Source organism: Xenopus laevis, chromosome 3S, assembly GCF_017654675.1.
Source record: "Xenopus laevis strain J_2021 chromosome 3S, Xenopus_laevis_v10.1, whole genome shotgun sequence".
NCBI classification, from domain to species: domain Eukaryota; kingdom Metazoa; phylum Chordata; class Amphibia; order Anura; family Pipidae; genus Xenopus; species Xenopus laevis.
In genome coordinates this window covers 92,891,414-92,963,502 of record NC_054376.1, presented here as the reverse complement: position 1 = coordinate 92,963,502, position 72,089 = coordinate 92,891,414, and the positions used below count along the sequence as shown (strand labels likewise).

General features: G+C 35.6%; 1 protein-coding gene across 1 annotated transcript; it reads right to left on the bottom strand.

Moving 5' to 3' along the window:
* Nucleotides 1-25,662: 25,662 nt before the first annotated feature.
* Nucleotides 25,663-45,198, bottom strand: kitlg.S (KIT ligand S homeolog; the record flags this gene model as incomplete). The annotated part of the gene is given in 8 exon segments (NM_001085705.1): nucleotides 25,663-25,696; nucleotides 27,057-27,136; nucleotides 28,924-29,039; nucleotides 33,763-33,834; nucleotides 33,928-34,096; nucleotides 37,169-37,330; nucleotides 43,360-43,422; nucleotides 45,097-45,198. Coding segments are annotated over 8 exon segments (798 nt in total), but the record flags the coding sequence as incomplete, so codon positions are not given.
* Nucleotides 45,199-72,089: the final 26,891 nt, after the last annotated feature.

Here is a 72,089-nt window from a genome sequence, read left to right as displayed (position 1 = left end):
AATTCATTTGCGAAACTGCAGCAACAATTGACAAATAATGTATTTTTATATTTAAGGTTAAACTATATTATAGCAACAACAGTGTTTGGCGGTAATGTTATCATACTGATGCCATTTTCCAGGCAAGTTCCAGCCTTCTGTACAATGTTGGGTTTAAATAAACACAAGCACAAACCTTTTGAAAATCTAATCATTAACAGAGGAAATCAGTATTGTGGACAGCTTAGCATTCCAGACAACCATAGGGGCACATTGATTTGCTGACCTGCATGCAGAGTTGCTACTTCCTTGCTGTCTGCACTCTTACAGTTGTTTGTGACATTTGACCCTCATTCTGCATATGTTATTATTAACATGTGCTACTTCAGCTTGAAAAGGACGTGGCTAAAAAAAAACAAAAAAACAAAAAAAAACGATGTTGTCTTTATTAAAAAATAAATATATATATATAAATAATATATACATAAATGCAAACAAAACAAAAAAAAAACATTGTTTGATACCCCCGCACTTCATTTCATATCTTGTTCCCAAACATTAGTAGTGTGTGTCAGTCTGGAGGAATGAAACAATGTTTAATGGATATTCAGCCATTTGTATCTGATCAATAAAATCCTCTATTTTATGACATTCCAAACTTTTAACCATTTTTAACCAAGTGCCTATTTGGAGTGCACACAAATAGTGATGGGCGAATTTATTCGGCAGGCGCGAATTCGCGGCGAATTTGCGCGATTCGCGCCGAGCGAATAAATTCGCGAAACGCCCGCGAAAATTCGCGGTAAAAATTCGCCGGCGTCAAAAAAATTTTTTTCGAAAAACGGGCGCCGGCGCCAAAAACGGGCGCCGGCGCAAAAAAACGGGCGCCGGCGTCGGAAAAACGCCATTTCGCGAATTTTTCGCCGTTTCGCGAATTTCACGCGAAATTCGCAAATTTTTCGGCGAAGCGAAACGGCGCAAATTCGCCCATCACTACACACAAATCTTGAAAGCTTCATGTAGCAAGATATATTGGGGTAAATTTATCAAAGAGTGAAGTTCCGCCACTAGAGTGAAATTCCGCAGCTCTCAATTCATTTCTATGGGATTTTGAAAGGCGTATTTATCAATGGGTGAAAGTGAAAGTTCACCCTTTGATAAATAATGCGTCACTGTTTTCTTGTTAACGTTGCCTATATTAAAGAGTAGTGTGTCCTGTTAGTTGGTTAGATGGCAGGTAATAAAAGTTGTATTTTTTGGCATTCATTATCCACCTGTTTACACAGGGAACTTACATGTTAGCAGCTAGACACATCTGGTAGTGCTCCAGAGTACACAGCTGTGCATTAACTCTGTTTATTGGCGTCCAAGTTATACACCCCTTCTAAAGTAAAACACATACAGAAGTGGATGGCAAACTTTATATGTGCACAATGTAATTCTCCTACCGCACACCTGTAGTTCACCAATCCTGCAAGCTGGTGGTGCGTTCCTTCCGTTGACCCGGCCGGGTCCCTTAGCAACCAATGTGTAAAAGAAACGGATCCGCGGGATAATGAAGGGTGGGTGTTTCCCCCCCGAAACGTTGATGTTTGGTGGCTGAATAAAAGGGGATATTCCCCGACTGCATTAATCGGTGTGTGTGCGGATCCGTTTCTTTTACACATTGTAAACTTTATATGTGAACATCTAGTACAGTATTGAAAACCCATAAGGGGAACACATGGTGCAACTTAGCTAGCTAGAGCATTGACTGTCTATTTAAGTCAAGTCAAGTAGTTATTTATTGCCTTTTGTACATAGGAATTTCTTTTGCAGCACAGTGCAGTGAGACACATTGATTTTTACAATATATTGATATTTACAATATATGCGGGATACAGAGATACAGAGTATAAATACAGAGATACAGAGTATACGATTAATAAATAGTAAATGTAAAGTGCAGGGAGTGCAAATTAGACCATTTAGTTTGTTGGGACTAGATGATTGGTTGGGATAGGTGATTCCTGAAGGTTTCTTATTTCTTATCTGTAGGACTGTTTGCAGTTAGTCTGACAGCTCTTGGAAAGAAGCTATTAAATAGTATTTTGCTTCTGGTTTTTATGCTTTCAGCATAAAGCAGTCCATATAACTGTGCAGTCCCCTCAGAACCTCTGCATGGGTAAATGGCAAATTTCTCTCTATGCATACAGTCCCACAGTGCTGTAATTAACTTTCCTTTAGTTCAACTTTTCTTCAATTTTCTTTGTAGATGAGGAAGTACTCCCACGCAGCAGACATTTAACAAGCCTGCCTATCAATAATCCTTGTGTTTGGGTACTTATTCTATAATTCTGCAATCTCAATTTAGGTCTCGAACAGCTTCTTGTTGATGGCAAAGCAGTGGTGGTAGACATTTTCTATGGTTTAGGCATATCTGGTGGCAGATCAGTCATTACAGTCTGGTTGGAGGTCCACAACTCTCCTTCTGGATTAGTTCTTCAATTCCCTGGACAGCCTTATACCTTTTCCCAGGAATGATGTACCTGTCCAATGCAGATCTGCTTCTCAGCCTTCACCTGCAAGCATGTTGGTTTTTCGCAACACTTTTAGGATGGTGAGTAATACTCCTCCTGCTTTTCTCTACATTGTTTTGTCTCTCTGCATGCCCCTTTTCTTATCTCTCTTCACCCTTATATAAACAGAAACTTTTTTTTTTGCTGAGGAATAATTGTAACAGAACACACTTTTCCTGCAAAAATAGGAGAAGTTCGGGGGAATGTAATAAAATTTGCTAACGGAAAAACTACTCGCAATGCGAAAAGTTATGCCTTTGCGACAACAAATTTTGTTTTGCGCAAATTTAATATAGCTTTTGCGAGCCCGCAAAATGTTTAGAGACCACTTCCGACAGTGGAAGAGCGTTTAAGAATTTTATAGTTTGTGCCAATGCGCCGTAAATGTAATAAAATCTCTTAATGAAAAAGTCGTTATGTTTGCTCCAAAAGATTACGACACCTTCAGTTGATCCAGAAGAAGGCAAAAAAAAAAACATCTGAAGCCTCTCCAATTTTTCAGAGGGGGAAAAATTCCTTCCTGACTCCAAAATAGCAATTGGACTAGTCCCTGGATCAACTTGTACTATGAGCTATCTCCCATAACCCTGTATTCCCTCACTTGCTAAAAAGCTATCCAACCCCTTCTTAAAGCTATCTAATGTATCAGCCTGTACAACTGATTCAGGGAGAGAATTCCACATCTTCACAGCTCTCACTGTAAAACAACCCCTTCCGAATATTTAGACGTAATCTCCTTTCTTCTAATCGAAATGGGTGACCTTGTGTCAGCTGGAAAGACCTACTGGTAAATAAAGCATTAGAGAGATTATTATATGATCCCCTTATATATTTATACATAGTTATCATACCACCCCTTTTGCACCTCTTCTCCAGCATGAGCATCCCCAATTTGTATTCATAATACAAATTCATATCAAATGGAAGGAACATTTGTGCTGGGCTCAACTGAGGTCTCTTCTTGTTTCTGTCACATGGCAAATGAGTTGCAAAAAAAAAAAAGCTTTCTCCATATACATATGAAATGTTTGTACAGTTGCATTTGTGCATGGGTGTTCTAATGGAGCACAATATTCTAGTGTTTAAGATTAAAATTACATCATCTTACAATGGCTTCTTTATTCACTTGCAATCATGTCAACTTTTACATATTTTTAGAAGTGTCTTCCAACCAAACCATATAATGAAATAAGAGCTAAGGGCTAAAAAGAAACAGCTCTATTATTCATAATCTAGGATATCCGGTGTACTATTTTCAAAATACCTTGAGGTTTAACTTTTGAGGGTTTATTGGATCAGTGATTACACATGCTAAATTAAGAAGCCAGGAAGTACAGCTAAAGTAATATATTTGTATTTGACAGAAACGCACCTAAAACATGATTATTGTTAGTCATTTTATTTTGATTATATAATGCCACAATTCATCTTTGTTACATTAGCACTGCCTAAAGCTGTGCCTAGATCAAGCTAAATACAGGTGAGTGAGTCAGAGTATAACTCTATATTTAGAGGATCACAGTTACAGAAACCAGCAACACAGCATATGCTGCTACAGCCTCAACATTAATGGTAGAATATTTTAAGATACAGTAGATAAAATTGTGATATCAGTGGTGATATGAGTTGTATGCAATATTTCAGCTTAAACTATTTTGCCCTGCCTTATGATAAGAACTTGGTAATAACCCTTATTTTAACATTAGAAATGCCTTCACACAAACCAGCCTAAAATGTCTTATAAATCATTATACATATTTATAAAGCTCTTTTATTACCTACCGTTTAATCATTAAAAAAAATGCACAATGAGTTTGGTAAAGCTGTAAATTAGCATAATTATGGGATCTATTATCCAAAATGCTTTACATAAATTCAATAGGATTGCTACCAATATGTACTTATGCAGCTTTGTTAGGATCAAGTACAACCTACTGTTTTATATTTACGGAGAAACAAGAAATAATATGAACTAATTAGAATTGTTTGCTGATAATTGATTCTATGTACTGTAAGTTGGCCTGCCTGTAATTCTGAACTTTTTTGGACAACTCCAAAATTATAGCAAAGTACAGGTATAGGATCCCTTATCCGGAAACCCGATATCCAAAAAGCTCCGAAATAAGGAATGGCTGTCTCCCATAGACTCCATTTTATCCAAATAATCCAGATCTTTAAAAATGATTTCCTTTTTCTCTGTAATAATAAAACAGTACCTTGTACTTGATCCCAACTAAGATATAATGAATCCTTATTGGAAGCAAAACCAATGTTTAAATGAATTTCTAGTAGACTTAAGGCATGAAGATCTAAATTACGGAAAGATCCATTATCCGGAAAACCCCAGGTCCCGAGCATTCTGGATAACAGGTCCCATACCTGTAATATGATAGGAAGAAAAAACTGTGTAAAAGGAAAAACAGATGCAATTTGAAAAGCAATAGTTACATAGCCTGCATACAGTATATGGAATAAAGCTTCAGGACTGTAAATATAAACATAGATTTCTATGGACATGTTTTATACAGGTCGTGGAATTCCAAGTACATAATATTTATACTAAAGATTCATGTGGCATAAGTGACATCACTAAGTATTACTTATATACAGTAGGGAGGACCATATAAAAGCATGAGATTGACACAACTTCATAAAAAATGTATAATTTCCCAAACCACTATCCAGGAGCAACCATAATCACTAGATTTGAGAGAGTCTACATCAACCACAAGATATTTATCAACCACAAGATATTTATGGGACTCTGTAGAAAAACATGCTTATACAGTACCAAAAAGACAAATCCATTGTATGTTTGAGTTTTTTGTTTTCTTTTACTGCCCCCTTCCATTTATTACATCAGTCTTTTCTCCCATCTCCCTCCTACTCCTGTTGCTGTCATTCATCCTTTCTTCCTTGATCTTTGCATCAGAAGAAGGAGTTGTTAATAAAAAAAACATGTGTAGGATGTGCGGGTGTCTTTGAACATTACGGTAATTAAATCAGTGACAAAAAGTAAACTAATCATGACAGGACAGCATGAGAATTACTTTGTTTTAAGTGTCTCAAGAGGTTTCCAGTAGGATTCAAACCAGAGTCTCAACTCAAACTTCAGATGTAGCATCAAAGGCATGAAATACCTTTTACCCCTCCTCTGTCTGCCTTGCTTTCATATGCAGTATGGCTATTTTATAGCAATGCCTGCATCCCTTTCAGCTATGTTGCGTATGTTTACATGAACATGGAGAACGTGTGCATGGTTCTGAGTAACATATCCCACATCCTATAATTCCTTCACTTCTTTTATTACTGTTATTTTCTTGGTTTTCTTAGTCTTTACGATGGAAATATGCCATTATGTTTTAACATCAATCTTTACTTTTTTAACTTCTTAGAAAGATTTTATGCAGTTCATTTAACCAAAATGATTTGAGACACGCAAGGATGCAGTGGTTTGGCCCACAATCTGTACCCTAATTACATTTTTAAACATTTGCTTCCATAGGAGTGTTCCTAAAACTTTCCTGTAGGCAATAGCAGAAGTTTAGCAATTAGGTAATTTTGAAATGGAAACCACAACCATTGTTATATTAATACATGCAAAGAAAGAAGAAAATACATCCTTTTACTCTACTAGCAATGCTTCCATAATATTTAATATATAATTGCAGATTAAAAATTCTTTTTCTTACCATATTTATATAAAATTGAATGTAATTTTCTATAATTCGTGCAATTATTATATTTAAATAGACAGCAATTATAGGCACAATGTGCTTAATTTAGTTGTATTTTCAGAGTTTGCGTAGATCCTCAGAGTTTATTACACTGTAGTTCAGAAAACACTAAAATTATATTACTTGGGCAGAATGAAAATGTTAAATCCAATACCTTTCCCTTCCTTGAATGTTGTCATTTATATGACTAGAAATGTTTTTCACTGCTTAAATGTAATTTTTAAATGACAAAAACGACATGTCTTCAGCTTGTTTAAGAATCTACAAGGAATTACTTTCTTTTGCACCTGGTAATAACTAATAATACTGAACTCATCTCTCAGAAACTTCTGAAATCATATACGCTTCATGTGATACACCATACTTCCTCAGGAGGTATAAAGTAATCTATAACACATGGCTTTAAAAATGCTGTCTTTATGTCTCCTATCAATGATTCAATGCATATGGCTGATTCCGCATTGATTCCCCAAACTGAATCATCACTGTGTGTCTTTACCATCCAATATGACCTTTTTCTGTGTGTTATCCAGAAAGTGATATTCAGATGGCAGAGATTGCATTATAACAGAGAGCTAATATGTTGCCATCGGAATGCGGAATTGTTCTACAAACCATGTGCCAGACACAATTCTATATAGGAAAATCTCTTGCATATCTAGAAATGCACCACATTTAAATATTTAAACGATAATAAAATGCATTGCCATGGAAATGAAAAAAGTAAACTCTTATAGAGTTGATAGGATAATCAATTTTGAAAAAAACCCAATAAATATATTATAAAAACTGCACATAACTTAAATTGAGCTCATAATAAAGGGCCATGAATAAATAATACATTCGCATAGGGGGCTACAGATAAGATTAATACCGATTCTATTTTTGGCAGGATGTTGCCACTTTGCAAAAGGATTTGACTAGAATGGAAAACTGGGCAGCAAACTGGAAAATGAGGTTCAATGTTGATAAATGATAGAAATAAAATAAATGTAAGTTATACACTAAATGGCAGTGAGTTGTCTAATTCCAGTCAGTGTCATTCTGTGGCTACTAAAGCAAATAAAGTACTTGCTTGCATAAAAAGGGCAATAACTCAAGGGATGAAAACCTAATTTTGCCTCTTTATACTGTATGTCCCTGGTAAGACCTCACCTAGAGTATGCAGTACAGTTTTGTGAGTTATGCACTAAATGGCAGTGAGTTGTCTAATTCTGGGCAGTGTCAGTCTGGGCAGTGTCAGTCTAATAAAGCACTGTCTTGCATAAAAAAGGGCATTAACTCTGGGGATGAAAACATAATTTTTCCTCTTTCTAGGTCCCTGGTAAGGCCTCACCTGGAGTATGCAGTGTAGTTTTGGACTCCAGTCCTTAAGAGGGATATAAATGAGCTGGAGAGAGTACAGAGACATGCAACTAAACTGGTATATGGGATTAAAGACTTAAATTATGAGGGTAGACTGTCAATGTGGGGTTGTTCTCTTTTCAAAAAAGATGCTTGAGTGGTGACATGGTCTAAGTACATCAGAGGGCATTATAGACAGATATCAGGAGAACTTTTTTTCCCTAAAATGGAGGCCATCCCTTTAGGCTAAAGGAAGCAGTATAGGTGGTTCTTCAAAGTGAGGGCCATGAGGTTATGGAATGCCCTGCCAGATGAGGTTGTGATGGTTGATTCTGTTAATGCCCTTAAGAGGGGCTTGGATGATTTCTTGGACAAACATAATATCCAAGGCTATAGTGATACTAAAGTCTATAATAACTATAGACATTGGTGTATATATATATATAGTTTGTTAGTGTATGGAGGGGTTGGTGTGAGTGTATGCATGTATGAGCACTGGGGTTCATTTGGAAGGGTTTATGTAGCTATATCTTGAGACAACTTCCAATGATAGGTGCAAGTGGGGTATTGGACATTTCTCTGCCTAGTCCTGTATAAAGATAGATTATTTCCAAAGGAAATTATTAAAGGGGTCATTTACTTACTGTATGCAGTTGCACTTTGCCATAGTTAGTTGCACAAAAAACTGAATTTTGTACTTACATCAACATATGCTCGTTGTAGTTAGTTGTGCTCAGCACCACTGCCTTCCTCCTGCCTTCTATTCTAAATTGAGTGCAGTTGCACCTATTGACACCATTTCACATGCCTTTGTTTGCAAACTCATATGTTTTCATGAAGAATAGTGTTATCTAGTATAGGTCAATCTAAAAACAACTGGACTTGCTGAGTAATCAATGAAGACGTTTCACTACTCATCCGAGCATACAGGTGTTACTTGTGAGAGTTGCATGAATGGATGTGTAAAGTGTTCTGAATCCGCCGGGGTACAGATGTGAGAACAGCATTGTACAGATGAAGCCACTTGGATTTGTGAGTTAAATGCGTCATGACTCAGAGTTAATTGAAGAAACTGTGTTATCTAAAGTTATCTTAACTCATTTAATGCATTTAACCTTTTCATTAGCATACCAAAGCACCATTGTTCACAATGGTGAATGCTTTAATTAGATGGGATGTTGTGACACAGTTTTCTGTGTTAAATGAGATAAATGGGATATCTGTGTTTAGTTATTCTGTGTCAAACAGACAAACCAAAGTGGCTGCATCTGTATGTAGCAGACAGGTGGTGTCGAAGGCCCCCACCGCTGTTCAGAGATGGTCTCTCCACCTTGACATGAATCGCCTCTTTCACGCCTCGTTCAAACCAGCGGTCTTCTTTATCCAAGATTTGGACCTTGCTGTCTTCAAAGGAGTGTCCCTTGTCTTTTAAGTGTAGAAAGACAGCTGTTTTGCCCTGTAGAGTTCTCCCTCCTGTGCTGAGCCATTCGCTTGGAGAGCAGTTGTTTTGTCTCCCCGATGTATTGATCTGTGCACTCCTCGCTACACTGGACTCCGTATACCACATTGCTTTGTTTTTCTTTTGGTGTTTGATCCTTTGGGTGTACCAGTTTTTGTCTCAGTGTGTTGCTAGGTTTGAAAAACACAGGGACGTGGTGTTTGTTGAAAATCCTCCTGAGTTTCTCTGACACTCCAGCTACATATGGGATGACTATGTTTCACCTACTATGTGTCTCCGGGCGGTTATTTCTATTGGTGTTCCTGTTGGGCTTGGTTGCTGCTGTTTTGACAAAGGCCAAGTCTGGGTAGCCCACGCTTTCAAAGCTCCTCTGAGATGTTTTTGCTCTTTGGACTCTGTATCAGTTGCCACACATTCCGCCCGGTGGTGCAGGGTTCGAATGACACCCAGTTTGTGTTCCAGTGGGAATCAAACAACAGATATTGATCCGTATGAGTGGGTTTCCTGTATACTTCCGTCTTCAAGTTACCCCCCTCTTGGATACATATCAAACAGTCCAAAAAAGCAAGTTTGTTCTCATGGACATCTTCCCTTGTGAACTTGATGTTATTGTCCACTGAGTTAATATGTTCTGTGAAGGCCGCCACTTCCATTCATGCAACTCTCACAAGTAACACCTGTATCTAGGAGTTGCATGACACATTGGATAATCCTATCACAACTACACAGAATCAACACCTCAGTGAGTTTCTTCAGATGTCACCTCTTTGAAGAGTTACAATGTGCCATTGTGATTGGATTAGTGGAAGAGTTTATATGCCGAGAACTTCCCACACCAGTCAGTTGAACTGAAGAAGCTGCTCGGATGAGTAGTGAAACGTCTTCATTGATTACTCAGCAAGTCCAGTTGTTTTTAGATTGACCTATACTAGATTTACTATGACCTGGATGAATGAAAATCTTCATAGTCAAGAATAGTGTTACTTTTATGACTTTTGTTGAAAGTTAAAGTAAAAGTAGGTATTTGCCACATTTTGCAAGAATTATATTAAATGGAAACATATCGGAATTTTCTTCTGGCTGGATTCTCCTTTTATGACATTTATCTGGATATTGTAAATTTGTTTTGGATTCCTGTTGATTTACATAAATAATTTTAAAGATAGGCCCTGAAAGTTTTGGGGTAGTTATATAATGCACTGTCAAACTTTGTTTGTTGGCTCAGTTAACACCCTGTTCAAATGTTCTTTCATTGGATTTCTTTTTTCCTCAGTGATATCTTAGCAGATGTTCTTTTTCCTAAGTGTAAATCAAAATCATGATCCAGAGAGAGAGCTTAAAGTAATTGTTCAGTGTATCTAGTATAGGTAAATCTAAAAACAATTGTTCAGTGTAAAAAAAACTGGTTAAATAGATAGGCTGTGCAAAATTAAAAATGTTTTTAATATAGTTGGTCAGGCAAAAATGTAATGAATAAAAACTCTGTTACTATTCACTTTACACATAGTAATTGCAACCTAGGAAGAGAGAAAACACTAGCCCTGGGATGTGCAACAAATTATTGTGGTCCATAGGTTTGACAAAAGATCTGTAAATAAATGATTCCTCACTTCTGACAGACTCCTCACTATGGTAAGGGTAATTTTAATTGTAGGAATACAACCATCTAAATATTCCTTAAACTCCAAAAGAATGCAACATCACCCCTCCAAATTACCAACAAATCATCTACATTGTGCCACCACTTCAGACAATACTATTTAATCCTTTCGCTGCCATCCGTTTTGTCCTAAATGCAAACCTCTACTGCCAAGCAGTTTTTAAACATTTTGTATTCTTTCGTGTTAAGGGCTTTCCTGGGGGGTCTTTTAGTTTACACAGGAAAACTATTTTTTTTTTCAGGACAACCTGAGCTTCCAAAATATGCAAGAATTTCTATTTCTGTAAAAAATATAGGCTTCTAAGTGTCTAATAAAATGAAAAAAAAAAATCATGTTTCTCAAACAATCACATATATCAGAAACATCATTAATTTTATATACGAGAACACAGCCGATTTGGAAAGGTCTATATCTCCTGAATGTGGCAATACTAAATATATATAGTTTTATGAAAATTTCTCACTTGTATAGATCAAAATCTACAACTACACTACCAAATTTCCAAAGCACTGCTCCACACTGCAATTGTTTCTTAAAGTTAAAGGGGGGAATGTAATAAAAATCGCTAACGGAAAAACTATTCACAATGCGAAAAGTTATGCCTTTGCGCGAACAAATTTTGCTTTGTGCGAATTTAATATAGCTTTTGCGAGCCCGGAAACTGTTTAGCGATCGCTTCCGACAGTGAAAGACCGTTTGCGAATTTTATAGTTTGTGCCAATGCGCAGTCAATGTAATAAAACTTCTTACTGAAAAAGTTGTTATGTTTGCTCCAAAAGATTACGACACCTTCAAGCACTTCTTATGAGTGCTCAATTAAAATTCGCAATGCGCAATTAAAATTCGCAATGCAATAACAGTTTAAGGAAAAATATTATATTGCGAGATGTGGATTTTTAGTCTTATTGGTGCGAATTGTTTTGCTCTTTGCGAATTTTATTAAATTCCCCTGATAATGTTTTATAGAAATTGGTGAATTTTTAAAATCTACAGCATCATATCTCCTACACATCATTAGGTACCAATGTAAAACACCCTAAATATGATTGGCAGTAGTCCACTGAACAGTTTTATGCCTTATATGTATAGGTTTACCTAAGCACGTGGCATATAGGGGCCCCATAATGAAGACCTCCCATGTGGCCTGTCATTTCAGGTACTGCAAAATCAACACATTTACATCGTTTTTGGGGGGGGGGCAAAGTTAGAAAAAAGTAAATTCACCCCAGAAAACCATATATTTTCGGAAAGGACAAATTCCCACAACTCCAAATTGGGTATGCATGTCTTTCTACTCCAAAGCACCAAGCCACAAACCTTTTGTAAATTAAACAATAAATTTACATTTCCGAAAATCGCAGACAAATATGGCAATTGCCCACATTTATCTCACCCAATATCTTACATAAAATTGGAAAACACCCTAAATATTGACGCCAAGGGTCTACTGAACAGTTGGATGCCCAATATGCATAGATATACTAAAGGAGCTCACATGTTCGAACCCCTAAATGATAATAATGCATAATAATTTTCTCGGCTCGGTACGCAAGTACACATTCTGACAAATCAAAAATATGTAATTATGTCTTTTTACTCCAAACTACCATACTGCAAAGCTATGCTAAATGCATCACCTAAAAATATTGCATTTGACCTCATTTATCTCACATAACTTCTTACATACAACTGGAAAACAACCTAAATATTGATGCCAAGGGTCTACTGAACAATTTGATGCCTCATATGCATTGATATGCCAAGACAGCTGGCATGTGTGGACTCCAAATAAAAATAGTGCGTATGAATTTTCTCCGCTGCCAATTCGCCATTTGTGAACATAGACCCTTAAATTCAGATTATGTGTCACAAGACCCTCCTAACAGCAAAGACCCCCCCCAAAACCATATATTTTTGAAAGTAAACATTCTGACGAATCCAACAAAGATAAAGACGTTTTTCTACACCAAACTACCAAACTGCAAAGCTTTTCTAAACAAAGAGGTTTTTACATTTCTGAAACTTAGCCTAAAGATTTTGCGGTTTGCCACATTTATCTCACATAATGTTTTATGTACAAAGAAAAATCACCCTAAATATGGATGTCAGAGGTCTACTGAATAGTTTAATGCTCAATATGCCTACATTTACCAAAGTATGTGGTATGTACGGACCCCAAATGAAAAATGTGTATATGAATTTTCACGCTGGCCAAATCAGCTGCTAAACAGACCCAAACTGTAAAAAGACCCCCAAAAAACCAGGTATTTTTGGAAAGCACATATTATGGTGGATCAAACTAAGTAAAATATATCTTTCTATACCAAAGCACCAAACAGCAAAACTATACTAAAGCTAGATAAGGAACAATAATGCAGTGGCCAAAATCGACTATCCAATAGTCACACTGCCAAAATATCAAGTTTTTAGACAAAAAAAAATATAAGTGTACAATGAATAAGTAAAAAAAAAAAAAGACCTGTTTGTGAGTTTTTGTGTATACATGTTTTTGCACTTCTAAAAGTAGTCTGAGTGTGTAGAAACATGTACATAAGTGTGCAAAATGGAGCAAGTGTGCTAGAATAAAAAAATTAGAAAATTAAAAAATACCTATCTTTACTAAAATGTGTGTGTACGTGTATACATATACTGTAAGTGTATGTAAGTGCATGTAAGTGTGTAAAATACACACCCATCACAGAAAAAGGTAGGAGTCACGTCTGAGCGGTTTTGCATCCACCGTGCCCACTGATGCAATCATCAGCGTCTATTAGGAACGTACGCCTCTTGCGTTCCTTGTTTTCCTGCTAGAATTGTTGCACTGACTTCTCTATCTGGGCTTTAATCACTGAAAATTTCTCCTGACTCCCCACCTGGGAAAGCTGTGCTTCTATGGCTCACAGCCACAAATTCCTTCTGTATATACTATATGGTTTACACAATTGTTATCCAAAAAGCATTTATTCAATATACCCTTAAACTTTTTACAATATTCCACATTCTCAGAGAACAAGGTTGGTTGAAGGTCTACTCTCAAACCCCTTGGAATATGCTTAAGCTAGTATTATTCAGTAAGAGTGAAACCATGTAACTTACATATATGTACTAAATTGTGCTTCTGCGCCTCAGAGTGAGTTGTATTTAAGAATTCTCTTGATTCTCTAGACAAGTTGGCTATGCTCACCACCTCCAGTTCTATATAGTTAAACACATAAGCCTGAGAGCTCAATAGGGGGGTAGGCTGTGCTTGTAAGGTTCACCAGTTTATCTGTAGACATTGGCCTCTCTTATGGAGGGCCTATATGGATGTTCCAGAGTTCCATGAACCCCCACTACTATCCTATAAATTTCCCCGTAATTTGAGAGACAGACTAGTGAGAGCTCATTTATGATCTACACGCATTAGTCTGCAAAGAATGATGTCACCTCTGAGGAATGTCAAGTAACAATGTAGTAGATGTAACCAATGTTCAAGTGTTATATGTAAAAATGTTTTTACACACCCACATTCAGGGAGGAAGTTTGAGATACAGGGTCACTTCACTTGTGATTAGTATGAGTATGTGGTTTACATGCTCAAATGTCCGTGTGGTCTCGCCTATAATCCATGATAGGATCAGTTAACACAAATCAGCTATAAAGGTGGCCATAGATGCACCAATATTATTGTACGAAATATCTTTCGGTGCATGTGGGGTGGGAGATAAGGTAGCCGATATCAGTAAAAAGCCTCAGTTGTCTCGTTGATCGGGCAGGGCGGAAAATTCTGACATCTTTAAAGATTCCCAAACATTGTAATGTTAATGCTGAATCATCAGATAAAGCTAAAGAATTATTTTTGTTTTTACCTGCAGCTCTTAACATTAGTAGAGTGGATGATAGATCTTTCATACGACCAATAGTTGTGGGAAAGATCGTAATTGTATCATGTATGGCCACCTTGAGGATGGAAGTACTTAAAGAGATATTGACACCAGACATTAAACCTTTTTTACACGTATCATAATATTGTCTTCGCATGCTATCTATAATTTTGCCATATAAGTATTTACAGATGCTTTTGCATTACCTATCTGATCCCCCATGTTCCTCTCTGAGCTGCTGCCATATTTGAGTTTCAGCAGTCGGTTAGCATTAGAGACTCTAACTGACAGACTGAGAAGGGACAGTCAGGTTGGCAAAACCAGGTCTAAGGTTTAGGAACTTCAAGTAACAATTACTTACAAAAGCAGAAATATTCGCGAAAAACGATCAACATGAGCTATAGGTAACTTTTGATGTACATTAATATTTTTAATAATCATTTTTTAGTGTCAGTATCACTTTAAGTTACTGATTAGGACTTGAAGGGGTGGTTCTGGGACTTTTATCAGTATGACACACCACTTTGTGTAATTATGGAACTTTTGGGTTTTGATCAATGTAAGTATATTATTGCAATATGAGGTTGTTTATAAGTGAGGGGTACATAGCATAGGGTCTGAACCATGTAACCTGTATTAGTTAAGTATTAGAATGAACCCTGTTACATAATATATTGTGTACCTGGTGGGTTTGTCAGTTGTTTGTCAATTGCCTTTACATAGGATATGATGTCAATGGGTTTAATAATGCTTGGTTTTAAGGCAGTGCTATGTGAATATCTTCTGTATTAAGAATGGAGTTGTGCAATTCTTGCATTTTGAGTATGGCTTTTTGGCTATTAACACTCTAACCAACATGATTTTTTGCTTCAATGACTTTGACACAAATATTGACTCCAAAATACGCTTATGTGACTTTTTCCATCCTATATAAGGGAAATTATGAATTATGGGGTCTGAGGGAGCATATACATGTCAATAATATTTGCTACATTTGTTTATATATATATGCAAGGTTGGAAAAGTCTGTGACATCTTTAAACTGACTGTACTACGTTACTGCTTTATAAACAGTGTCTAAGATATTAATGATTTATCAGGTGTTCACTTTGGAGAAGTCTGCTAATCTTAAGTGAAAGATTTATTACTAAAGAGTAAACCTGATGCTACAGATTTAAAAATGAATCCCTGAAGCTCTAACAAAGGTTTTGAATTTTTCATACAAAAATGTTAGCCTGGGGAAAAGTAAATACTCTGACAGGAGATTATATCCTTTTGAAGAGGAATTGCCCACCGAATCCTCAGGTCAGGTGATAGAGTATGTCAGAAATGGTCAACATAAATACTTTGAAATATTTGAACCAAAAAAAACCAAAAAGAAGTGTTTAGACCCTTGCCAAATTTTACCCCCAAATGTTTTATTCAGTTTAGAAAAATGATTGCTGATTGATAACTAAAATGTATAGTAGAACACAGCATACTGTGCCCAATATGAACTTAAAACTGACTTACCTAGATATCTTCACATCACCTTTAAAGCTGATGTGACTAGTTCTCCATTCACTTATGCAGGCGGTTATTTAGAGTTTAACAAAACTTGCAAATCTGTGCACACTTCAAAAGTTGCTTAAGGGTCCTCCGAAAGAACTTGCTTTTCAAAAAGCTTCAATCATACAACTGTATTTTGCTGTGTAATATGTCATATTTTCAATTATGTCAACTAACTAAGTCCTTGTTAATAGCAACACAATCCATACATATTGTACTTCTATAACTACTTTGCCTTTCATAATCCTAATCAATATGTAAGGGAATAGTAAATAGTTTCCCCTTTTGTTATGCAGTCCCCTAAAATTTGGCTACTAAAGGTCCCCTTAGTTAAGAAGGAGTAATGCTCCTCTTCCTGGGTCAACTCATGATCTTTAGCGTTTCCTAGTTTAGCCACAAGGTAGCAGTGTGTAAGAATATATATTTTGAAGCCATGTGGTTCATGGGACTTTTTGCCAAAGACTCCCCTAGGGGAAGGGAGTCATGAGTGGAACCCCAGACAGGTGCAGGATCTGGTGAGTGATCTATCATTGGTCTTTCCAGGAAAGACAGTTAGCTCAGAGCTATTTATCTGAGCAACTTTGGGCTCTACCAAGGGGTATTAGAAAGACTAGGTTCTCTGTGGCATTGTGGCCCAGAGGGGGATTACACCATTGTGTAAGCCTTACAGAGGAATTCCAATAGAAGTGAACTCTAAGGAGCATATTTATTATCACTGTGTAAAAAATTGTGTAGATTTACATAGTTTTTCTTAGAGTATCTTTACCAGAAGCAACATAAAATACCGACATCAATTCTAGCGTTTGCATGGCGTAAAATTACACACAATTTGATAAATTTGCCATTTATTGTGCGCAGCTTACACTGTTTTTTCTACTAATTTCATTTTACACAGTATAATAAATATGCTCCTGAGTATATTGATTGTTCCCCCTACTCAAGTGTTCTATAGCAATGAATGCTCTCACAATACTGTATAGTGAGTATATGCTGAGTGTACTATATTTGGTGATCTATGTAACTCTATGACCTCCTTTGATGATTGTTCTCAATAATCAAGTTCTGGTTATAAGTTATAAGAACCACTAGCGCCCTTTCTGATCTAATTTTTAAATACATATGAGCCAATACATATCTAATGGAAAGGCAAAATATTCCCCCTAAATGAGTAATGTAAATTTGCCAACACTTGTATATAGAAAACGGACATTATATTCAGAAACTGCCTTTGTTATGCTTTAAAACCTGGTGGGTGAAGTTTTAGCTAGTGATGAGTGAATTTGCCCAGAATTGTAGTCTATGACGCCACATTATGCAGCAGTTTTCTGAACATATTCTGGCCAATAAAAAATTTCACTCATTACAACTTTAAACATATAGTATATTCCATGACAATGAGCATTTTCAGAAAAATACTGCATTATTTTCCTAGTTCGCCATGGGGCAAATTTACTAAAGGGTGAAGTGACTAACATCATTTCAGGACTTCGCTGATTTACTAATGGGCGCTGGCGTAAATTCGCTAGCGAAGGAGATAGAAGCTCTACTTTGCACTCTAACGCCAGGCAAAATTTTCGCTCTGGCAAATGGACGTAACTACTCAAATTCACTAAGATGCGGATTTTAATGAACGTTACCTCTTACACCAGACTTGCCTTCACCACCTCAGACCAGGTAAAGTGCAATAGAGTAGAAAGGAGTTCCTCAAAAAAAATTTGAACATTTTCCCCAAAAAACGCTGGCGACTTTTCCGTTTTGCAGGGTGATAGGCTGCAAAAGATTGTAAATTTTTTTTATGGTACCTGGCTTCCCCCCTACATTTCCTTACATATGGCACATAAACTATACACTGGGCACATGTGTAGGGCAATATAACAACTCTATTTTCTTTTATTAAGATTCCCTGGGCTCGTGTAGTGTAATGTACTTGCTGCAACATATACGTCCATTCAACTTTAACTTACCGCCATATGCAAATTAGCCAACGCTAGCGCAACTTTGCTTTGCTTGATGAATTAACGCTAGCAAAACTTCACCATCGTTCGGCGCCCATGGACGCAACTTCGCATATTAGTGAATTAGCGTTGTCCTTTCGCCTGGCGAAGTGTGACGAAGTGAGCGAAGCCGTCACTGGTGAATTTCCGGAGGTTAGTGAATTTGCCCCCATGTTTTCTTGTTTTAGTCTGATAAAAGACAGGCTATGGCAGTGCATAGAATTCTTTATTTATAACAATAAAGTATATGTTTACAAAGCAATCTGAAATTCCAACCAGTAAAAAATTAAACCAAGAAATAACATAACATTTCAAACAAATATGCATATATTACAACATATATAAACAAAATATTTTCAGTTTTTGGCCTATGGTCAGAATGCTGTTTTCCAAACTGTAACATCAGAAGGATGGTCATAACATTAATATCGTGTGGCATAAATATGGCAAATCCTGTTGTTGCAAACCTTGTAATTTGTACAGGTGCTCTGGTAAGTTCATGCATCATTTACTAACATACATTTGTCATACTCAGTAAAAAGACAAATGTGTTTGATCATTTAAAGGAAGGCCCATCTAGGGAAACATTTCAGTATACTGACAGAAGTTTAGGTTTATGTGTATTTTTCTGAACTGCCCTAACCAGATTATCATTGAAATTATGATTTGAAAATGAGCAGACAGCAGTAGCAATATTCTTTTTTATTAGAAATTAAATCCATTTCAGGACCAATATAAACTTTGTTAAAAAAAATAGACTTAATGTAAAAAATTAAGTAAATCAGTTTTAGGACAAATATAAACTTTGTCCAACAAAAATGATATAAAACAAGTGTTGATTTTTAGATGAACATTCCCTATCAAAGGAAAATTATTTCCATGTCCATGGAAATTAAAATTATTTATTTTCTTTTGTTTAAAATATACTACACTGATAAACAGTCAAAAAAAGATCATTAATAATCGTAGAAAAATATTTTGTGCAGAGTATCATTTAGCATAAAATTGTTAACATTGCATTTTACACAAAAGTAACTGCATTTTACACAAAAGTAACTGCAGAGAAAAATCCAGAAATCGCACTGCGTTGAGAACTTCTGTTTCACAAAAGCATTTGTAAGAACCGATTTTGGTATAATAAATGGCAGTAAATTTATCATACTAAAAGGCATACCATACTGTTCTCATAACTAATGGAAACTTCTCCAAGTTCACTAGTCTATGGGTGTTAAAAAATGCAGTTTCAACTATTAAACAGTTATGCTGTATAAATGAAAACATGCTAAAAATGTATTCTCAAAGGCAATATAACATTCAGTGATATTTTACATTTTTCAAAGTACATTTTAATTTTAGTATAAAGGGAAAACATATTTTCATTGGCCTTCTGGGTAATGAATTCCACTATTTAAAAAGTAATAGGTGCTCAAGCTGACTATATATATTAGCACATATTTCCACTTATACCAGGAATTTGCAATATAATGCGTTGTTTTAAATTGTGCCTGCCTTTTAAACATTTTTAAACAACATTTCTGGTACAGGTATGGGACCTGTTATCCAGAATGCTCGGGACCTGGGGTTTTCCGGATAATGGATCTTTCCGTAATTTGGGTCTTCATGCCTTAAGTCTACTAGAAATTAGTGTTAACATTAAATAAACCCAATAGGCTGGTTTTGCCTCCAATAAGGATTAATTATATCTTAGTTGGGATCAAGTACAAGCTACTGTTTTATTATTACAGAGAAAAAGGAAATCATTTTTAAAAATTTGGATTATTTGGATAAAATGGAGTCTATGGGAGATTCCGTAATTTGGAGCTTTCTGGATATCAGGGTTTCCGGATAAGGGATCTTATACCTGTATTTGTAATACTGATACAAGATAACTGTAACCAAAGAAATGCCAATTAATTTAATTCCAACTATTTGATTTAGACTGAAATTTTTGGTGTATAACATGTATTTTCAGTTTTCCAGGTTTGTTACATTGCAAATATTTTGGAAATTTTGTGAAGATTCAAGCTTGTTAAAGTTTGTTAAAGTAGTCCTGGGTTGCTGAACTAAAAGCCACAGAATTATCCAGCATATTATTAACTGATTTAACTGATATGAAACATGATTTGTTCAGCAAACACAGAAATACATTTTAAACATTGAAACATAGAGCTTTTACAGATGACTTTAGTGTCAGTAGCCAAATTAATGCAACAGGATTCTCCATTGAGTATCATTCTCTGTTTATACCTTTTACTTTGAAGAGAGACATTTATGTGATTTTTTATAATAAAATAACATTTGTGAAATGGACCCTAATGCAAAATTAGTTGCATTTGTAGGGCTTGTCCCCAATTGTGCCTAGTAATAATAACCTCTTCACATAGTTACTTTTATATTTTGTTACCTAATAAACCTTCCTAAGTAAAAGCAAATGCTAGGTGTAGTATTCTGGATGCTAAACCTACAGTTTTAGAAGCTAAAATATTTTACTATAGTGCATGCTTACTACGTTTTCCATTGGAAATCAGAAATTTGGTTAACATTATACCGTTTTTGTGCAAATGAGTGGCTTCTGGGATGCAGAAAACATTCTCTTCTCGACTTACTAAAGATACTTTTTTCTTGCATTTCAACATAAAGTTTTTCTTCTTTTGAATAAAATGTGTTTCATTATAAAACTACATCCATCAATTATTTGAATATACTACTCGAATTATTTGAATATACTACTTGTTCTTAAATTATAAAAGGGACAATTGGAAAATGTTTAAACATGACATGATATCGTATGGTATTGTGTAATGTAATTTATGGTAATATGTATAGCAGATATTGCACTTTAAAGGGGGATACCACACTGGTTATCACAATACATTAAGAAGTAAAAGTTAACTTTTTGACACATGGGGGGGTTATGTACTAAAAAGACCACTTTGACCAAACTCCCATTCACAATTTTACATTATTTATTCATAAATCTGAAAACTGAGACTTTTTTGGATAATCGCCCGAAAACCAAGAGACATCTGCCATTGACTTCTACATGACCCCGGCAGGTTTGAGATGGAGTACTTTTTTATTCTGACTTTTACCAGCCTCGGGGCTTAATAAAACTTGAAATTTAGATTTTTTTTTTCCCATGAAAAAATTGTGTTTTCCCCCTTTCAAATTCGGACCAGAAAAAAAGATTGACTTTAGTAAATAACCCCATGGTGTTTCTGCTGCTAACATTTTTAAGCTGCCAGAGAAGTTCTTGGCCATGGGTGCTTGGTCAGTGATGTGTATAGGCCTAAGGACATGATATGACACTCACAACCATGTTCTTATGCTGCCCTGCTATAAATCAGATGAAATGCCTTTTGCAGTGAGAATTAAAGACTCACAAAAGGATTTAGTTTACACCTCAATAATTCTGAAAGTTCCGAAAGATTGTCCCGGGCATGTGCAAACAAAACTGAATTAACAGTGTTGCATTGTATCTAATCAGAAACAAATCCAAGGAAACAAATACAAATCCATTATTCTTTTAATTGACTTTACAAGGGGGATTTGTCGCTGAAACCATGGATCCATTAAAAAGTAAGCATGCAAATACATACTTTATATGAATGAGTTATGAACAATGATATTTATTTACTTATTTATCATGGCAAAAAAAATCAGATTTTGTTAATGGACACTTTCTCTATTTTGTTCCTGTGGTTAAGGCAGGTACGTTTATTAGTCTAGCGCATGACTCTGTTTTGACTCTCACCAGAAAGAAATTATTGAATTAATTCAGTTAAAATATATGTATAATTTATTCAATGAAACCCAAAATAACAGGGCAAGTAATGATTCTGACTGAGCAAATGCAGTAATTTCTGACTGGTCTCGTATGTAGTCTTTACCAACCATAACAAATCAAAATGTTAGATGCCTGTTGTTGTTTTATTGTTAAACCTCAAGAAATTACCAAGTTTTGAGTTTTGTTTTGCACCCAAACCAGGAATCATATCAGTATTATTCCAAAATAAGACACAATGGAGTATCTTTATCGAAGAGTGAAAAGACATTACACTCAGTTATGTGGAATTGAAGAATTTTGTAGAGAATTGTCTTTCATCTTTATATATCAGTAACAAAACAAATATAGTGACGTGCCTGACTACACTGTAATCAAAAACAAGTTTAATTATACAGGATATTGACAAAAAAACATTGATTTACCAGAATAAAAATGCTTGTTCTATATTAAGACCAGAAACATACCCTGACATAGGATAATAAAATGGGGATTCTTCACTTGGCCTTGGCTATGGGCCTCTTTGGTGACTCTTGGCTTGTGTCATTGCCCTGTCAAAGTTGTCTATTCCAAACATTATTATTATCATAGTCATTTCTGTAACTAGGCAGAAGCTCAGTAATTATTTTACTACTATTGAGCAATAGAGTGTAGATACCACTGATGTACATATATATTTTGTGTGTGTGTGTGTGTTTTAAAAGGAGGACATAGAAATATCTTTTACATTTGTAATAATGCTAAACATGTCATAAGTGTATTGAAACATGTTTCTGATAAAGCACTAGTTAGCAAAAAATAATCACTGGCACATGTTGGAGGATTATACATTTTATGATATGAGATTCATTTAATGCATTGTTTAAGATCATCACTTCTACTATAATAAATGACTGCAATAAATAATTTAAAAATGTATATAAATACAGACTATTGTATGATACTATACAAGAAACCAGAATTTTTTTTCTTTTTGTTTTTTCCTGTCTTACACTTTGAAGTTCTTAAATCTTGTGTGTCTTTTGTATGACTTTTTTGCAATGAGGTCTTATATTAATGCATCAAGCGCTAACACAATAATCATTCTCTCATTACAAATTCAGTAAGACTTGTGTCTGACAAATAATTTTCGCCACATATAATTTGTTATTACATTTATTTCCCATCTCATTCTTGAGTCACCGATTTAATTTAAGTGGTATATACATCATACTACTTTATTTACAAAAATGTGTGTCCATTATAGAAAAATATATTTAATATGTGAACTAAAAAAGTATACATGTATGTCCTGACTTTGTTGAGCAAGCTTTGGAAGAGTTTTATCTAAAAAAATCCAAAGTTATTATTAAGTTGGGATTCTGCCATAGAAGCCTCTTCGCATTAAAGTCTCTGAATTTCATTTTTAAAACCGAATCACAAATGTCATCCTTTCACAGTGTTCATCGAGCAGAGTTAACATTTAGGAGAGTACCAAGATCTTCATTGACTGTATTTTGCCACAACATCAAAAATGATCTTCATAACAAGTGGAGTAATTTTGAATCCCTGACAACAAAAACAAACCAGAGCAAAATATAAAACTTTGCTTGTTTTACTCTCAACATAACTCTTCCAGTAGTATGAAAAAGCCTCTTCTTATATTGATAGAATTGTTTGTTTTTCTTGACTTTCATAGGAGTCTTAGAGGCGCTCCAGCAGACATGACAAAATGTTGACAGGCATAAATTAGCAATCCGGTGAAGTACAAACTCTTTTGCAGTTTTTTTTTGTTCTTTTATTCATTTTTGCAACATGTCCTTATAGATCATTCCCAGTAGTCTGTTGCTCCAATATCAGGTAATAACTTGTTTTTAGGTCCTGTGGTTTTGAAACAAGCTTAGCACTGTCACCTAGGGTAAAAAATGAATAACATTAATATTTAAAAGATAATCAAATCAAACTATATGTACCATTTGATAAGTCAAAATAAAAATATTTGATATAGTATCAAAAATATTTTAATACTATTCTATTTCTACAAAAATAGTGCTTTTTCACAGTGCTTGACTAGAGCTGCCTTTGACTCTTGACCACACAGAACTTCACATACATTACAGTACACCTCTATTTCTTAAACTGGGTCCCACAGATATTGAAGGACTACTCCGACCCTGCATTGAGATTTGTAGAGCTGCCTTTGACTCTTGACCACACAGAACTTCACATACATTACAGTACACCTCTATTTCTTAAACTGGGTCCCACAGATATTGAAGGACTACTCCGACCCTGCATTGAGATTTGTAGTACAACAGTATTAAGAAACACATGCATATATTTTGATTTCCATGGGGATGTGTAAAGAGATATACTTTTACTCAGCTCGCTTGATCAGTGTCTAATGGGCCTAGACACTTAGGGGCAGATTTATCAAGGGTCGAATTTCGACCATCGCATTGAAATACTTCGACTTCGAATATCAAAGTTGAAGTATTTTTCACCGAATTTGGCAATCGAACGATTCGAATGATTTTAGCATACGATCGAATGATTTTACTTCGATGTGTGAAGACTTAGAAAATGGTTGTAGAAGGTCCCCATAGGCTAACATAGCACTTAGGCAGGTTTAATTTGGCGAAGTATTGAAGTCGAAGTTCTTTTAAAGAGACAGTACTTCGATTATCGAATGGTTGATATTCGAGCAATTTTTACTTCGTCATAGTATCCTATTCGATGATCGAAGTATCCAAAAAATTTACTTCAAATTTCGAATTTATTTACTTCGAAAATTTCCTCGAATTCACTTCGACCCTTGATAAATCTGCCCCATAATTGCATGCAGGACTAGGAATGTTTTTTTCTTTAAGGTGGCTATAAATCTTTACCAAAAGAGCCTAATATAGGCGAGTAAAGATTTATAATTATCAGAACTGAATAATGCAGAAGTGTATTACATGATAACAGGTGTATTTGCATGGTATTTTAAAAATAGTGTAACATTTAATTGGCAAATGGAATAAGCAATTACATTTATTTTTTAATTTATTTTGAGTAAGGAGACTTAAAGCAGTGGACAAAACTATTTCTTAATATATCTATGAAGGTCTTCATGCATCCAAGTCATGGTATTAATCGGTATATCTAGTAGAAGTAAATCTAGAGCAACTGGACTTGCTGATTAATCATTGAAGACGTTTCACTACTCTTTCGAGCAGGTTCTTTAGTTCAACTCACTGGTATGGGAAATCCTCGGTATATAAACTCTTCCAATAATCCAATCACAATGGAGCAGTGTCTTACACAACTACAATTTAGTGAACACCAATGCCCTTGTTTTTAAATAACGGATTCCAGTACAAACAAAGTCTAACAAAATAACTGCCTTTTGTGAAAATTCTGCATGTAGAGAGACTGGATGTATGATGATTTTAATAGAGTGAGCTCTAATGCATCTTCTAGGCAAAAGGAGCCCCCCCTATAAGATATATTGGATCTAACTGTCAATGAATATCTGACACCCAACTCCTGCATGAAGTCAGAATGAAGAGAAACAGACGCTGAGAGAAGGATAGTGAAGATAAATTTGATAAATATTTCAGAAACGGTAAAGAATTTTTAATTGATTGTATTTAGATAGTGTCTTATTTCAGTATGCTGAAGGTTATATTATATTTTTATTTTAGCGATAGTTCTCCTTTAAGTACTTTTTTACTTACCAGAATTTGAAATTTTAGCCTCTGTAAACCAGCTATATTACACTGAGATAATTTTCGCCAGTTGCAATATACTAAAAAAAGGCATAAAAGAAACAAAAGTTATGGTCCATTGTCATTTGAATATATGCATTTTAATTGTAAAGATAGGTGTGCAAAAAATGGAAAAGAATGGTTGAATTATTGTACATCTCAAACAAGCTTCTAGTCAGTGAATATGATAGATATATATATATATATATACACATACACACACACATATATATATATATATATATATATATATATATATATATATATATATATATATATATATATATATATATATATATATATATAATCACTTTAATTGTGTATGCCACACCTTAAAGGAGAACTAAACCCTGAAAATGAATGAGGCTAAAAATGCCATATTTTATATATTGAATATCTAGTATATGTACATCTAAAAACAGCTGGACTTGCTTGGTAATCACCTCTTTGAAGAGTTACAATGTGCCATTGTGATTGGATTAGTGAAAGAGTTTATATGCCGAGAACTTCCCACACCAGTCAGTTGAATTGAAGAAGCTGCTTGGATGAGTAGTGAAACGTCTTCATTGATTACTCAGCAAGTCCAGTTGTTTTTAGATTTACCTATACTAGATATACCATGACCTGGATGAATGAAAATCTTCATAGTCATATTTAATTTATTGAACTTATTGCACCAGCCTAAAGTTTCAGTTTCTCAGTAGCAGCAATGATCCAGGACTTCAAATTTGTCACAGGGGGTCACCATTTCGGAAAGTGTCTGCGACACTCACATGCTCAGTGGGCTCTGAGCTGCTGTTGAGAAGCTAAGCTTAGGGGTCGTCACAAGTTATCCAGCAGGAAATGAGGTTGGCCTGTAATATAAGCTGATGCTACAGGGCTGATTATTAAATTCTTATGCTAGTTGCACTGGTTTCTGTGCTGCAATGTAAAAAGTAGCTGTATTAATTACTAATCAGCCTTATATTGTGACATTTCTATTCTATGTGTACTGTATAATGTGAGTGGTTCCCTAAGCTCAGTAAGTGACAGCAGCACAGAGCACGTGCACTGAATCAGCAAAAAGAAGATGGGGAGCTACTGGGGCATCTTTGGAGACACAGATCTTTACTGCTAAAGGGCTGTGGTTGGCTTTGGCTCATACAGAAACCCAAAACATAATGTACAACATTTCTAGCCTATTTCTTTAGTTACGATTTAGTTCTCCTTTAAACATAAACTGTACTTCTTGTAGGAACTGAATATAGATGTAACAAAATAAATAATATGAATGGAACGGCTTAACAACTTGAAAGTCTGTGAAACTAAGAAATTGTAAGATTTATATCATTGACCAAATAGTCTAGTAATAACAGTAGGCCAAAGTGATACATGTATTAATAGAAATGTAAAATTTCTTACTGTCGTGATTCATTTTCAGCTCTTGGTTCAACTGCAACTGCAGACAGGTTATCCTGTGTCTGAGTTTGTCTGTGTTTAAACTGCATGGAAAACAAACACAGTCCTTCATTAATATTTTATAAGTGTAAAGCAATAATACGGCAAACATCAACGATACATTATAAATCAATTCCATTGTAAAGATCCTCCAAAGGAACCAAATAATTACACTTTAGCACTCCAAATGATGCAAAGGTGCCAAAAACCAGGCAATGTTTCAGTCACCAGCCCTTCCTCCAGTCCACACACTTGTGTAATAAAACTCACTCATCACTCATGATGCTCAGTGGAATATAAATACACATCAAATACAAAACAAGTGAACATGAATCTATTGTGTGCTCACATGCTTACATAAACATTGTATCTACAATGCAAAATCTAATCTTTATGAGGTGAAATAAATACTTATTAATTCAAAGTCCAAACTTTATCCAGTGAAATCCAAATATGCAAATATCCATTGGGTGATAAAAGTATCCATTATGAAGCTAAAGCATTTATACAAATTTTTTGCTTACATAGATTGGCCTATTTATTAAAGGTCAAATTTTAATTGTTTAAGAGTTTTTGAAACCACAGCTAAACTCACTCTAAAACTACGAATGTCATTGAATTTATTAAAAGATCTGAGTATAAAAATACGAACAAAAAAGGGCTGAATTATGCGCTATAAAATACAAATACCTCTACAACCTTTAAAACTATTATTCCTACCGAAAAAAAAACAAAATCATCTAAAAGTCCAAATTAATTAAAATCGTCATCGATAAGATGAGTGCAGCTCCCACTGATTTCTATAGAACCTCAACAACGCTTATTTGTTGAATTTTTTTCATAAGAGGGTTTCATAGTTTTTACACTATGGGGCAGATTTACATATGGTTGAATATCGAGGGTTAATTAACCCTCGATATTCGACTGCCGAATGTAAATCCTTCGATTAACCTTCGACTGCCAAATGTAAATCCTTCGGCGATTTTTTTGTTTGATCGAACGAAAAATCGTTCGATCGAACGATTAAATCCTTTGAATCGTACGATTCGAAGGATATTAATCCATCGATCAAACTATTTTTCTTCAACCAAAAAATTGCTAGGAAGCCTATGGGGACCTTCCTCATAGACTAACATTGCACCTCGGTAGGTTTTAAGTGGCGAAGTAGGAGGTCGAAGTTTTTTTTAAAGAGACAGTACTTTGGTTATCGAATGGTCGAATATTCAAATGATTTTTAGTTTGAATCTTCGATTCGAAGTCGTAGTCGAAGGTCGAAGTAGCCAATTCGATGGTCGAAGTAGCCAAAAAAAAAACATTCGAAATTCGAAGTTTTTTTTGTTCTTTTCCTTCACTCGAGCAAAGTAAATGGGCCCCTTAGATATCAAAGTTTTATAGATTTTTAGAAATATAGAACAACATTGAATTAGAGATTGATGGGAAATATAGAAATACTGAAATTAGATTTTTAGTAAATAGGTCCATAATGTCAATATTTGCACTTATCTTGGGCCTGTCAATATATGTATAGTCATCCTGCATATTCGTTATCAAAATTAATCAGCTGTAACCATCCAAATTGCCTCTAATAACAATGTACAGGCAAATCACATTTGTTGGTGACATTCTATTTTTATATTAAAGTTTCAACTGCTTGTCGTCAACCAAAAGGTCAAGGCTAATCATTTTAAAATGTGTTAATGATACAGTTGATTTTCATCCTTGGCCTAAGTATGCCTGGGCATAAGGCCATTAGTATATGTTTTCAAGTTTACAAACGAGGAATGCAAGCAAGGTCTGCAATAATGCAAAGTGAGATATTACACGGATGTACCTTCCACAAGCACAAGACTCCTAATAAAAATCCAATGACTAGGCAGGCCAGTGCTATTAACACTGTACTGTACTGTATAGATGTACCAGTGCTGAATCCGGACCTGGCAGATGAATCTGCAAAGACAAAAAATACACATATTATGATTTAAGCATTCAGCAGTCAGTTTAGTCTTGAAGCTATCAAGGTTGTGTAACATGCATGTGGTTCAACATGATCTTTGTAGACATCATCAGAACACAAGGATTTATAACTTCACTTTCAGTTTGTTTTGCTGATAAATAGGTCATGCCTTTTTTATATGCAGGGGTTTAAAGCCTTTAGTAATACCACTTAGTAAAGGAATGGCCCAACAGTAACAAACAGACACGTCTTCAAAATAGTTTACAGATGGTTTTAAAAGTTGGTTGCAGTTTAAAATTTTTAAAGAAGTTAAAAAGTCTTCAGTAGGTAAGTAAAACATGAATAAACCAAGCTGGATTGTACACGCTTTAGGAAACTTAAACTTCATTAAAAAGACAGACTTGAAAATATCAGTGTTTTCCATAGGGTCCTTTTCAATGATTATTGGTTAAAGGAAAACTATACCCCCTGAACAATGTAGGTCTCTATAAAAAGATACTTAGTAAAACAGCTCATATGTAAAATCCTGCTTCATGTAAAACCATTTTCATAATAATATACTTTTTTAGTAGTATGTGCCATTGGGTAATCGTAAATAGAAAATTGCCATTTTTAAAAATAAGGGCCGCCCCCTGGGATCGTAGGATTCACTGTGCACACAAACAAACCACACGTTAGGTCAAATGAGCCAATTAACAGACAGAGTTATGTCTTTTGATTCCACACTTCTTCCTCTTACAGTTAGAGTTTAAGTATTTCTGGTCAGGTGATCTCTGAGACAGCACACAGACCATCACGAAATGGTGGCTCAAGGCAAGAGATGTAAAAGGGTGATATTTACTTACATATATATATATATATCAGTTTGGTAAGATTCTTTAATATGCCACTTAATTTGATATAAACTATCTGTTGCTTAAGTATTCATTTTGGGGGTATAGTTTTCCTTTAATAAATCCTCAGGTTTATCTGTGAAGCAACATAACTCAACAGTTAGCAAGTGTTCCTGACATATTTATTCATTATATGGTCTAAACACTGCCACACATGCTTGACTTACACCGTTCATGAACTGTGTTTTTACTGTTTTATACAGTCTAGTTTTTGGTAATCATTCACAAGACGTCAAGCTATAATATGAAAAATGAAATGATTTCTAGTGCTTGCTTAATTCAGATATTTTCTTGTTTATCCAAGAAATAAACCTGTGCCATGTATTATTTTTTACAGAAATTTGACCAAGGTAAGAAAGACATTAGCTCAAGGGGACTTTGTGAGTATGGTTATCCCCACTTTCATGAAATGTATATGTTCTGGCTGGGTCTGATTAAAGTTAAACAGATAGAAGCTTTGAATAAACCTTTCCATGTGGGAGAAGAAGCATCAAGACACATGTTTTTAATGCAGGTGGAAGGAAATGTTCTACTAACTTCAAAACTACAGGAAATGTAAGTAAAAAAACGTAATTCTTATTTGTGGTTTATCTCGGCGTCCGACATCCCACGTTGATCCCCTAGGCGCCACCATCTTTTGGAAGACGGAGTAAGGAGCGCTGGCGAGCTACCTAAGGGCTTTTGGCAGGTTTGAACAACTATAGTGGAGGAACATGCCTCCAGCATTCTCTAGATATATTCATACCACTGTGGTAGTGTTGTTATGTTTCCCATACTTATAAGTGGGAGAAGGGGTTCTGATACTGGGCAAATATAGCAAGTTTTGCTAAAAATCAAGTTCAAGAAAAAATGTTATTAGTAAAGTAAAGATGGAGCCCAGTCAAAGTCTCCAAAGTTACAAATTACTGCCAGTAAGAAATAACAAACTGCATGGGTCTTTCTATCTTTAAAAGCACCGCACATAGCAGTGACATAGTAAAATAGGCCCTCTTTGCATTCCACCTCTATGTTTTTCTAAAGTGCATGATTCAGTATAAATATTTAAAAAATATGATTTATCACAATGAAAGGTAGTCAGAAGCAATGTAAATCCAAAAGGGGACTTGAGGAAATGAAAAGACACTCTCTAAATTATATGAAGTACAGTATTCATAATATCCATGAGTAGAGAGAATCATTTTGTACTCCGGGACTAAGTAAAAGAATGTAAATATTTGGAGAACATGAGATAAATCTAGAGCACTGCATATCATAATGTATAACATTAATACTTGCAAAATAAATATCATTAAATTCAAGAGGTTTGGAGCCACACTGGGATTTTATGTGTGTTGTTGTGTGTGTGTGTGGGGGGGGGGGGGGGGGGGGCTAGGAGAATGTCTATTGTCAAGCTATGTACAAAAAGCTAAAAATAGAAAAACAATGCATTTTTTATATATTAATTTTTAAAGGAAGCTAGTTAATGTCTTACTGACTGAGGGCTAGTAATATAGTAAGCATTTTAGATAAATTAAAAAATGAGAGATTTTGTAATGTGCCCCCTCTAGGCCGTCAACCCTGACAATTAGAAAGACAGTATCATTTTTACCATTTAAAATCTAGGAAATATTAATCATACATACATTATCATGTCATACATTAACGAGCATTTATAAAGTGCCAACATATTCAACAGCCCTGTACAATAGAAGAATGTTTCACATCAAATATACAGATTACAAACACATACTGATCTATATCGGGGTTATGCTTTTATACATATATCATTTTATTTAGATGCAGGAAATTTTGAAGCAATGGGACTGCATTAAAGCAGATTGTACTAATATTTCAAGTTAATAATGTGATTTAATGTGATCAAAGTAAAAAGAGAGGAGAAGGAAACATACACATTTTTTACCTTATTCACTAATTGACTGAGGTGTTTTTTATGAGGTAGGAAAAAGAAACCATAGATGACCTTTCAAGCCAGCATGCAACACAGAGTCAGAATACCAGAGAAATAACTTATTTTTAAAACAATAAATGGAATGCTATATAAACAAGATGGCTCTGTTGATAGGCACCCTCTTAGATCTGGACGTAAGTTGGAATAGTTACTGAAAGCTGTTATATAGATACACAAGCAACACTAAAATGAAACTTGGAAAGAGGTTCTAGTATTTTGCGCATGTATTTTTGCAGCCACTGAACAGACTAATGGTACAGCAAATGACTACCTTGCACTTAAGGGGTTTCAGGGATTGTACATCCATTATTATTTACAGAGGCAGAACCACAGACTGAAGATAACTTTTATTAATACTAAGGGGCAAATTTACATAGGGTCGAATATCGAGGGTTAATTAACCCTCGATATTTGACTGCCGAATGTAAATCCTTCGACTTCGAATATCGAAGTCGAAGGATTTACCGCAAATAGTTTGATCGAAAGAAAAATTGGTCGATCGAACGATTTTAATCCATCAATCGAACGATTTTTCTTCGACCAAAAAATTGCCAGGAAGCCTATGGGGACCTTCCCCATAGGCTAACATTGCACCTCGGTAGGTTTTAGGTGGCGAAGTAGGGGGTCAAAGTTTTTTTTGAAGAGACAGTACTTCGATTATCGAATATTCGAACGATTTTTAGTTCGAACCGTTCGATTCGAAGTCGTAGTCAAAGGTCGAAGTAGCCAAAAAAAATTCAAAATTTTTTTTATTCTATTCCTTCACTCAAACTAATTAAATGTGCTCCTAAGAGATAGATTTCCCCAGACATGATTAAAAAGGCACCTCTCTTGCAAGAATCACTTATTTGCAAGTGTTTTCTAAATAACTAAGGAGCTCAGAAGTGGAAAACAAATATTCTATCCAATGGGGCACACCAGTATTTGTGGAAGGATTGTAAAGAGCATTAAGCTGAATACATGCAATGTGTACTAAAGTTATATTGACAAAGAAACCATTATGTTAATGTACATGTACAATGGATTCCCTATCAAACTATTACTGCCAGCCTGAGGGATTAGTGAACTCTAAAATTCTCAAGATGGTTTATTAAACCCATTCATTAGAAACATATGAGAATGTGGTATTCCAGAAAATTGAAGCAAGAAATAATAAATGAGTAATTAAAACTCATTTTAATAAACCATGAATAATTCTCCTCTGATTTCTCAACCCTGACATGAATCTGTTATACATTGAGTTGTCTACTTAAGTATTACAGCTTTCCATTCCTTTTGGTAAGTGGTTCCTCTCTCAAATGTGCACTATATCCAAGCAGAGAGACAAAAAACTCCTAAAAAGTTATTATTGATGTCCCAAACTTTTTATCCTATTGGCTGTATTCCAGCTGAAGCAAGGAGTTAATGTCTTGATTTGGCCACAGAGTTGCAATGGGTCATTTGGGGTGATTAGTCTGTTCTTAATTACCATAGAGCATACCCACTTTTTTTTACCATAATTTGTTAAAAAATATTTTTAATTACATACTTATTAAACTAGGGATGCACCGAATCCAGGATTCGGTTCGGGATTTGGCCAGGATTCGGCCTTTTTCAGCAGGATTCGGATTCAGCCGAATCCTTCTAACTGGCCGAACCGAATCCGAATCCTAATTTACATAGGCAAGTTAGAGATGGGGAGGGAAATCACGTGACCTTTTCTCTCAAAACAAGGAAGCAAATATTTTTTCCCCTTCCCACCCCTAATTTGCATATGCAAATTAGGATTCGGATTTGGTTCGATATTCGGCCGAATCTTTCGCAAAGGATTCGGGGGTTTGGCCGAATCCAAAATAGTGGATTCGGTGTTTGCCTATGTTAAACTGACGGACTTACCAAATCTGCTACTATTCTTTCGTGTGCTTGGAACATATGGCAGATCATGATTTGAGTCAAGAATTAGAAAATCTAAAAAAGAAAAAAAAAATCTGTCAGTTCTTATTTAATGGACGTATTTAATTGTCAAAATTCAGTTTGCTATGTTTTTTTCTCAGAGCTTACCATCCTCAGTAGTATACTCAAATTCATATTCTTGAGGCAGGATACAAAGTCTTGAATACTCTGTGTCGTTGATTTCTTTAAAAACCTCAATTGTACTAGTCACATAACTGAAAAAATCTCTGGCTTTGATTACTTCTACTCGATACAAAGAAGAGGCCGAGTCAAAGTCCTGTCAAATAAAAGAATAATATGTTGATTAGAAGAAATAGCTGAACATGTGGTATGCACTTTGTTGCTGTAGACCTAACTAAATTCATCTAAATTAATGGAGATTAATTTACACTAATCTTAATTGAGATTTTTAGGCAATTAAATAACTCATACTGTGCTTCATATACTTTAAAGAGGTTGCAAAGAACTTTAATAAAGTGCATGGATTCTGGCAGAATCTCTTAAAAGGGGCAAGTTTCCAGTTTTTAACCCCACACCTCTGAACTCCATGTCCTCTTCTTTCCACTGTGGAAGTCAACTGTAAAGGAGTATTGAAGTCACAAATAAGTGATGTCATTATTAATTATTTTCCGATGTTGTCCCTTTTAAGAGATTTTGATAAAATGAAATGGAATGATTTTACAACCTTTTAACTATCCTGGATTTTCTGAATGCCTATTATAAATGATGGCAGTAATAGACATTTCATAAAAGTACCAAAAATAAATTCTTCCAAGAAAGAATGCAGTTGCTATAACTTGAATAAACATAAGTTGAGTAAGCATACATTCCATGTCTGGTTTGTATTTAATTCAACAAAATATATTAAAATATAGCTCGTTGCCTTAGTAGACATGGTCCCCATGTAAGGGTATTATATTTAAGACCATTTGGAATTGCTATTATTTATCATTTCATTGTGCCATTAAAACTGTTACATTTATTAAACAGTATGATGCTTCCTTTTAATGGATGGACTCATTTGAACAGTTGGCACCATGATAAGGTCTTTTTTGTGTGCACAACAATGTTTTTATTTAATTAAACAAGATCAAATGCAGCATTTTAAAAACATTTTATTTTAGCAGAACAGTCAGGAGGAGGGGAAACATTAATTGAAAATGTGTTATTTTTTCAATTTAAAAGAGCAATGTGAAAATAAGTGAAGAAGCTTGCCAAATCAGGCACATAAAATAATAATGTTTTCAGTGGGCTGCCAGTATGTTTTGTTTATTTTATAACTGCTTATTTAAAATCAAAGGCTTGGCAGACTCAGTTTAACTTTAAAAGCCAATAACTACAAGACATTGTATAAATATATACATATATAAATATTATATTCTTAAACTGCACTTGTAAAAGTCATGCATTGGCTTTCTTTTGGCTTTCTTTTCTAACAACAGCAGGGCTTTAAGGTTATAGTAAATAACTATTTAGAATACAAGTGTAAGTACATACTTACACAATGCAAACAATAAATCATGTTCGGTCCTTTTATTCTCATGGTTTTTTGTTTTGTTTCATGAGCAGAATCATGCAATATCCCATAGAGTAGAATGTAACTCAGAACATAAATATCTGTGGCTTTCGCTTGAGAGACAATGCTTTAATTTGTATGAATTTGGTACTCCCACCAAAACAATTATAATACATTAATTGATTATCATTAGTCCTCTTCATTTATCTAGCACTGAAAAAAATCATCAGCACTTTACAGAGAACCCTGATTTTACATCCCCTGAATTGAACATATTAATGTTTATTTATTCCGACAATATTTGATCATTATCAGTTAAATAAATTACTTTTTTTGTGTTATGCAAAATAAATAAATACAGCCTGCACACACCTTTATACATTATGGCAGCCTTGGAGGTTAGTAAGGAATCTTTGCTTTTATTTACTCTACAGAGTCATATACTAATGCCCATTTAGTGCTGAATAGTTTTGCCTCAAGACTAAATACTGGTCTTTTGGTATTTTAAAACCAATTGGATAAACAAGAACAACATACAAAGGGCAGCATGCCAGAAATTAATAGAAAATGACATTTAAAGAATTTGCACATTTGACATCTTTAATAATTGTTTTTCTTTGTATATTTAATTGATTTGAAAAAGATACAGGATACTGGCAGGTACAGCAGTGCATGCTGTCACTTCTGGATTATGTACTTTCATTTTAAAATGCACTCAGGAAACAAAAGACTGCATTGTCTAATCCTCCAATTATGTATTGCTGGTCAACTACTTACTGTACTTTAATAGAGGCAAAAGAAAGGGGAATATCTCCTGCCAAGTGTTTTACAGTGCAGGTGTCAAGGTTTTGGTAAAATTCTAGGCATACTTAGTACCGTTTGTTCTAGTTGTTAGCTATTCAAAATAAAAGATTAATTTATAGTAAATAACAAAATAAAAACATATGTCTAACAGCTTCAACTGATGCCCCATGGCTGTTGCATAAGAACAGAAAACAATCCCAGCACAATATAGAAATATATCAGACATATTCAATTTATTAGACACAAGTGCAGACTGGTTTCCTCTGTAGATCCATATCTACCAAAAGCAGCAGCAACAGCAATGGCCTCGTACATTAAGGGGCAGATTTATTAAGGGTAGAAGTAAAAATTCGAATTCAAATTTAAGGGTAGAAGTAAAAATTCGAATTCAAATTTAAATGTTCTACTTTTTTTGGTCAAACTCTCAAATTCAAATTGTGAGTTATCCAAACTCGATTCGAGTTTGAATTCGAATTTCAAGATTTGTCATACTCTGAACTCAAATTTGACTATTCGCCACCTAAAACCTGTATAAGTCAATGGGAGAGATCCAGGGATCAATTTGGTGATGATTGCAGCCTTTCTGACATTCGAGTTTTTTTCAGAGAAAAAAACTTGAATCAAGTTTTTATAATTCAAATCGAGTTTTCAGGTCGTTTCAATTAGAGTTTAAAAAAATTAGATTTTAATAAAAAAAATTCAAGTTAGGAATTTTAAAAAAACTCACATGAATTTGAAATTCAACCCTTGATAGATGTGCCTCTACGAAGCTGCATTAACCAATTACCCAATCAGACAAGCAGAATTTTGGTGGACTACACAAGGCCTTTAAAATTAATAAAAATTTTTGGGTAATGTATGGCTGAGTAGCACTGTTTGCACCCTATTTAAAGAAAACATGCCAATTCCAAGTATACAGCATGTGTCTGATTTAAAATAAGACAGTATCAGATCTGTTTGCTATAAAAAATGTCATATTCAATTAAATGTATATTGTTCAAGACAAAGGCACTTCTTGTGATACATTACCATTTCATCTTTGAGTCGGATACATTGTCTGATGCCTTTAAAAATCTTGGAAAGATTATCTATAATCAAAAAGTTCTGTGATGTATTTTCAAATTTTGTTGATAAATTATCTAGGTGACGAGTCATTTCAAAGACCATCATATACAACCAACAATGTTTTGGCTAAAATGGAAACAAAAACAACAATTATTATGCAGTATAAAGAGATAAAATAAGAAATACAATATAGACTATTCACTGTACTACAAACCTACATTGTCAGGAGATTAAGCAAATAGTAGCTCAGATATGGGTAACTACTAATAAAAACTTTCCAGTACCAGTATCCATATACATCTGAGGCTGAGCATCCCTGATATGGAATCACTGAAACAGTCACAAAAGACTGACTATAAGAATCTGTTTTACAAAGCAAGAAGGTCTTGGTGCATTCAGCATTACTATGGAACTCAATATAATTACCATCTGTATATTTTCCCCTTAAACTCTGCACAGATGTTCATTTTTTCTCACTCGTTTCAGTTTGAATGGAAAGTAGATTTTTTTGCATGACTATAAATACAATCCTTGGTTATTAAAATGAAACAAAGTCTTTGGAGAATAAGAACAAATACAGACAAATGTCTATTATGTTAGACATTCTGGCAACTGTCAAAAGAACAGACAATAAAATATCCCATACAAATGAGAAGGACAATAAATAACAAAATATGATCGTTATAAAGCCAAAAAATAATTGTTTGAGCAATTAAACACTACATTTTCTTTTTTCCCAGTCTATTAAGTCTAGAGGAAAAAAATAAACGCTAATTATAAATTGGGGTTGGTCAGTTTCATAGCTAATAAAAAGGAGTGGCTTATTGTATTTACCAAATATTCCATTTTCAGATATCTATATTTATTCCTTAGTGGCAAGTGCCAAAATCAGATGGCAGCTTTTTTCATAGAGATCAACAGATTAGAACTGTACAGTGATTATAAACAAATAACACTGAACTGGTGTAGTCTATGAACATGATTCAGTCAGGCAAGCAATAATATGCATTAAAGGAACAGTTAAGTGTAAAAATAAAAAGTGGGTAAATAGGCTGTGCAAAACAAAAATTGTTTCTAATAAAGTTAGTTAGCCAGAAATGTAATCTATAAAGGCTGAAGTGACTGGATGCCTAACAGAACAGAACAGAACACTACTTCCTGCTTTTCAGCTCTCTAACTCTGAGTTAGTCAGAGACTTTAAGGGGGGCCACATGAGACATAACTGTTCAATGAGTTTGCAATTGATCCCCAGCATGCAGGTCAGATTCAAAAGCAAACAGTTATGACCAATGTGGCCCCCCTCAAGTCTCTGATTGGTTACTGCCTGGTAACCAACCAGTAGAAACCAAGAGAGCTGCAAAGCAGGAAGTAGTGTTCGGTAGTGATGGGCGAATTTGCGCCGTTTCGCTTCGCCGAAAAATTTGCGAATTTCGCGCGAAATTCGCGAAACGGCGAAAAATTCGCGAAACTGCGCCGGCGTCTCGTTTTTGCCGCCGGCGTCCGTTTTTGACGCCGGCGCCCGTTTTTTCGACGCCGGCGCCCGTTTTTGGCGCCGGCGTCCGTTTTTCGAAAAAAAAATTTTGACGCCGGCGAATTTTTTGACGCGAATTTTCGCAGGCGATTCGCGAATTTATTCGCTGGCGGCGAAACGCGCAAATTCGCCGCGAATTCGCGCCTGGCGAATAAATTCGCCCATCACTAGTGTTCGGGTTATTATGTTAGACATCCAGTCACTCCAGCCTTTATACATTACATTTTTGTCTAACTAACTATATTAGAAACATTTTTTATTTACCCTGTTTTTATTTTTATACTGAACAATTCCTTTAAAGGAGAACTAAAACATGCTCAGTGCTGCTGTCAGTTACTGAGCTTAGGGAGCAACGCACAATATACAGTACACATAGAAATTAAATGACACATTATAAGGCTGATTAGAAATGAATACAGATAATTACTAAAATGGCAGCACAGAAACCATTGCAACTAGCATCAGAATTTAATAATTATCCCTGTAGCATCAGGTTATATTACAGACCAACCCCTAAGCTGCTCAGAGCTGCAGTGTCGCAGACACTTTCCAAGATGGTGACCCCCAGTGACAAGTTTGAAGTCCTGGTTCATTGCTGCTATCAAAAAGCTGAAACTTTAGGCTGGTGCAATAAGTTCAGTATATAAAATATGGCATTTCTAGACATATTCAATTTTAGGGTTTAGTTCTCCTTTAAAGCAATTTTATTTTTTTATCAAAGTAATATTATTTTATCTGACTGTATAATAACATTGTATTTTGTTTAAGAATATTTATTATTTCACAAGAGTCTTTGGGAAAGACAATTGGTGCAATGGCATTTGAATAGCTTTTTATTAAAAATAAAATAACCAGCAAATAAAGCCATCAGGATTCATACCACTGGTTTAATTAAATACCTTATGCTTTAGAAATACAGAGAAAAGGCTGTTCTGATTAATAATGCTATTCTTTTTCAACTGTAATTCAAAAACATCAACAATACAAAATGCTTAAAAAACAATTAAAAAACAATTATATTGTTAGTTTCCTTCACTAAAATTGTTTCTTTGCTATTTGCATTTTTTACTTGACAGTCAGTGATCAAAAGAAGACACCTACTGAAACTACTAAACCAGGAATACTGGTTAATCAACTATTTTTAGGACTAATTAATGTGGATATCAGAAAAATTCCTGTGTTCTACCACCTGCAGCTTTAAGAATTCCAACATGAATATAATCAAACATAAAGGAAAAAACGCAACAAATCCAAAATGTGCTGAACGTTATCTTATCTGAGAGGACTTTTCCTTGTTTAAACAGCAGATGTCCCATAATCTACAATTGAAATGTTGGAGACTCTTCCTAATTAAGAAATGTTTCCATATATTATGGTTCTTCAACTGGATGCCAATAGGTCACATGAGGTCCTTCCAGTCTGTATAAGGGCCTTATTGAGCTCTTTATCGCCCTTATCATTAACAAGTGCCAACATATTCTGCAGTGCTGTACAACCTCTGTTTAAGGGTATAATACAGCTTTCATCATATTTTAGCCCTTTAAGATATGCTAGATCAATGATTCCCAACCAGTAGCTCGTGAGCAACATGTTGCTCTCCAACCCCTTGGTTGTTGCTCCCAGTGGCCTTAAAGCAGGAGCTTATTTTTGAATTCCAGGCTTGGAGGCGAGTTTTGGTTGTATAAAAACCAGGTGCACTGCCAAATAGAGTCTCAATGTAGGTTGACAATCCACATAGGGACTACTAAATGGCCAATCACAGCACTTATTTGGCACCCCGAGAACATTTTTCATGCTTGTTTTGCTCCCCAACTCCTTTTACTTCTGAATGTTGCTCACAGGTTTTAAAGGTTGGGGATCCCTATGCTAGAGAATACTGAGGGTGCAGCAACATTTAGGTAGAGCAACACTGTTATGGAGGATTTCACACATACAGAAAATGCAGATATCTGAACGTGTGTGTATGTCATTTGGAAACACCTTGCCCATTACAGTAATAACAACCAAATACATTCAATTTGTGACTAATTAATGACCACAGGTGGCTCACACAGTGAGTATGTCATTTTTACTGATACATTTGTGCTCATAAGCTATAAAACGCCTTCTGATAGAAACCTGAATGATGCAGACTGTTTTGTAACCTATAAAAACAGGCACAAGGCAAAAGCCAATATGGGATCTTGAGTATGAAAGACACATTTAACATAAACATAAAGATTATCCTTTAGACATCATCATTAAATTGTAAGTCTAAGTGGTCCAGTGAGAATTGTTCTTTCATTGAATAGCATTGCTCCCCACCCTTCTTTTGTAACCTTCAATTGCAAGGGTGGAACGCAGATATTGTTAAAAAAGCAGAGTTTAAAAGACATTAATAGGAATACTAGGGTGTGGACAGGTCATTTTGCTACTGAGGCACACAGACAGGAAATGTAACACTGTTTGTCCTTTCAAACAATGCATGAAAAGTGCTTGTTCATTCACCCCTCCAGGGAGGTCTATAGGACTATGTCTTCTTAATTCTGCATGCTAAGATCTTTCCTGATTTCCTGGCTATTGAACCTTAGTGATGGGTGGCTTAAATCCATACATCAATATGTGTTTAGAGATTTTTATCATTAAAAAGCTTCAGATCAGCAGTGCAATCATCTAGCATGGTAGAAAACATGCAGCTCCTAATTCCCAATTTACAATGTATTTCTGATTAAATTGACCTAAGGCACTTGTTTGCCAGTCTCTTTACTGTCCTAAAGCCTGTAATACAATATTCTCCAAAGAAAAGCTCTTGAATATGGCTTAAGTTATCAGAGGATTATCACATAAATCTTACTTCATTTGCAAACCACACACCGTTTAAATAATACAAAGAAGTGCAAATGAATTTCTGTTATGTAAACTCAATGAAGAAATAAAACCACATATAATGGGCTGTATGTGTATGTCAGTTTCTGCCTGCCCAGAATATCTATAACATCTATAAATGTTTATGCTATTGTGTTCCTATGGGGCACATTTACGAAGGGTCGAATTTCGAAGTGGTAAAACTTTGAAATTCGACCATCGAATTGTACAAATTCGATAGTCGAAGGTTTTTTTGAGTGAATTTAGCTGTTTTCAATCGAATTCAAATTGTTCAATCGATCGTTAAAATCGTTTGATTCGAATGATTTAATCGATCGATTGAACGATATTCAAAAAAAAACTTAAGACTTCTTAAAACTTAGCTAAATACTTGCTATAGGTTCTAGAAGGTCCCCATAGGCTAACATAGCAATTCGGCAGGTTTAAGGTGGCAAAGTGTCGAAGTCGAAGTTTTTTTTGAAGAGACAGTACTTCATTTGAATGGTCGTATATTCAAAGTTTTTTCAATTCGAATTGAATTTTGGCCTATTCGATGGTCGAAGTACCCAAAAATTACTTTGAATTTCATAGTTTTTCAATTCGAAAATTCACTTAGAATTAACTTCGATCGTTTGTAAATAGGCCCCTATGTGTCTTTGTTTGTGAGTAGCTTTATGTGGGTATTGTATCTACATATAAATTGTGTAGTGATATATTTCACAAAACACTATAAAGAATGTATACTAGAATTTGAAGAGCATCAATAAGGGTTATTCATGAGCCACAGAAATGCCAACTGCAATTGACCTCAGTGACAGATTCCATGTTCTGGTGTTCATCATTGTATTACTACATTTCATCACAACACTCCTTTATTTCAGATGAAAAGCTGAAGTTCTAACCTATTCATTTTAGAGATGAGGGCTGATTTTTCTGACATACAGCAGTTATTCACAGTTGATAGCGTTATTGATCTGATCTAAAGGAATCTTGCCACTTTAATTTCAAGCTTACATGTGCTGCATATGTACATACTGTATATAACAACATGCACTGTCTAGAGAACATAATGATTATTTGTATACATTAAGGGGTATTATTTATCAAAGTCCAAATATATCTCAATATTTTCTGAAAAAAACTCTGACCAAATTCTCACTGTTTTTTTAAGCTTATTTGTTAATACACTTTCCCAAAAATTTTGTTTGCGGGAAAAAAACATTACAATGTGAATAAATAAAGATTTTTATGTCTTTTTCAAGTTTTTTCTGATTTTTCACCGAAAACTCCAATTTCTTATGTTTTTTGCCGGAAAACTCAGAAAACGTCGGGGTATTGCACAAAACCCATTGCACATCAAAAAAATCATTGGGACTTTTCCCATTGACTTGCATGCAACCTCGACTGGTCTGAGATTCTGGATTTTCTTATTTGGACATTTTCATCCTCTGGGTTTAATAAATTCTGAAAAATTCATGATTTTTTAAAAGTTAATTTTTATATAAAAAATCTCGAATTTTTCTTGATTTTTGCATTCAGAGTTTAGTAAATAACCCCCCCTTAGAGTTATCCATACAGTATATAAGCTTTAAATTATAAGACTTCCTAACATTTTCAATACAATGCTCCTCTCAGGCTAATCCTGGGAGTCTTATCTCTATTTTGCTCTGTTTGCTCCATTATTTTGAGAAGTTTTACATTACAAAGATCAGTGATCAGTGCATCAATCTGTTCCCTCATTGCACCCAAATTATGTATATTCAAAAGTATAGTTTCTTACCAGACCATCTTTTTCTGGAACATATCTCACACTCATATTGTAATCATTTGGAATATTTCCTACCTGCAATAAAAAACAAACATGGTCATTGTTTGACCATAAAGAAGAATATTTCATAAGAATACATTATAGTTTTTAAGGAGAAAGCATAATAAATCATAATAATTGGCTAAAATGGCAGGCTACCTATACTCTAGATAGGGTAATATTCATCTTCACTTATTACATATGTGACTATTGATTTTTAAGGTCACAGTTTCAGATAGATTACATATCTCAGATAGATAATGATATAAGGAAGGGGGGTGATTCATTTTTGGTTTTCTTCAACTACTGTATGTAATCAATGGTTCCCAAATACTCCAACTTTTTTATAGATTTTTTTTCAAATACAAAAATATATTCTTTTAGGATACTGAACTAAAAATCCAACCCAAAAAGGCAAATTGAAACAAGCCTTAAAGTGGTAAGTTAAGCAATGACACTTATCCCTAGTCAAACTTGCAACTTTAATCCAAACACACCGTTACTGTATGTTGGCAGACACACTTAGCTCTGATCTCAGTTTACTAAGCTAACTTGCCAAATATGACTTTGTTCCGAAATGTCCACAAAATTACATAAAGAGCAAACAAGAGAATGTTTTGTTTTTACAATGCCGCACAGAGTAAAATGTCATGCAATATGGGGCAGTACAAAAATATATATATTTTACTATGTGTGGTAACAATTGAAAAAATATGGATGAATCTAATACTTTTATGGCAGAGGCATGATGTAAAAAATGTACTCCATTGTATTGATGATTCCTTAATCCAAAGATCATTTGATAATGTTTATACATACTTGAAATTAATCCTTGCTAATTATTTTTGAAAGAAGCTTACAGTTGGAACAAGTGACTGTATTTTCAGTGCAAACACTAACTGCTGCTAATTGCTTTGCTATTTATAAAGTCAGTTTTTTAGGGGCGCAGTTTCAGGCACATGCCCTGAAACAGGTAACGCCCTTACTAACACTGCTACACAGTAGACAGGCACAAGCAGTTGGTATCCTGTAGAAAGGGCATAGGTCAGCTGTGAAGAATCAGCCTTAGCTACATGAATGAACCCTTTGTTGCATTTACAACTTATGATGCTAAACTGATATGATTAGATAAAGTTTATTTTAACACTATAAGCAATAACCAACCATTACGTAAAGCTGCTGGAACAACACCTACCCAGCACACTTTGCTCATGACACTGATAGAGCAGTATACGAAATTTGGGGGTTGTGGAAGCACTCTTAAGGCTAAATCAAGGTATGTTTAAGTATAAGGGAAGTGCTACCTACAATGCACTTCCCTGGTCCCCTGTCTCATAAGCAATTCAGTATAAATGATAGAGCAGTGCCAAGTTTATGGAATTAAGTTCTTGGCTGTCATAATTTGTATTGTAAATGTGTGTTTGCAATGCATGTCTAGGCTATAGTCTCAGTTTAGCTCTGCCAAGCTTGTAGGAGAAATAGCAAACAAGTGATTGTAATGGCTCATCAGCAGAGCTGTACCCTAATATCAGATAACATTTATAGGTTTGTTTTATTACATTTTCAAATATACGCACTTCCATTGCATTTGCTAAATTAAACATGCTGGTGAGTTCTTTTATTTAGCAGAGGAAACTATTGTGAAATCTATTTGAACAATATTTTTTTATAGCACACCCATTTAGCTGACCAGGTAGGTCTAACTCTTACCAGTTTCGGAATGTCATTAACAGCATCAGTGATTGGGTTTCCACACGGTTTTCCAAAGCAATGGAGAAACAGTTGAAGATTAATGCATATGATAATCCAAGTCTGTTGGAAACACATGGAATGTAGTTTGTTAATATAAATAGAGTAATTTTTGCATAATACTAATGCTAATGAACCAAATATCTGCCCCTTAGGCCATACAAATAAATGGCATCTTCATATTGTGAACCCTTGTAGAAAACATAATAAAATGTTCAAATGGAGCAAACTTAAAAGAAGGAAACCACACATGCTACAGCATTTGCGGCGACACATTTCAGCAAAGCAATACCAATGTGTTGTATTCCATTGCTCCTACAAGATATGTAATCTAAGCCTAATGAGTGCAACCTAAGGCTCTACTGGGCTACAAAGCACACATCATTGATGCAGACATGGAAAGTTAAGGGTGAATTAAATGGAAAGCAGTTGATCAAGTTACCTCTCTAGCCTTGAAATAGCCAGCATGCAGTTGCATTGTCCTTGCATAAAAGTCATATATTCTTATCTCTAGGAATGCTGATGTAAGCATGTTCCAAAGAAAATTTTTGTCTATAATCATCTGAGATGTAGAAATTTCAGGTAAGCATTCACTATGCTGGTACTAGGGTGTTCCAAATTATTGAGCTGATAAATGTTGGTTTATGAAACTTATTAGTAAATTACACTTAAAGGGGTTGTTCATCTTTCAGTTAACTGTTGGCATAATGTAGAGAGTGATATTCTGAGACAATTTGCGATTGGTTTTCATTTTTTATTAGCAACCATGCATTGATTTGAATAAGAGACTGGAATATGTATAGGAGAAGGTCTGCATATTAAGATAAGTAATAAAAAGTAGCAAAAGCAATAGATTTGTAGCCTTACCGAGCATTTGGTTTTTAAACGGGGTCAGTGACCCCCCATTTGAAAGCAATGGGGGGAGAAATGCAAATAATTCAAAAACTATAAAAAAAAATACATTATGAAGACCAGTTGAAAAGTTACTTAGAATTGGCCATTCTATAACATTCTAAAAGTTAAACTAACATTATGAAATATGTTTAAGAAGCGGACAGAAGCAGCTCAGCTAATACTTGCCCTATTGGAATATAGTTGGTAAACCAGAGTAGGATTTCCAGATCATCAACTGACTAGAGGGTATTTATTTAACAAATACCCTGCAGTTTGCATGGCTGCTCGGATTATTTCTAAATAGAAAGGACTGGCTATCGCCTCAATCTGGTCTTTTTGCCATTCTGTGTTATAGGCAGTAAGGAAATTTAAATGAAACACAGACTGTTAAAAAACTTTTATCCATTCTATAAAAATGAGATGTATAAACTATGTTTAAAGGTCTGCCTTAAGGTCTATAAATGTATATGCATTATTTAATTGTAGCTATTGTTGTGATTATGTTAGCCCTAAACTTCAAAGCATGGGCAGAAAACATGTCCACCTGCCAAAAACGACTTGTACTTTAATGTATGTATATTAGTGATAGGTGAATCTGACCCATTTCACTTTGCCGAAAATCTGCAAAACTGTGAAAGAATTCGCCAGATGTATTGAAGTCAATGGGCGACAATTTTTTATTGACGCTCAACAATTTTTTTTCACCCATTGGAGTGTATGGGCTTCTTTCTCACAGCAAACCCTGATGGAAAAGTTCACTCATCACTAATGTGTATTTTTATTTTATTCTCTACAGCAGAGGGTATCATGCTGTACAGTGCTAGAGAGGTGCCAGAGGGTATTTATTCAACAAAAACAATGCAGTTTGCATGATTGCCCCGATTATGTAAGCAGTACATTTCCTATAGATTAATTTGGGAAGTGGTGACAGTCAGACAGATATGTCTCTCCAGGAATCCTAAAGGTGGCCATAGATGCAAAGATCCGCTCGTTTGGCGATGTTGCCAAACGAGCGGATCTTTCCCCGATATGCCATTAACAGGCATGGCTATATCGGGGGTAATCTGATTGTTCGGCCGTATGGCCGAACAATCAGATTACGATGTGCCATGAGCTCCGGCGGGATCGGTCGGGTCAAAATCAAACCTGACCGATCGACCAAACGACCGATCTCCGCCTGGCGAAAGATGTCGGCACACGCCACTCACGTTCCGAAAATTGTACGAATCTTCGATTCGTACGATCCGATCTGTGTGTCTATGGCCACCTTAAGAGTAGTAGGATAATACATGAGTAATCAATCCCAGTTGCTTTGCAAAATTACTTCCAAAAGCTGTATAGATTTGTCATGGATTGGCAGTGTTAGATTTGAGCAAGGTCTGACTGGATCTTGGAATGTTAACTCAAACTAAATATATTTTATGTATTTTTAGGGTAATGACACATGGAGCAGAGAGGGGCCCTCCGTTGTTTTCTGAAGACCACTGGCTTTTCATAACTACAAGTTTCAGCCTTCTTGCCATCTCTGATACATAATGATTATCCTCTGTGCTCAGAACCTATCCTAACAATAAAATTAACCTCTATATTTAATTGTATGCTTTTTATTTATGTACAGCTATCCCACACCTGTTATCCAGAATAGATGGGTATCCGGATGACAAATATTTCCGTAATTTGGATCTGCATAACTTAAGTCTACTAGAAAATCATGCCAATCAAGCCAATAGGCTGATTTTGCTTCCAATAAGCTATAATTATATCTTAGTTTGGATCAAGTACAATGTACTGTTAATACAGAGGAAAAGGTAATAATTTTTAAAATTTGGATTATTTAGTTAAAATCGAGTCTATGGGAGACAGCCTTTCTATGATTCAGAGCTTTCTGGATAACGTATCTCATATCTGTATTTGACACGCAGATAGGGTGTTCACAAAACATTTCTCTCTGTGGCATGTGCAGGGTGACTTCCATTATAGCTTTTTAAATGAAGGACTTTAAATAAGAAAACACTATTTATTTGCCCTTATAGGTTTTAAACGCGTTTGGTGATTTAGCACAGTCATTTTAAACAATACATCAGTGTATACTGAGACTTGGTGCCCTGACATATAACAATTTTTATCATTGGTCCTCCAATAACAAAGACATACCAGATGTTTTTTTAGCTCAACATATATAAAATATTGTATTTGCCTTCCTTGGTTTTTTTTCTTAACTTATAGTAATATCCTGTTTCCATTTGCAGACATAACATAGAACCTATAAGGAATATTTATTGGCTTTACATTGCAAACCCTTAAAGCTGTTTCAGCCAATAAAAGGTAACATAAGATATCAGTTACTTACTTACTCCATACTGGAGACTACAAGTTAAATGTAAAGGAATATTGACACAGATCAACTATACATTATGTTGTGAGGATTTCAGCATGCCATTTAATAATAAATGAGATGCAGAATTACCTCAAAACATCCCTAAATGTCATATTATATTTATTCAATACAGTTGAGGGAATCAGGATCATTTGATTCAGAAGATTCAAAATAAATCTTTCAGCAACTCATTCTCTTGATTTTCATGATCAAGATTTGGATTTATTTGTTTGGCACAAGTACTGTCTTTCAGTTCTGTTTGAGTTGAATTTTCCATTACAGTTTTAAAATAAAATGCAAAGCAATTTACAAATAGTTTGTCAGACAACCAGTGTTGGACTGTCCCACCAGGATACCAGGAAAACTCCCGGTGGGCCCAGGTGTCAGGGGGCCCTTGTGCTGCTAAAGATTTAGCCTATTTCATGGCCATTCCCTATTTCTATGAGAACAAAGAGGCTAAATAGATGGAATAATAGATTATAGTATGTAAAGAATAGAGACTAGGAGAACAGAGGTTGAGTGAGCAGAAGAAGAATAATAGTACTGAGAGTGGGCCCCTGGTCTACGGTTCTTTGGTGGGCCCCTGGTCTAAGGTTTTTGGGTGGGCCCCTGGTGTCCCAGTCCGACACTGCAGACAAATGTCTTTTAAATAAACTAAAACCAATATAATGCAAATCCCTTAAGTACATTTGCTGCTAACTAAAGCACGTCTGCAGACACAATACGCTTAGAAACTATGCATACCTGTAATATTAATGCTAGAAGGTATCTGTTGCTAAGAGACTATATAGTAGACAACTGACTAAATTAAAATGAAAACTCTGACATTCTACAAAATAATAGTAAATGAATGGCATCCTTTGCATCACAAAAGCCACTCACTACAGACATGTGATACTGACCAATGCTATTTCATTAATAATTGTATTTCCAACCCAATATTTCCTGAATAAAACTCTGATGAAATCCGCATTGGGTTTTTTCAGCTTATTTATTAATACAATTTCCCCAAAATTTTGTTTGCGGGAAAAAATTGTGAAAAATACGAATTTTACAAATCTTTGGAATTTTTGCCCGAAAACACCAAAAACATTGGATTATTGCAAAAAAAATCTTTGAGACTTCTCCCATTGACTTTTATGCAACCTCGGCAGGTTTGAGATCCCAGATTTTCGGATTCAGACTTTTTCCATCCTCAGGGTATAATAAAAATATTTTGATTTTTTTTTTTCACTAAAAATTCGGATTTTATACTAAAAAAAACAAGAATTTTTCGGATTTTTGGCATTCGGAGTTTTAGTAAATAACCCCCTTAATGTCTCATTTCATTATCTGGTCAGGGCATTATGTACACACGTTAATTATTATTTGCAATAGTGTTTTACACATTGCAAAAGTAAATCATGTAGAAGTTAAAAAAAGAGTGTTACTAGCTAATATATATATATATATATATATATAGATATATATATATATATATATATATATATATATATATATATATATATATATATATATATATATATATATATATATATATATACACACACATTAGTGAACTGGTTGGTTGGTTAAGAAATCAATCAGATCCCTTCTGATAATATAATTGTTACAAAGAGGGGTATAGAAGTTGGATTCTAATTAAATGCTAAAACAAACTAGTAGCTAATTGGCCAGTGTATATAATCTTTTAAAAAGCATATGGTTAGGGCACAACAGTAATAGTTGGGTTAAGCAGTTCAGCCAACTGGGCATTTCACTGTTTTCTGGCTGGAAGGATTTAATTAGGATCCATGCTTACCAGTTTTCTAGCACAAGAGTTGATCATCTACCATTAAAGGTCAGGTAATTGGCCCATATGGACAGTTGTGGATATATGGGGAAGATGAGCTCTAGGATTAAGTCCTGTAAAATGTTTCAGATTGTCATGGGTCATTTGGGTTTTTTGAAAACTGTTAGAAATCATAGAATTTTGAAACAAAGTAAAGTACAAAAATATTTTCCGTGTAATGCTCACACTCAAAGTGGCACATTTTTGACCCTTACAGGGGAATGTAATAAAAGTCGCAAAGAGCAAAACAATTCGCACCAATAAGACTAAAAATCCACATCTCGCAATGTAATATTGTTCCTTAAACTGTTATTGCATTGCGAATTTTAATTGCGCATTGCGAATTTTAATTGCGCACTCTTAAGAAGTGCTTGAAGGTGTCGTAATCTTTTGGAGCAAACATAACGACTTTTTCAGTAAGAAGTTTTATTACATTGACTGCGCATTGGCGCAAACTATAAAATTCGCAAACGGTCTTTCACTGTCGGAAGTGGTCGCTAAACAGTTTCCGGGCTCGCAAAAGCTATATTAAATTCGCACAAAGCAAAATTTGTTCGCGCAAAGGCATAACTTTTCACATTACCCCGGTACATCTTCTAATGGTTTTAGCAAATCAATGCAGATATGGCATGCTCCATTAATCATTCTCCTTTGTTGTGTCAGGCAACTAGTATTTCCAGCCAAAGGAGCTATTGATTGTTTCCCTAATATGTTTCCACTTTTCCACCAATAATCCTAAATGTGGATTCTGTAAGTGAGACATAATCCCTGTCATGAATAAACCAATGTTTGCTTTTGCTATCCCTCATCTTCTCCATATGGAGATCGGAGACTATACAACATTTATAAATGCAGTGTAAGGAATGCACTTCCTACATGGAATCCCAGGGTAACAAGCATTGAAAAAAAAGATATAGGATTTGTAAAATAAAATGAGCCAAGACAGAGCTGCCTGTGTAATTGAAGTCATCTGGAACAAGCCATTACAGTTACTCATTAATGTCACTCTTTCTCCAGTGGGCATACGTTGTCCAGGGTACTTATTACCCACACTTACTTTCCATTCCAAGACGTATTTCTCTTGAGGCTTAGCACTCAATTTACTACTATAAAATCAGTTAAATTGCATTTACAGATAGTGCTCCTTTTGGAAAACTGTAACGATTTTCCTTGCTAACTAAGCAGGTATCCCCCCACCAGACAAAACCCTTAGTTTAGAGATTTATGATAGTGTTTTACAAGCCGCCAAACCAACAGGCCATAATGTGGAACTCCTACACATATTGTAGCAATATTTTGAAACAACCACAATGGATGATAAATGGCTGATCAAATAAATATATAAAGTAGGCTATATTTTTTTACAATATATTTATTTTTGCTCTTATTTAGCAAACATGCTTTAAAAACACGGAGGAAGTGTTAACATGTAAGATAATTGTGATACAGTTTATTGACATAAATATTAGTCTTATGGCTGAATGATTGAAACAAATAGCTATGACAGCTTAGGCCCCAAACTTTCAGGTGGCACCGTTTCTTGATAATGATAGTTTTACAGGCGAGACTCATGGGTCAGTTAGTAATTAAGCCCTTCTATCATGGCTGCCAGAGTAATCACACTGATCCTGGGTGAAACTGCAGAAGTCTCCTGCCACACACCCTAGACAAAGCTCTTGTTAGCATGCTGCTAATTGGCTTCTCATGGGATCAGGCTAATGGAGGAAATAATACAATAATTAATCAATACAAATGAATACATTTCAGCTTATTTTTCAGGGTATATAGTGTACATGTTGATTATATTCATGAATATTACATGCTTGCTAGGAAAAAAATATATTCTTAAGGCTCCTTTAAATGGCAGAGGGAAGTCTGAACCCCAAATTTAGTTAGACTAGCTTTATACCATAAAACCCCTGTGATTAACATGTGTTACGTAAACATTTTTACTGCGTGTGTAAATACATTTTAGTTAATATGTAAATTATTTATTGTTGTCGGTGCTATTACTGTGTTGTAAAAACATACAGCATTGTGTAAGCAGTAGCTCCATAAAACTAAAGATATCCATTATCTAAATCCAAGTGCATTTGCCTCACAAGTAAGCAGTCCTTTTCTGTTCATACTTTATCTGCTTTCCTTCCCTTTATTTATCAAAAGCCTGGTGCACAAATGATTTACTACTACTGCAGCAGAAAATAGCTGAGATTTCATAGTTATACTTCCTTGGTGACCTTGCATCTGATTTATTGCCTGGTAAAGTAAACAGGACAAAATATTCACCGCTGATACCTACTGGAGATCTTGCATAATCAGCTCTACTAGTAGTGACATTAGTCATTGTTTATCTGGAAAATAGACATTTTTGATGCTGCTTTTGTCATTGTCTTTGAATCTGTACACAGTGTAAAAGATTAATATATTTCTAATTTGTTTAATTTAGCTGAACTCTCACAGTTAAAAATGGCAGTAGATCCTGATTTTTTTTTTAACTACAGTATCTTTAAGGCAAGTGTAGACTGATATAACAGTGAGTTTTATAATGCAATAGGAGATAAGGCTCTTTGGGATGGAAACCATTATAATGCATCTTGTTTCATTCAACCATAGAACTCCCTCCCAAGTGGAACTCTGGAACTGATTACTTATTTTGCTTTACTGTGACCTGGATTCACTTTTTATTCAGTTCTCATATGAGATCAATTATTTTTCCATGGTTCTCTTATTTCTAGAATGAAATATAACATACTTGGATCATTATATATTCCCTTCTAGCAAGTATATCAAACCAGCTGGTTCTTCAGCTGTTGTGAACTACAATTCCCAAAGTTCTCTGCATATAGAAGGTGGTTACTGGTTGGCCCAAAATGGAAGAAGCCAGATTCCCTTACAACGCTTTTGTGCTACTCTTTTTGGCGTGAATATGCACACCATTTTATTATCCAGGCTACTCTGCTTCAATAACGTTATCTTTTTTATTTAAATTTTCTAGTTATTGTTTTTAAAAGAAGTAACTTTGTAACCTGTAATTTGGCAACCTGTCTGGATTTAACTTTCAGTTACTGTTGGATGCTGGGAGCTGCTTTTAAACACGTGAAGGGCTGTGGGTTCAGCATAATTTGCAAGAGCTCTATACAGACTAGCAGACCAACAAATGCTACACAGGCAAGAATGTTCGCTTCAAATCCAGTACATACATTTGTTTTTCTCTGTCTTTTTAGGGGAAAGAACATTTTAATTGTCAGTGAAAGGCAGGAGGTTGACAGGGTAATGAAAGGAATGTTTGTGAAACAGGTAAACATTGCTTTGGGGCTGTTCCAGAAGGAAAAACCAATGCACATATTTAGAATCATTGTTTTATTCAGATATATGCAAACAGCAAGATAGCAGCTGTCTAAGGGTCAGTACCAGGAGAACAAAGCATTGTTTGATTTCTGGCTTTATTGTGCAGCAAATACAAGATGTCCTGTGTGTTTAAATGTCAGAGCTAACATCTCAGAAAGAATAATATAATTCTTGTTTGTGTGCTTTTGCATTTAATGTCTTGTTTTGTTTTTATAAATGCTAATTCTGTTAAAGAAATGCCAGCACAAAATCTCAGTAAAGATTATACACAAACTTAAATAGGCCTGAGCTTGGTTTTCATGAAAAAATATTCACTACCGGAAGACACATTCGTTTATACTTTGCAATTTGCGTTGCATGTATTGCCTCTAAGTTTTTCTTTACAGGTTCTGAAACCTATTCTGTCTTCTGAACAACCCAACTTTAACAATTTGTTAATACAACATAGCTATATAGAATTTTGAGACATTTGCCATTTCTAGTTTTATAAATCACTTGCCGACATTGGTAGCCTTTAACATCTGTTAATGGCAAATATGTAACAAATACAGAGAATATAAACATATTGAAGAAATGTAAAGGTGAAATGTCCCCTGTGGAAATCCTGTAGTGGGCGCTTGCTCCTGAGACATAACATAAGAAATGCCAAGGGAAATAGACCTGATGGGGGCCAGTAGAGAAGCCCCAGACATTTCCAAGCCTTAATGTGACTAAATCTAAAATATGAATCACAAACAGCCAATCCCTTTTATGACCAACCAGGCATCTGCATGAACTATCTGCATCTTCAGAGAAAAAGCTGTGCCCACTGTTTACCTGGTCCCGTGAATGGTAATTTGTCACATCGGACTAATCATAGAGCAAAGGCTTCTCAATAGGCTGAATAATAAAGACTTTTCTACTTCTCGTTTTACTAAACAAGAAAAGAAAAAACAAGCATAACATACAATTTTACAAATTCTAGCACTGGGTATGATTGTATTTGCATTTGAAAGTTTTCTGTGCTCTTTTTTGTGTTTCTTAAATACAGAACCACCCCTCCACCTGTTAAACTGTTATTTAGTTAAATAAACCAAACCCGTGGATTATACAGTATTATGGCTTCTACATTTCAGAAATGGGACTTGCTTTTTCCTGGGGCTGTTTTATACTTCTGGAACACCCTTCTCCTCAACATTAAATAAATAATACCCCATTGTTTTTACATTCTATATGGAGTTGATATGGTATTTACATGGTTACAATGGGAGTCCCTGGGCCCTTATCACTTGTAATCATTATCAACAAACCAGAGATACCAGAAGGAGATTGTAGTGCACAAGGCTTTCCAGGGAGATAAGCACACAAGTCGGCAGACATAATAACATTGAAAAAGTGTCTCTTTATGGTATGAATCTTACTTTTCCCCATTGGTTCGCTTCAACTCATGATCTTTAATACATTCTTCATTTAAATGGTTTATGATGAGTAGGTGTTTTAATGAACTCTAAAAGACAATAGTAATTTCTTGCCTCCTAATAAATTGTTTCCTGGATTTGCAAAGTCTCCACTCTATAGCCACCTATACCACAGGAAATAAATGTAAGAACATTTTTTAGATCAGTTTATTGATCTTTTGTCATCCTTTAGGCAATGCTGAATCCTGTCTCAAATGAGTATCTAGCAGTCCCTTACTCCTCCAAAATCCTAAATTTTGGAGGATGCTGAAAATGCTGAATCTTCAAATAAAGTTGTCTTCAGGTTGGATATTCTGACCTAGCCACCGAAAGGGAAAGATCAATATCTTATGGCTACGTACAGATCCTCTTGGGAAAATAACAACAAAGTACCACGCCCAAGTGAAAACAAATACATTACCTAAAGCAAAGGAATAGCTTTGCTCCAAAGGGATTGTTGAGGTGTCAACACTAAACAATACATTCTTGTGAAACTGGACTGTCTGGGATAAACAATTTAGCAGCTATTTATAATGTGAGCACTTAGAATCATAATGCAGCATTATTTATCTTACTCTTATTTACTGTTCAAGCAAAAGCTGTTTCTGATGCCTAAGCAGATCAGACCGAGAAACAGATGCTGCAATGGATGAAAAGCAGAGCCTGTTGGGAGATGAGCTTACTACTGACACAATTCACTTTAATATACAGTAAACACTCCATCTCTACACTGTAACCCTTAAACTACCACACACAAGTTATGTGAAAGATATATCCCGTCAGTTGTCATATGGAGCATTATCAAATACAGTCACCTCTACAAAACATGCATATATAAATATGCATATATATACACAAAAGACATGAATATCTTGTAAATTATATCCTTATAAACGGTGAGTACTGATGTCATCAGTTATAACTGGTGAGTAGTGATGTCATTTGTGTCACATGACTCACTAAAACTTGTGTATTATAATAAATTAAGTACCCTCTGTTGCAAAATATGAGAATATTAGAAGTAATCTCGGAGTTCCATGACCTGTATAAAAGGTCATGAAACTCTAAATATATATATATATATACATATATATATATATATATATATACATATATATATATATATATATATACATATATATATATATATATATATATATAGAAATACTTGCCGTCACTGCACTCACCACTCATTAGCGTCAGGGCTGGGTGCTAACCAAAAATTTATAAAGTCCAGTAGATGAAAGCACTCACAGCTTCATTGTAAAGAAAAAGTTTAAAAGGTTTCTTTATTAAACCCACATCAGATCAACGCGTTTCAACCCCCATGACGGCCCTGTGGGGGTTGAAACGCGTTGATCTGATGTGGGTTTAATAAAGAAACCTTTTAAACTTTTTCTTTACAATGAAGCTGTGAGTGCTTTCATCTACTGGACTATATATATATATATATATATATATATATATATATATATATATATATATATATATATATATATATGTTAGGGATGCACCGAATCCAGGATTCGGTTCGGGATTCGGCCGAATCCTTCTTCCTGGCCGAACCGAATCCGAATCCTAATTTGCATATGCAAATTAGGGTCGGGGAGGGAAACCACGTGACTTTTTGTCACAAAACAGGGAAGTAAAAAATGTTTTCCCCTTCCCACCCCTAATTTGCATATGCAAATTAGGATTCAGATTCGGTTCGGTATACGCATCCCTAATGTGTGTGTGTGTATATATACACACACACACACACACACACACACACACACACACACACACAAGCTAAGGATTTGTTTTGATCTCATAAAAACCCATTCAAATATGAAGTCCAAGAAATATTATTACAACACTTTAATTATACATACTGAGGGGCCCATTTACTTAGCTCAAGTGAAGGTTCGAATGTTTTTTTTGGCTATTTCGACCATCGAATTGGCTACTTCGACCTTCGACTACGACTTTGACTTTGAATCGAATGATTCGAACTAAAAATCGGTCAACTATTCGACCATTCGATAGTCGAAGTACTGTCTCTTTAAAAAAAACTTTGACCCCCTACTTCGCCACCTAAAACCTACCGAACCTCAATGTTAGCCTATGGGGAAGGTCCCCATAGGCTTTCTAAGGTTTTTTTGGTCATAGAAAAATCGTTCGATCGATGGATTAAAATCCTTTGAATAATTCGATACGAAGGATTTAACCGTTCGATCGAACGATTTTTCGTTCGATCAAACTAATTGCGGTAAATCCTTCGACTTCGATATTTACCTTCGGCAGTCGAATATCGAGGGTTAATTTACCCTCGATATTTGACTCTATGTAAATCTGCCCCAAAGTGTGCATTACATAGCGGTGCTTAGCAAACATTAACTACAGGAAATCTATAGACGCTTCATATGTTTCCATGTATTAGCAACAAACCCTAGATAAAAGACTTTAACATTCATCATCTGAAATGTAGGCGTGGGAGGCTAAACTGCCAATTCACCTTTCCCTGTCATTTCTTTTTTTTTCCAATACAAACTTGGCATCCACTTCAAAACTGACAAGATCTAAAATGAATAAAATGGGCAGGGATTGTGCATTAAACCACAGTGCCAGAAACAACTGTAAGGGGTTTATTTATCAAAGTCCGAATTTATTTCAATATTTTATGCTACAAACTCCGATCAAATCTGCTCGAGTTTTTTATGCTTATTTATTATTACATTTTCACGAAAATTTGCTTTGCAGGTAAAAATCTGATTTTCACAAATTTTTCTGACTTTTACATGCAGTTTTCACGATTTTTTCGTAATTTTCACCCGAAAACTTAAGGGTTTTGCCCGAAACCCAACGCACATCAAAAAATCATTGGGACTTCTCCCATTGACTTGTTTGCAACCTCGACAGATCTGAGATGCCGGATTTTTAGATTCTGACTTTTCCATCCTCGGGTTTTAATAAATTCTGAAAAATTTTTGATTTTTATAAAAGTCAGATTTAGAAAAGTCAAAAGTTTAGTAAATAACCCCCTAAATGTCTGCAAGCCAACAGCCATTCAATTTTTATCTACTTTTCTCTGCTTAACTGCAGGTGGGTTGTACAACTCGTGTCACCTGGAGAGCCACCAAAACACATATAGCATAAATAGTGAGTATAGAGGGGCAAATTTACTTAAGGTCAAATATCGAGGGTTAATTAACCCTCGATATTCAACTGTCGAAGTTAAATCCTTCGATTTCGAATATCGAAGTCGAAGGATTTAGTGCTATTCGTTCAATTGAACGATTAAACCGATTCAAAGGATTTTAATCCATCGATCGAACGATTTTTGTTCGACCAAAAAAAACTACCATAGCCTATGGGCACCTTCCCCATAGGCTAACATTGACTTCAGCAGCTTTTAGGTGGCGAACTAGGGGGTCGAAGTTTTTTCTTAAAGAGACAGTACTTCGACGAATGGTCGAATAGTCGAACGATTTTTAGTTCGAATCGTTCGATTCGAAGTCGCAGTCGAAGGTCGAAGTAGCCAAAAAAAAATTCGAAATTCGAAGTTTTTTTCCTCTAATCCTTCACTCGAGCTAAGTAAATGGGACCCTTAAGAGTATTTAATATACAACAGCTTTTATTCTTTTATACTACTTATCCTAAATATATATTTCCGCTAAGAGTGATTTAATATTGTTATTATCCAGAACATTCCTGTTTATGACTACTTTTATGATCTGGTTATGCTTAAAAGTATTTAATACATAACATAGGCTGTGAAAAAGTCATTAACACAATAACGTGGCTTCAGTCATGAGTGAATCCATAGTTAAATCCCTGTTAATGAATGAAATTTACTGCTAATTAGGGTCAAATAAATCTTCTTTATAGAACATTTACTGTTTTCCACCACCACTCTTCTCCAAGTGGAAAAATAAATCAATTTAACTTAATTTGTTTGGTGTATCTCCATTTTTATTTTCTACTGGAATTTTTCAAATTTAAATATTAGTAGGTGAAAGGATCATTATTTTCTCTATGCTTCTGTGAGGGTGTTACCTCTACAACCTACAGTAGCCAAATATTATTTATTACCTCCCATAGCTCTCCTATTGTTTTATAGCTTGCATTTATAAGCTAGAAGGAGACAGGACCTAGCAGCACAAAGAAGTATATGTGGTGATTAAGGGGCTATTCCTCTCACACCCTAGTTGAAGTTTCTGCAACTCCAACTTAATTTTAAGGACACACACATACAAAAATTCAAATTTAAACTAATTTATAAAATCATTCTTCAATAAAATTAGGAACAATTTATTATATATTTTTTTTCTTTATATCAGGTTGGCTTTGAAATGTATAAAACTGATGAAAATGGATTTCATAGCATTCAGTCCTAAATATAATAAAAGTTCCATAACTTTAAGGTACACTAATGACCCATAGTAAAATGTATGTATGCATTAGGAATAAATAACCCAAAAGCAGCACTGTGCCACTCCTGACCACTCATAGAGGGCTATTCTGGAGTTAGAAACTTTTTGGGTGCAAGTGCTATGGGTGTTTGAACATTATAAAAAGATGCATAAATTGAGACTTCAGTGCATTTGGTCAGCTATAGACATTGAAACCATATGATGATGCCCAATGAAGCCAGTATCTGTTGTATACCTTGGAAAAAGGCTGACGTCAATTTATGAGGAACGTTAATAAACGTCTCTTTCCCAGAAAATCACACACTAACACATGGCAAATTGCCAGAAACCAGTCTCAAAGAGTCTTAAAAGTTAAGTCAACAAGTGACTTGACAAAAACTCAGAAACGTTATATGGGGTTTTTGACTAAGAGCCTACTTAAGGGTAATTTTGAACCTCAATTCAGACCATGTGCTTTTTTTTCCTGGCAATTAGTGTTGGCGGATTCCTTTAAACGGCTTTGCACTGAAAAGCAGGTGTAGCCTTGGAACAGCATCTGTGTAGACTGATAAATAGCAGAGGCCTGGCTGCAGCTGTGGGTATGGTTACGGCAGGTGAAGGCATCTTATTTGCAAAACAGACAAGATCTACACTCTAACCACTACAGACCCACACCCACTTTTTTCATACAATTCCCTTTAATCTATTCATTAATTAACAGTAATGATAAAAGTATGTTTCATTTTAAACCCATACATTTTGCAAAATGAAACAGCAAGTATTACAGTACAGTGCTGAACAGTAGACCATAACTCCCAACATTTGCATCTCAGTTCACTCAAGAGACTTGTTTATCTTTTATCTTTTTTAGTTCCAGTTGTATCTTAAATTGTTACACATGTTTGGAAGTGCAGCTGCTCAGTGTTCTCGGCTTTCTAGCAAAAAGCAGACAGAGATTGGTATTCAGGATTACTGTACTGGATATCCTGAATCCTGAATATCCTACCCCTAGATTTCCAAAGACAAATGAATCATCATATAATCTTGGAAAAACTTATTCACAACCACCCAGCTCTCTATTTCTGATGATCCTGGTAAACTGTTAAAATTTGCAATAGGAACCAATTCACAGGGTTACAGATTCCTCCTCCAGTTATTTTAGTGATATAGTGAATAAAGTAACTCCTATTGTAAAATATAAGGATATTATAAGTAACTGAGGAGTTCCATAACCATATACAGGTCATGGAACTCCTAGGTGACTTCTAATATCCTCGTATTTTCCAACAAGTGGTACTTTATTTATTATAATACACGAGTTTTAGTGAGTCATGTGACAAAAAGTACATCACTAAGCTCCGTTTATAACTAGCAACATAACTAAGAGCCGTTTATAAGGACATAATTTACAGGATATTCGTGGCTTTTGTGTCATATACTCAGATTTACAATTACTGCAACTATGTATAAATACTTCATGATACTGTACTAACAGCCACAACATCTAATAACCACTACAGACCCACACCCACCCAATATCCGACCTCCAGCCCCAGTCTGACTTCCGGGTTCTTTTTATAGACCCGCCCTGCTAATGACATCACAAAAGGGGGCGGATGAGCAGGTGGGCAATTATAAAACTGGAACCAGGGAATTCAAAAGCCACCCCCATCCTCAAATGAGTGCGAGGTTGGCCAGCGTGCACATCACTACACTACAGCATAAAATCAATATAATGGGCCAGGAAGAATAGTTTTCCAACACCAAGTAACCATGAGCATTAAATGTACTCAGCAGTCAAACAAGGTAGACATAGCAGTATAAACCAATAGGGAAGAATGATGACTCTTGATGTCCCACAAGCTTAGGGTTTTTGCATTGCACAAACTAGTCTTTTACTAATCTTGGAAATGGTATAGAGGATACCTGTGACAGTAAGACTAAACATTTTAGGTACAGAATGTATGCTAAACACATATCTATGTGCTGCAAAGGTCACATTTGTGAGGCTTAGTTTGACGGTTGCAAGAAGGCCCAAACCTTGCTGATGGAAAAAAGTCCTTAGTTCTTTGGGAGATGAAGTGCTTACAGTTTACAGTTTATAAATTATCTCTATTTTGGTAACTAAATCTGACAAATGATGGCAACCTGTGTAACGTCAAGCCAACTATGTGAGTTTAAAACATACTCTCATTACATAATTACTGACATAGGTGGATTCGGAAGTCCTTCATCTAGAATAAGGCGAATCAATTTCAATACAACACTGTATAAATTATATAAATTCTGTAAAATCATCTGTAGCTATCATGTATATAGATATTCATAAGTAACTCATGTCCCAGTCAGCCAACAATGCTTGCATACAGCCACTGAACCACTCAGTGAAATATGGATACAATTAATTGAAACAGCCTCTTTAGTAAATCATAGGAAAAATACCATCATACACAGTAAACCTCATTTACTTTCCAAAGTTACATTTGTAGGTGAAATGTCAGCTTTGATTTAAGAATGATCGGCAGATTAGAATTACCACTGCAGTGACCTTGCTGATACACATTTGGCCAGTTTCCAATGCACCTCATTTGTCTTCTGGAGGAATATGAATCCGACTTGGGAACTTTGATAACTGTTAATTGTTATTGGAACCCACAAAGCTGGAATTGGGAGTTTTAACTCATTCCACACACAAGGTCAAGCAGCAGATGTGAGGAGAATATATTGTGATTGTTAAAGACCGGAGGTGAATTTTACCTCTCACCTCTGACACGTGCCACCTTTGAAGGTAACCCCCATAAAGCAATACGTTTTGAATGTACTATAAAAAATGGTAATCCTACCCTACTTCAAAGTGATCACTCTGGTTCCCCTGTATAAACGTTATGCACCCATGTGACTGATGACTGGCAGTACCTTTCCCTGCATTTTTATAACCAACAAACCCATTGAACATTTACTTTAAGCCATTGTAAAAATTCCAAAAAGAGCAGGTTTGCAAATACAGCAGTGGGTTCGCTCTTATCATTGATCAGATGAAACAATAAATCAAGGTTTTCTATAAACATACAGTAGCCACATCTCATCACATGCTCTTGGGTTTGTTTATTTAAAACATATCTTAGCTACAGCACAGTTTTACAGGGGGATTCTTGATATTTTCATTTTCCTGCTCTTAAAATATTGCAGTAAACTGTCAGATAAGTATTCCAGAGAAAAGCAAGACAGTATATCAGCCATTCGGCCTCTCAGCGGGGATCTTGTATTCTTTGGCAACTCTAGTAAAGAAATGGCGTAGGGAGTCTCAGTGCTGTGCTAACACACCTGCTTGCATGTCAGATATATTCTTGAAACAGTTACAAGTGCATAATGCTGTACAGACATGAACTAATTTCAAATCTATATTGCAAATATACTGGATCAGAAGAGCTTGCAATCGACATGAACTGCACTTGGAGTATTCTTGGAGTCCTGCAGCTCCCTGCAGTTTCACTAATGGAATGATAAAGGTCACTTGTTCCGAAACCTAAAAACTTTAAAATTGATTCTGTTTGCTGAGTTCAGATCTGCTGCCACAGAAAAGGCACAAGCTGATGTGGGCTGAATTAGACAAGTTAAATGAGAAAAAAAACCTCTTTATGACTCCCCAATTTACTGCTACCTGCTTCCGGCATGGTGACCACTGAGACTTTACAAATGGTAAGATAAAATGCGTAGGTCAGGGAAGAAAAGCCTGAGTTGAGTTCAGTGGTATATCACTTTGCACAATCTACGGCAGCAGAGGCAGGAAAGCCATTCGATTTGGATGTTATAAATATTGCAAACCTAAGACTTGTTACTTTTCAGTTACCCTTGAAAGCTCACAGACACATTCAGGAGCAGGGCCCATTCTCCATCTTTCTACCTATTTTACAGATAAAGGACATTAGGTCTGAGGATAAATGGGTGTTTTTAACTCAACAATGCACACATATTTATTTCTAATATTTATTTCTAAACATGGACTGATTCCAGTGAAACTTTTTGTAAGGCCACATAAGGTCTCACTGGAAACAAAACATCAATCTATATATATATATATATATATATATATATATATATATATATATATATATATACAGGGCCGCCATCAGGGGGGGACAGGGGGGACAAGCGTACCGGGCCCGGGCATGAAGGGGGGCCCGGCAGCGCTGCATTTTTTTGAAGATCCGGGCCCCCCTTACGAGCGCCCGAGCCGTACGTCTTGCCTCTTCAGTGCCGAATGCGGAAGTGCCGAAAAGCCGAAGCCGATGCGACGAAAAGACCCGAAGTCACGGAAAAAGCCGAAGTCCCGAAGTCACGAAGCGCCGAAAAGACCCGAAGTCACGAAAACAGCCGAAGCCGAAGTCCTGAAGCAGCGCAAAGACCCGAAGTCACGAAAACAGCCGAAGCCGAAGTCCTGAAGCGGTGAAAAGACCCGAAGTCACGAAAGGAGGCGAAGTTGAAGTACTGAAGCCATGAGTTCAATTCTACTGAACACCAGTTTGTGTTTTTTTTTTTTTTAATCCCCTGGCCACCAATGTATTATTTTAATATTCTATAGGCCCCTGCCACCAATCTTTTTTTTAAAACTTTTGTTTTTGGGGCCCCAATTTTTTTTTTTAACTCGTAAGGGGCCCCTTGCCACCATTGTTTTTTTTTGGGTTTTTTTTTTTTAAAAAAAATTAATTTTCTTTTTGGTGGCCCCAAATTTTTTTAACTTGTAAGGGGGCCCCTGCCACCAGTTTTTTTTTTTTTTCAAAAAAAAATTAATTTTTTTTCAAAATTTTTTTTGGGGCCCCAATTTGTTTTTAACTTAGAAGGGGGCCCCTGCCACCAATGTTTGTTTATTTTTTAGTTTTTTTTACATTTTTTTTTGTTGGGGCCCCAAGTTTTTTTTAACAGGGGGCCCCTGCCACCAATGTTTTTAAAAAAAAAAAAATTTTAATTTTTTTTTTTTTGGGGCCCCAATTTTTTTTGTAAGGGGGCCCTGACCATCAATAGCTTTTTACAACTTGTGTGGGGGGGGGGTTACTTTTTTAGCGCTGATGTCTGTGTGGTCTTTTAACTGCGATGTGGGCGGGATATGGGGCGGAGCTTGGTAGTCAGTGTGGGCGGGGCCTAGGGGGCCCCAAAAATTTTGTTGTACGGGGCCCCGTGATTTCTAATGGTGGCCCTGTATATATATATATATATATATATATATATATATATATATATATATATATACACACAAATACAAGGGTGTGACCACAAAATACATATAGACAAATACAAGATTCCTCTGCACTCAACCCATTATCAATATATTTAAGACAGAGCCATTTTGTGCATACTGCTACTGAAAAATGCCTTACCCTTTAAACAAAACAGCAAAAATTCGCCGGTGAAAATTCGCTGGCGTAAATTTCCGGTTTTCAAGATTTTTTCGTGAAAAGGTACAATTTGCTCGATTTTTTTGTGAAAAGGTTTTACTTTATCATCAGTAATAACAATTGGTCACTAGAGAGAGCTGTTTCATAGGTGATTCTTCATGTAACCTTGACAGAGAAAGCAGGATGGCAGCTCCATCCAACTTATTAAATAAGTATAAAGCTATTAGATAAGACTGTGTAAACCAATGCGTTTGCAGAACATTAAATAAAGGAAAATAAAGGGAAACGGAACTACTATATTCATGAATAAGGAATGTATTCTATTGAACAGTACAGAGCTGTGGAATGCTGTTATACAGAGAACTTACAGAAATAATAAGGCAGAGACATATTTTCTAGAATCTATGAATTCTGTGAATTGTCATTTGTTTAACGCAAACATAGTTGGACTTTTAAGCTGTGCAATAAGCTGTAAGTACTGTAGCAGCTGGGATCACCTTGAGTGAGTTTCTTGTTTGGAATCTACTCTGCCTTTTATTTACAATCTACTTTGCATATCTCTATCTAGACAATGCAGTTAAGCTTGCAGGTGAATGGATCGGGCAGACTGAATAGCATTTATTGCGTGTGCAGCTCTTTCACAATCTTAGATTTACAATGTTAAAATGCCTGCAGCATATTGCAAGAACAGAAGGAGCCCAGCCAATAAATATGAATCAACCAAATAAAAAAAATGATATCAAAAGCAAAGAATATCCATTAATTTGGAATAAACAAGTCTTCTAAGTTTGCTCACTTGCACAGATTTCCTTTCATGCAGCTGCTCCCTGAACGTTCCAAACAACTTGCCAAATGTAGACCCTACACCACAGCGGTCACAAACTATAGGGGTGAGGGGTTCAAACTGCAACCCTCCAGCTTTGGCTGAGTTGCTGGAGTACTGAAGCTTGAACATTTATTTCTAAATATGTGATGCAAGGTTAAAGAGCAGTTTACCTAGCACTGCAGAAATATGGATTTGGATTGGATTTGGCAAAACCAGGTAAAACAGAAGAATTCTTTAAAAAAACTAGAAGCAGTAAGCACACAGCTTACTATCAAAATAGTGTGTGATGGAAATAAAAAAGTGTACAAGCTAGGATGTAATTCATCTGTTTAACAGCTAAACCAATAAGTCCTGAGAATTCTAGAACACAATGAATCAGTGCCTTGTCTGAAGAGCTTACTATTTATGCAAGACAGGAGACCAACAAAAAGTAAAGCAGACAATAAGCAAATACATAATTCAGGGTGTATTGTATTAGCTCAAAGGCAGAACACTCCAGCAAATTCCTAGAGGAAATGCAAACAGATCCCTGCCCAAAGAGCTTACAATCTACGCATGAGAGGAAGGGTACATAATAGGCAGAACACACAAACGCACTGGCAAGGGTGTGTTGTGCATCCACTGGACACTGCTACAAAGTTTCTTTTTGAGACTGGAGAGCATGAACGTTACTGTCCTAATAAATATCCACTGTAGCAATCCAGCTGCAGCTGCACAGACACAATACTGGCACATACTAGCCCCATAGCCAGTGCAAACCTGGCTGTCCTGACTTGCACATAGAAAAGCAGCATTACAATAGGTCAACCCTTGCCCTGTGCGCATGTTGCAGCACGTGAGGGATGCATACTGTTACTTCTATTCTCCTAATTGGGTATGTAAGCATTAAAGGGGGATGTCCACCCAAAAACAGTTTTTTTTTCTTTACATAACAAAAAAATTCCAATTCTGTTTCTGACACTTGAAACACTTTACAGACATGGAGTAGAACAGCCTACTCTTAAATCAGCTGGCTTCCGCTACATTGCTATAGTAGTCACCGCCAGACAGATACTGCCAACTATAGCAATTCCGTTTACAATTAACTTTAGAATCACTGAAAATGTTTAATGAATGTGTATCGAAAGTTGGCTAGAATGATGCTTTTTTTAAAATTATTTTTGTGAAAAAAAATATTTTGTGTTGGAGGACCCCCATTTAATCTTCAGCTAGCGCTTATAAATTGCATGACTACAGTCAGGGGTGAAATGATAAAAAGTCCATTAACTTGGGTTTCTCTTGAGTCCCTCCAGTAAGTGGCTCTGTCCTACGCCCCATGCAAGGTTCCCCAATCATAAATCCATGCACTCATTTCTGAGACACAAAATATTCCATCTTACTTACTTTTGTCTTCTTCATAAGGAAAAGATAAAGCAATCCAATTCAGGTAGCTTGTCTATTATCCCCTTAGCTGCTCTGGAGCCCCAGCATATTTCAGCTAATCCGTGCATTGGATTCTCTTGTAGAAATAATTACAGAATCACAGGGCTGCTTCTCTGTCAATGTCCTGGCACACGTCTCTGCTAGCAGGCAGCTCCTTACTTGTGCACTCTGATCCTAAGCAGAGCTTGTTATATGTGAGGATTCCCTCCTCCTGCAATAGGGGAAGCCACGCCTGCTCCCGTCTGCTCAGACCTGTTAACACATTAGAATCCCAGGAATCTCATTGTGTACTAACAGTGGTCTAATATTAATATTATACAGCAAGTGCATGAGCCTTGTAGCAAAGGATGACTCCAGGACATTTATAACCGCATAGATAATGGCGTGTGGCTTCATTTCTTGACAAAAGTCAAAAAATTAAAAAATAAGAAAACTCAAAAAAAAATGAGTGAAAACTCAAAAAATAAAATGAGTGAAAACTCAAAAACAAAAGAAAATAACTTATAGAATGGCGTGTGGCTTCGTTTCTTGACAAAAGTAAAAAAATTTTAAAATAAGAAAACAAAAAAAAAAATGAGTGAAAACTCAAAAACGAAAGAAAAGAACTTATAGAATGGTAACCCACAGTCCAAGGGTTTGCTGAACTTTTTTTGGAACCTTCAAATATAGGAAGAGATCATCCAGCAGTAAAGCAGTAACCAAAAGGTATTTTGTAAGATTAGAAAAGTCTTTATTAGGAAAATTGTAAGCCTAACGCATTTTGTGCCTGAAGTGGGAACTTACGCATAGGCTCCAGGACATTTACCCCTCCAGGCTTTTTGATGGGTGGTCAGGAATTAGAGTTGCCTTTTCATATTAAAAGAGGCTTTGTATTTAAGCCATGTTCCTGTTTTTTACACACCTTTTGCACTTTGGTGGAAGCACACACCTCAGGCTTCAATTACAAAAAAAAATGTGAAACCCCAGCTATATTAGGGGGCCATGGATTAATGAAAAGTTTTATTTGTACTGAACCACCATTCTGCGCGACATAGAAAGCAATTATTGTGATAAGGCAAACATTTTATTTCATTTTAACATTATTGAGGGAAATGTAGTCAATGTTGCAAATAGAAAAATAATTTGCACAAATAGGAAAAAAAATGTATTTTTCAATGTAATATTCTTCCTTAGGCTGTTATTACACTGCAACTTTTAATTGTACTTTGTGCACTTTTCGGAAGCGCTTAAAGGTGGCGTATCTTTTGAAGCGCAAACTACAAAATTTGTAATCTTTCTTCCACTGTCGGAAGAGGACGCTGAACAGTTTCCAGCTATATTAAATTAGTGCAAAGGCGTACATTTTCGCAGTGAAAATGTTTTTTACGTTTACGGAGGTCATTTAGAGATTTTGTGCAGCGCATATTTATTCGCAAATGTTTGTATTGCCCATGTTTTTACCTAAACGCTAAAATATTGCACTGTTGTGTACATCTTTCAGTTGTTTTTCCGAATTTTAATTTCCGTGATAGTTCCCTTTTAAGCAAGCTATTATATTTTTGGAAGAAAGGCTTTTACTATAGACCCAAAATGTACAACATTTAGCAATGGTGTAACTACCAGGAGTGCAATCACATCTGGACCCACATCCACTTGGAGCTCTGACAGTAACATATTGCATACTGCAGAACTAAAAAGGTCTGGAAGCAGAGGGGTGCGTGAGTCTGTAGACGGGGGCCTGGGAGCACATCCATTGATATTTAGTCGGGTGTCTAACTAGCAACACCCCAGGCCCAGGCATCTCTTCTTACACCACTGAAGGTAAATGCCCCCCTCCCTTTTTTATGCAGTCTGTACAGCAGGTATAGGATCTTTCATCTGGAATTCTTGAGACCTGGAAATTTCCAAATAAGCGCTCTTCCATAATTTGGATCACCATACCTTAAGTTTATTAAAAATCTGCAGCTCCATTTCTATCAAGTACAAGCTACTATTTTGCTATGACACAGAAAAAAGAAATCATAAAATCAAATATTTAAAATTGACTTTGGATTTTAGATTTTTTTGTATAATAGATTTCCCGCTAATAGGTCCCATACCTGCATATGGGTGTTTTTTCCTATTTCTCTGTTCTTGGTTGTGTTTATGCTCTTCCAATACATGGCAGGGATGCATTACCAGGATGTTAATGACTGATCTGTACATACTGTATTGCTAAACATTTGTTTTACTAACTTTATGGCCTTGCATAAGATCCAAGATCTAAAGCAAACTATTGCCACATGCTACATGGGAGTTGCAAACAGCATTACTTACTTACCAACAACAAAATTATAACATAACAACCAAATTATAGACACAGACACGGACATGGTGAAGAATGGCCGCAGCTTTTGTTTATTAATTATCATATCAATCAGAACAATAACCATTGCTAATAATAATAATAATAATACCTGCTCATACATATCTTCCCAACCAGCCTCTGCATCAGATCTTTGCAGCGGACCGCCTTAAAGATTAACAATAATTATCCTTAAGCCCCGCCTATTTACCGCCTAGCCAGGGGCATACCTCCCCACGACACGTTCTCTGTCATCAACAAGTTACAGCTGCGACAATTTTCTTTTATTTTTTTATTTGTAACATTTTTTCAATTTTTATTTAATAACAGGGCGGGTGGGATTTCCAGAACGATCCTCTCCCTTCGGCCGCCGGTGAAGAATGAAGACCGATTGGCATGTTTGACTTTTTATAGCCATCTTTCGCGACTTTTTTTGCGAAGTCACGCCCCACGACCAATCAGAAGACAGGGATTGAAAAAGTGACCAATCGGAAAACAGGTAAGCTTACAATGGGAAAGCAAAACTTTAACCAAAAAAGAGCTGTCACACTCCCATGTATGGGAGAGTTAAGTCTCTTTGCTTGATCATAATATAAGTTGTGATAAACCTGTGATCTAATGTACTAGACTGAGCAAAATTTTCAAACTATAACTAAAATACTCATTTTAATGAACGATTAAACTTGACTCTGTCTGTGTTGATTCTGCCATGACTAGATAGGCCATTTCAGTAACATATGACTTCTTGCATGAGCCTAACCACTGAGCTTTTCATGCTGTCATGCAAATGAGTACATGTGCTTAGTCCCTCCCCAATGTCACTTTATTTTTTGCCACAGTTTTTTCTCTTATGCTTCCCAATCCCTACACTGTGACACTGAATATTCTTGTCACCAGTGCATTCTTCTAATACTATGGGGACACTTTATTCAAATAGCTTAAGAAGGAATGAAGCTGAATATATATCAGGAACTGTAGCAAACAGGGCTTCTGTTATTTTTTGTGGTTAGGATCTATGTGTAATTAAGGAAGCACTAGATAATTGTTTCTATACCACAATACAGTGATAGATAAAGCGTTTCTTTGTCATTGCTACAGTTTTTGAGCCCCTGAAGACATGAAACAAAGACATGAAACTCATAAACTAGAGGTTAAAATTGCCTACTTTACTGAAAGAACAACAACATCAAATCCTTGTGTACGTAGAACTTGCTTGTGTAGACCCTAAAGCAACCCTCTTTCCCGATTACCGCCTTGTTGAAATTCTCTGTAGATACTAGAACTCCCAAATAACCTGAGAAGAAAGGAGCAGAACTAGTTACTAAATGGACTTTTATTTTAGTTATTCCTAAGGCAGAGGCACAATCTGTGAAGTTTTTGTTTAATATTTACCAGCGTGCACTCAGTCTTTGAGAATTGAGTACTAGAAAGCTATATTGCATTGATACACTATCACATTACTGAAAGTGAAGAAGCAAGCTAGAGGCTGTCTTTAGTGAGCTTGGTTCATTTATTGCATTCCTAGCAGGAGGTCCACATAGTGATGGTGTGTTTGGATACATCTTAGCTTTTTCCAAAAGAATGTCTCATAGGGATAGGTTGCTGCACTCAAAAGTTCATATTTTAAAACAAACACCATTAAGTGGAATGAACAGGAACACACTCCCCTTCGATGCTTGTGTAGCTTCCTTTACTGGAGAATTTTTTTTTTACCCTTTTTACCCTTAGCTAATTCCATCTGCTGAAGTGACCTGTGGGACAATACCATTGTCACAGCTATTCTTCCATTTTTGGTTGCAGTTTGAAGTGAACAAGACTAGAACCAACCTGTAGAAGAACATTGGATCTTTTCACCAGTCTAAACCAACTTGCAGGTTATGAGGGCATTAAAAAATGTACAGTTCAAATGTCAGCAGAGGCAACCAGTTTAACCAGGAATAGCGAACATTTTAAAATAGTTATAAAATAATCACCTTTAGCTGTGCTGCTGTTAAAACTTTGGAAATGGAATTACTGTTCCTGGCTTGAGAATAATTATTTTTTATTAAGAAGAATGTTTTTTTTATTTTGGTTGGCAACTTAGCTGCTCCTGACTATGTTTATACAAAAGGATACTATATTATAGGAAAAATTATACAAGTATCTGTATGCAGTTGTAAACCAAAAAATTACTACATGGTACCCTCCACTCCCACTGCCCTGAGTCTATTCTGGCTGACGTGTCTTGAACAAGAGATTGGAGCAGACCACTGGTGAGTGAGGGGGGGGCAGTGGAATGGTGAACATTGGTTGTGGTGAGTGGGATGCAAGTGGGAGTAGAAAATAGCAAGAGATACTTGCTTGGGGAGGCAGTACTTCTAGGGGCCCTGAATATTAAAATAAAAATCATTGGCACTCTTTTTACTTTCTTTTAAGCATAACATGTGCTGCCTTTGATATCATATGAGAGTATAACAGAGCAAATATAAATTTCTGCAAACTACTAAAAACTTGTCATTTCTAAAACTCAAACTATCTTTCATCAAGATCCACCTCATTTAATGAACTATAGACCTGCAAAGAACAGAGGTTTCATTCTCTGCTGGGGACATGGTATAATTATTTTGATTGCAGTTCCACTTTGCAGGACCTTTCTGGTGCAGAAACTTCTAAATATATAATAAAGTGCACAAATGCTATCCTTAGAATCATTCACAGATGTAATACAGTA